Below are 72089 nucleotides of genomic sequence, written 5' to 3'. Positions count from 1 at the left end.
TTCACTAGCCTTTCCTTCTATTTTCCTCCTGTCCTTCTTGTTAACACCCATCTCTGCACACTTTGTGACTCCCTCCTTGAAACAATTCCCATTCCTACTCCACACCTAACTCTACTCTATCCTTCACTCCCTCCCACTCCCCCCTCAGCTTCCTCTTTGTACTCATTCTCCTTTTCATTTTCATTTAAGGAGTGTCACTCTAAGCACCATCCTACCATTTGGGACTTTTTCCTCTTTCTCCATCTATCCTCTCTCTCAACTTACCTTCCACCAGAAAATGATCTGATATTCCCCCACCCTCTCCCCTTAGCACATGTACATCATTAATTCTTCCTATCACTTGGCCTACTTTACCACTACATAGTCCAATTAAGCTCTATCTACCACCCCTTCCCTCCACCACCCTCTCCCATGTGTACTTATGCTCGAACTTTCTTCCGAAACACTGTATTTTGCTTATCATCAACTCTCTTTCTAGGACCAATTTCCACCATCAACTCTCCATTACGATTCTTTCCTGGAACTCCACATTTCCCAACCACTCATTCAATTGGATCCTTGCCGCTACCCTAGCATTAAGGTCTCCCAGTTACTATTACCATATTACACTTCTCCTAAAACCCTCTATGCCATCCATTTAAATCTATTCCAAAAGGCCTCCCTTTCTTTTACACTCTTTCTCACTGCCTGGCCCCTATGCACTTACAAAGACCCACATTCTCCTTTCCCAGTTTCCACCTTTCATCCACATTCTCCTTGAGGAAACCTCTTGCCACTCCACTACACGTTTACCTCATCTCTTTCACTTACTAGTATAGCCACCCCTTCCCTACCCTCTCCCTCTCTTCACTCCTGATAACCTCCCACTTACACTCCCAAACATTTACAATCAACCTTCCCTTTCAGCTTAGTGTCACTCAAAGCCAAAACACCTCCATCTTTCTTCTCACAAAAAATACTACCTATCTCTTACCTTTTAGCTCATCTGTACCACATCTCCGCACATTAAATGACCCCAAACCTTAGGGTTTGCTGGTCACGAGGGCTTCCAGCCCCTCTATTGGTGCTCTGCCTTTATTTTTAGGGGAAGTGCCCCGTGGGGCTTACAAGGAGAGAGGATGCCTGGTCCCAATCCACCGTCCCGGTTTTTTCTCGCCTTCTTACGATCCAAGTGGGAACACTCGGTGGCAGCATTCTTTTCCCCCACCACAGGGAATTCCCCTAACACGCGAAAAAGAATACACAGAGAAAAGGTACCAGGACCAGCAACAAGGGGTTGGAGAGGGACAGGATAACGGTATAGGGACAGTCATAGTATAAAAGTGTCATCATGTCTCTATGCAGCCGAGTTTTTCACGGTCATAGACAAAATGATGTTTTGGGTCTGGTCGTTAGGGGCGCAGCCCCATAAAGTATCGATTGCATGCTAATTTGCCGGCAATAAGCAAGCAGCAAATACCCCAGACGGGTGTAACTTGATTTAATGCTGTTGAAGATTAACTATTTGTGCAGTACAATGATTTCTGGTGATGATGTATTTTACTACACAGCAACGCAGAGCATTGACAGCTATTTGGAAGGCACCTATTCAGCAGGTGCTTCTTCAGGAGGTCTATCTTTGCTGAGTACCAGCTTATTTACATTAGTGTTTGTTTCCTAGACTGTCAAGCCAAAGCAGTCCCATCCCCCTGAGGAACATGACAGCTGGAACAGGGTTTTCCCACAAATCCTTCATAGAGCATAGTTTGTGTTGTTGGTGTTCATGATTGTGTAGCAGTGTAGTCTTCCATAATGTGTTGTTTGTTATGGGGGTGAAGTGTTACCTCCTGGACAATTATTTGCAACTACTGTCATCCAACCTCTTGTGGTAAACATAGAAGGGCAGGGATGATGTCGGTGCAGCAGTCCTGGTCTGGTGGACTATGTCCTATTGTGGGGAGAAAGATGGAGAATTTTGAGGGCTGGATATGGATATCAGAAGGGTTCTAGCAAACAAATTCATGGGTAACACCTTGCTGTCATACCAGATTTTGTTGTTGAAATTGTATCTGTATTGATTGTTCACTATCCTTAGTATGGGTTCTTGATTGGAAATCTATGTGAGCATGGATTTTGCACTATGGGCTTGTGTTTTGGGAGTCTGTGATGTTACTGAGGTATTTGCTAATGATGTAGAAGAGGGATTTTGGTTGAAGATGCAATGGAAAGCAGCTGCTAAAAGATGATGGTGGAGGGATTTGTTGTTGTTACAGTGTAACTTTACAAAAATAGAGACCTTGTTTTGGACTAAACAGCAGAAGCAGGAGGCTCATAGGGAGTGAAGGAACTGGGATGGAAATGGAAGGAGAAAGCTTTGTGTCCTTCCTACACCATCCATCTGTCTAAAAAGAAAAAGTACTTGCTTGGCACTACCAACGAACTTGCCAGTTGGAAATATGTCTTGTTCCAGACCGTACTCTTTGCAGTGATTGAGCATTTATTAAGTGAGGCTTCTCTGCTATAGGGGGGGATAAAAAAAAAAATAAAATGAAGTTCTGATTCACAGTTAAGAGGTAGGGTGTGACATCAAGCGACAGAGCAGTGTCCACATTGGGGACCTCCCAATGTAAAGTTTTTCTTTCCTATGGAGAAATTCATAACCCCTGATAACTCTGTAAAAGACAGATTGATAAAAACTTCTATTGGGAGAAAAAGCGGACCACTATTGGACTAACTCAGGTAGATATGAACCATAAAATATGAGCATGGTACAATTTTCTCATGTTTTGCAGTAATTGAATGTTCAGTGTGTGTTTGATGGATTCGAAAATTCCATTGGAAGGGAAAGGTAGATGGAGAAGTCTGAAGGCCGGGTTGTTTAAGAGTGCATACCTCAGATCAACTTTGACCATATTTTTTTCGGTTATTTGTAGGGAACACTAGTCTCTCTAGCTATTTTAGCAGCATGGATAAAGGTTACCCCTGTTTTCCTTATAGTATGTCTCACAAACCATTAAGATGTAGGGTAGTTGTCTATGGTAAGCATGTTTCTTCAGCATCATGGAAAAAGGTTGGGACAGTAATCATTCTCCCTCTCAAACTACATTGCTTGCTTCAATGATCTCAGCAATTCGGCTGTCATCTTCAAGGTGGGAACTGCTCCTAATGGTAACACTCATATGCTATCAAAAATTTCCCATTCCGAATAATGTTAATAGGCAGGGACACCTTCTAAACTGGGATAATCCTATCAAATAAAGGTTCCACAAAGGGCACACTTTAGGGCATAAGGGGGTCTGGGAGTTTTCCATCACTTCCCTAAAGGTTTGTGTCTTTTTAATGTGCATGGTTGTGATACAGATGAGGAGTAAAAGGGAAGAGATTAGTTAGCATGTTTGTGAGAAGAAAGCTGAATGGAGTTGGCATTGAATGAAAAACTAAGTTGAAAGGGAGGGGAGAGTTTGAGCTAGGGAGTGTAAGTTGGGAGAATCTCAGGAGGTGAAGAGAGTATGAGAAAGAGAAGGGATGGCTACACTAGTAAGCAAAGAGATAGTTAAGTGTGTTGGTGGTGTGAGTGAAATGGAATTTGATTTTTTTTGTTTTTTTTTTTTTTTTTTTTATTTTTTTTTTTTTTTTTTTTTTTTTGTTTTTTTTTTTTGTTTTTTAGCTTCAATGTGGGGATGAAGGTTGGAACTGGGATCTGAGAGATGTGGATTTTTGTAACGTACATATGGGCCTTTGCTGGTAGTGAGAAGAGTGTAGAGGAAAGGGAGGCTTTTTGGATGCATTTAAACTTGTGCTTACAGGGTTTAGGGAGAAATGTCACTTGTAGTGGTATTGTCAGACCTTATTGCTAGGGTAGGAAATTAACTAAAAGACGGAGGCACAGTTGGAAAGTGTGATGTTCCAGGAAAAAATTAGTAGTGGAGAAGAGTTGACTGGTGGAGATGTATCTAGAGAGTTGATGATAGCAAATACAATGTTTAGGAAGAAAGTGAAGCACAAGTACACATGGGAGAGGGTGGTGGGATGGGAAGGGGTGTTTACATGGAGCATTAATGGACCGTACTGTTTAGTGGTAACTACGGAAGAATAGTAGGAAGAGGTGAAGGATGTACATGTTCTAAGGGCGAGGAGAGTGGGGAATATCAGAAATTTTTTGTTGGAGGGTAAGTTGAGAAGTAAAGCTTTAAGGCCGGAAGAGGAGAGCAGCTGTGAAATGAGGTAAGTATATGACAGAGAAATGGTTTGTGTTAGTAATAAAAAGATGTTTTGGAAAGGAAATTGAAAATAACAACGAGAAGGCAAATCAAGTAGAGAAAGAAAATTTAAAAGGGTGCAGTGCAGATGGAGAGTGATAAGTGAAAGATATCGTAGTAAGTGGAAGATGAGGCTAAGTATTTTAGGGAGTTGCTAAAACTGTTGCAAGGAGGGGATAGGGAGGGAAAGGTAGTTGCAGTGGTAAGCACATAAGATATTGACAGTGATGAGTAAGAGGGAAAATAGTGGAGAAATAAGGCAACAGATGAAGTGAAGGCAGTTGCTAAGATAAAGAGAGCATGTAAGACATCCGGGTTGGAATGGGTGTCAAGAAGAATGTCTAAAAAAAAGATAGGTAGTGATGGTGAATTCGTTGGTGAGGTTATTTTAATGTTTGTTTTAAGAGGAGGGTTTAGTGCCAGCGGACTGGAGGAGTTTTTTTTGGCCTGTACAATTCCACTTTACAAGGGATAAATTGGGTTGTAGAGGTTGTAGTATTTTAGAGGGCTCAGTTTAGTGTAGTTAAGAAAGGCTTATGGGAGGATGTAAGAGGGCGGCTGGGTACATTGAGGTAGACAGACTTTAGTAAGGTAGATAGAGGGGTAGGCGGCGCGAGAATTTAGTTTTTATGGAACTTATTTTCAAAACATCAAGCTGCGAAGGAGCTGCATAAACTTGCTCCTTGTCTATAGCTTCTAAGCAACCACTAGGGACCAGATTTTAATGCTGCTGTGACAATATGTAAACTAAGCCATTCTTGCACTGATATCGAGATTGCTTGTGTAAGCACTATTGCTTAAGACTTTGCAACAGTCTGATTGGAGAAGGGTGGAGGAGAAAAATTGATTGGTACATGGGAGTAAAGTCATGCTCTCGGGGAAGGCAATTGTTTGTAACAGTAAAGATCATTGGATGAATAAAGTCGTGACGGCGGTTCAGAGATGGCTTAGTGAGTGGATTGAGAATCCCAGTAGGGAGTCCCTTGCTGTAAATTGACAAGCCAAGTATAACATTATTTGGAACATAAGAAGAAAATTTTACCTCAGTTTGATTCACCCTATCAAGAAAAATTACTTTATACAGAAAGATATTGTGAAAGACATTCTTACTTAAGAAAAGTGATAGAAAGAAATTTAAAAGTAATGAAGAAATGCAAAACCATAGCAGGGAACAGTAGTCAGAGTAGTAAACAGTAACAACAACAACAGAGGTAACAGGGGAAGCTGGGGGTGAAAGAGGGTCTTGATTGAGAGGATTAGGAGAGGAACAGAGGGAGAAATTGGTGATGAACAGTGTGGGTTTAGGGCAGGTAGGAGTTGTGTGGATCAGATTTTTGTGGTAAGACAGATATGTGAAAAGTTTTAAGACAAGGTAAGGATGGTTTTTGGGGCTTTATGGATTTAGAAAAGGTTTATTACAGGGTAGACAGGGAAGCACTGCAGGAGGTGTTGTAGATATATGGGATAGGAGGAAAGCTTTTAAGAGTAGTCAATAGTTTTTACAAGAGTAGTAGAGCTACCTTGCTGTGGATGTGCTGTGTCTTGCAACACTGCTTCTGACCCAGGGCAGTGGACAGGATGCAAGGATGACCCGTCATCCAGGAGATGCCAAGATGAGAGAGAGGGAGGAGGTTGGAGGGGAGTAGAATATGTAGGGGATGGAATAGGTGGGAGTGGTTCTATGCCTTTTTCTTTTTGGCTACCCCCCATGTAAAGGGGAAAAGCCTTTGGTATATGTATATAGAAGAGCTTGTGTTAAAATCAGAAATGGAGAGAGTGAGTAGTTTGAGGTAAAGGTGGGACTTCACTAGGGATATGTTATGTCGCCTTGGCTGTTCAATTTAAACATGAATGGGCTGGTATAAGAGGTAAATGCAAGTGTAATGGTTCAGGGATTGGAGATGGTTTAAAGAAAATGGAGAAAAGTGGGAGATAAGCCAGTTGTTGTTTGCTGACACCACTGCACTTGTGGCAGGATCAGAGGATGGATTGAGGAAGTTAGTGATGGAGTTTGGGAAGGATTGCAAAAGAAGTAAATTGAAGATATATGTGGGTAAAAGTAAGGTGATGAGATGTATAGGGGGAGAAAGTGGCAGCAGACTGGAAGTGAATACAAAGAGAGAGAAACTGGAGGAAGTGAGTAGTTTTAGATACTTGGGTGCGAATGTGGCAGGAAAGGGAGGAGTGGAGGTGGAGGTAGAATTTAAATTGAGAGAAGCAATTAAATGCCTTGGAGGATTAAAAAGTGTAATGAGAAAAAGACATTTGGGAATACATGCTTTGAGGAGATTGTATAGAGGAGTGATTGTGCCGACAGCACTGTATGGGGCAGAAAAATGGAGCATAAGAGAGAAGTAGTTTGAATGTGTTTGAGATGAGGTGCTTGAGAAGTATGATAGGATTAACAAGGCTAGAGTGAGAAACGAGGAGGTGAGTAGGAGAATGGGTGTGGAAAGGGAGTTGGGAGATAGGATTGATGAAAAAGTATTGGGATGGATTGGACACATGGAAAGAATGAGTGAAGAAAGATTAGTAAAAGAGGTGTGGAAGGCAGAAGTAAAAGGAGTGAACATGAAAGGGTGACCAAGAATGAGATGGATGGATGGGGTAAAAGGGGCATTGGGTTTCACCCGCGTCTGTCACCTCCACAATTACGGGTTTACTTCTGTTTACTGTTTCCTTGTATGATTTTGTATTTCCTCTTCCACTCTTAACTTTCTTTTCATGGCTGTCTTAAGTATGTCTTTCACCATATCTTTCTGTAGGAAGTCATATTTCTGTATGGGCTGAATTAGATGGAGGTAAAATTTTTCTCTTCTTCCCAAATAATATTACACTTGGCTTGTCAATTTACACCAAGGGACCCCCTACTGTGATTCTCAATATATTTCCTACACCACCTTTGCATTGACGTCACGACTTTCCTAGTCCAATGATCTTGACTGTTACAACTAATTGCCTCCCCCTAAGGGTGTGACTTTACTCCCATGAACCAATAAATTTTTCTCCTCCATCCTTTCTCCAATCAGAAAGACTGTTACAAATGTCTTAACCAATACTGCTTACTCAATCACAATATCGATGCATGAATGGCTTAGCTTACATGTTGTTACATCAGCATTTAATGAAGCAGCCTTGCTGTTGATGTGCTGTGTTTTGCAACACTGTTTCTGACTTGGGGCAGTGGGCAAGATACAGAGATGACCTGTCATCCAGGAGGAGCCAAGATAAGAGGGAAGGAGGTTGGTGGATGGGAGTGGAGTATGTGGGGATGGACTGGGTGGAAGTGGAATTTATGCCTTGTTTTTTGACTACCTTCCTTGTAAAGGGGAAAAAGCATGTGGTATATATATATGTATGTATTATCACACAAGTGTTACACCTGGTAAGGGAGTCACAGGCTTTCTGGAAGATGAATGAGTTTGTGTATATAATGCCTGTGTTCAATTGACCTCTAGGTTAAACATGTTAAAGCACTAATTTTTATATTATACATTATGTTCTTGCTATTTCCACATTTACTGGGATTGCACCTTTGATCGCAGTTCCTTCCTGATTACATCATGATTGTTGTGATTGTTTTAGTAGGTATATCCAATACTCTTTTTATTTGACAAATAGGTACTTTACTTAATGTGACAAGAAAAAATATGGAAATTTCCTCTACAATTTCATTTATTACGTTATTCAGAAATAATAACACAGGTACACCACTTACCAGTGTATCTGAAAGGATGTGACTTGCATCACTTATTTGGGTCAATTGAGATGAACTTCCTAGAGTTTGTCATTAGATTCTGGTCATATGTGCCCAAACATGGAATGTTGTGTAATTATGTTAAAATATAACTGCAGCGGCCATCTGGCATGTTCCCCACTTCCAAATCTCATGACATGATGAAAAAGCCAGAGCAGAATTTCAGTCACTCCGGTTGTGGTGAGGTGAGTATACATGTCTATTGGATGGTTTTCAGTGTATTTCTACTGTAAAAGTAGAATACAATATATAATAGCACCATAGCTGTTATTATTTCTCTTTTATGTTACATTATGGTGAGTACAAAGGGTCTGTTTAGGTTTAAAGGGACTTGAATATTAATGGTTTGTGTACATAATATTCACAATCCTATTAGTGTATTACACAGTATCAAAGGGATGTCAGTCTTATGATTACATATTTTCCAGGAAGAGGGTAACTATCACCATTCCTTTGGAAGAGCTATCCATAGAAGCCACATGTGTCACATGATGAAGAGGATCCAGTGTGACATCTATGGCACAGCTATGTCATGATTCATCTAAGACATCACATGATGACCCACAGAGGAGAGAAGCCTTTCCAGTGTGACCCGTGTGATTCTGCTTTTTCACTAAAGTATAATCTTAAAAAGAATATGAGAACCCACACAGGAGAGAAGCCTTTCCAGTGTGTACTGTGCAATTATGCTTTATCAGAAAAGGGTTCTCTCACAAAGCATATGAGAACCCACACAGGAGAGAAGCCTTTCCAATGTGACCTGTGTGATTCTGCTTTTTCACAAAAGGGTGGTCTCACAAAGCATATGAGGACCCACACAGGAGAGAAGCCCTTCCAGTGTGACCTGTGTGATTCTGCTTTTTCGCAAAAGAGTTCTCTCACAAGTCATATGAGGACCCACACAGGAGAGAAGCCTTTCCAATGTGACCTGTGTGATTCTGCTTTTTCACAAAAGGGTGGTCTCACAGAGCATATGAGGACCCACACAGGAGAGAAGCCTTTCCAGTGTGTTCTGTGTGATTCTGCTTTTTCGCAAAAGAGTTCTCTCACAAGTCATATGAGGACCCACACAGGAGAGAAGCCTTTCCGGTGTGACCTGTGTGATTCTGCTTTTTCACTAAAGGGTAATCTCACAAAGCATATGAGAACCCACACAGGAGAGAAGCCTTTCCAATGTGACCTGTGTGATTCTGCTTTTTCACAAAAGGGTGGTCTCACAAAGCATATGAGGACCCACACAGGAGAGAAGCCTTTCCATTGTGACCTGTGCAATTTTGCTTTCTTAGAAAAGGGTCATCTCAGAAACCATATGAGGACCCACACAGGAGAAAAGCCTTTCCATTGTGACCTGTGCATTGCAACTTTCTCAAGAAAGGATTCTCTCACAAAGCATATGGGGAGCCACACAGGAGAGGTTTTCTAGTGTGACCTGTACAACTCTGCTTTTTCATAAAAGGGATATCCCACACAGCATATGAAGACTCCCACAGGAGAGAAGCCTTTCCAGTGTGATCCCTTTGACTCTGTTTTTTCGCAAAAGACTTCTCTCACAAAGCATATGAGGATGGACATTGGATAGAAGCCATTCCTGTAGGACCTGTATGATGAAAAGGTCCTGTGTGGCATTGCTTTTGTTTTAGCTGTAAAGTCATTCAAGAGTGAGCAAAATTCATTCATATAGTTCAATATGTAAGGAATTTATCCTCTATGTACAAAAAAAATATTAATTGTTCTAGTAAAGACCCATGAAGTATGAGTATTTACCTGAATTAGTTTGCAGTCCATCCATATGAATGACTAGTCTTTGATGATGGTATTCACCTCATCTATTTAAAGGTCAATTGAGGTTTTGGATCTTTATTTTTTGTTATATCATGTTTGAAAATAACTTAGAAGTATATGAAAAAATTCAGTGTTGAAGATTAAACCTGGACCTTTTTTTCTGGATGATGTCAGACTTCTCTTGATTTTCATACTTGGAACAAACTGGTTCAGGAACTTTCATAGCAGACTGAAGTTTGGCATTTCTTGCAAGTTTGTATAATGGATAATCAGAACGCAACCTCCATAATTCACCAAGTAAAATTTGTACATATTCTGTAAATAAATAAAGGAGATTTATGTTTTGTACATTTTATTCAGTTTTGTCATATCAGAATAATACCAAATTTTTAGATGAGTATTTTGAATTTATCACATCGCTCCAGTAGGAAGTCCTATGCAGCTTCACAGTTTGGATGTGATATGTAGCACAATAATGCTTCATGCACTCACCATATGTTAGATCAACCTTCTTTGCCACTTCAACACCTGTTTTGACTTTGGGATGAGATGTACACTGACCCTTGTGGAACACCACTTATCATTTCTTCCCATTTCGAGTATTGGTCTCTAATTCCTACCCGCATTTTTCTCACAGTCAGGAAATCTTCCATGCACCTATTGATTCTAATATTCTTATTAATTTATTTTGTGGTATTTTGTCAAATGCCTTTTGTTGGTCTAGATAGGCATGGTCTGTCCATCCATCCCTCTCGTCTCTTATGTCTATTAGTCTCGAGTAGAAGCAGATTAGGTTTGTTGTACATGATCTTCCTTGTCTAAATCCAAATTGACTTTTCTTACATATACTAAGGCTTTTTTCCCCTTACAAGAGAGGCAGACAAAAAGAAAGAGGCATAAAATCATTCCCACCCATTCCATCCCTAAATACACTCCACTCCCCTCCACCCTCCCTCTTATCTTAGCACCTCCTGGATTACGGGTCATCCCTGCACCTTGTTCACTGCACTGGGGCAAAGGCAGTGTCGCAAGACACAGCACATCCACAGTAAGGCCGCTTCATTAAATCGACGACCCCCCTCTCCGTCCCCACATGCAGAAAAGGAGAAGATGGGAAGAAATATCTTCGGGCTGTGTCCAATTTTGCTCACACATACTACCTCACCACCCATCCCCCCACCCATTTCACTTCATGCATCACAACGTCACCCATATACAACCATTCTCCATTCACCCCTGTCTTCTTTCCTCTCCCTTCCTTCCTCAACAGACATTCCCCTCCTCCCCAAAGCCCCCTTCTCCCCATCCATCCATCTCATCCTAGGACGTCCCCTCATGTTCATTCCCTCCACATCTGCCTTCCATACCTCTTTTACTAGTCTTTCTTCACTCATTCTTTCCATGTGTCCAAACCATCCTAATACTCTTTAATCAACCCTATCTCCCAACTCCCTTACCACCCCTGTTCTCCTCCTCACCTCCTCATTTCTCACTCTATCTAGCCTAGTAACCCCCATCATACTTCTCAGACACTTCATCTCAAACACATTCAGGCTCCTTCTCTCTTCCTCTCTTATGTTCCATTTTTCTGCCCCATACAATATTGTTGACACAATCACTCCTTCATACAGTCTCCTCTTAGCATCCATTCTTAAATGTCTATTCCTCATTACACTTTTTAAACTACCAAGGTATTTACTCACTTCTCTCAATTTACATTCTACCTCCACCTCCACTCCACCTTTTCCTGCCACATTTGCACCCAAGTATCTAAAACTATCCACTTCCTTCAGCCGCTCTCCCTTAATGCTCACTTCCAGATTACTGCCACTTTCACCCCATGTACATCTCATCACCTCACTTTTACCCACATTTATCTTTAGCTTTCTTCTACCACACACTCTCTCAAACTCTGTCACCAACTTCCTCAATTCCTCCTCCGATCCTGCCACAAGCGCAGTGTCGTCCGCAAACAACAACTGGCTCACCTCCCACCTCTCTCCATTTTCTTTAACCATCTCCAATCCCTGACCCACTACCCTTGCATTTACCTCTCGCACTACCCTATCCATGTATAAGTTGAACAGCCAGGGTGACATAACGCATCCTTGACGAAGTCCCACCTTTACCTCAAACCACTCACTCTCTCCATTTCTAATCCTGACACAAGCTCTACCACTCTCATAAAAACTTTTGACAGCTCCCAAAAGCTTTCCTCCTATCCCGTATATCCGCATAACCTCCCACAGTGCCTTTCTGTCTACCCTGTCGTAAGCCTTTTCCAGATCCATAAAGACCCAAAAAACATCCTTCCCCTTTCCTATAGCTTTCTCACATATTTGTCTTACCACAAAAATCTGATCTACACAACCTCTACCTGTCCTAAATCCACACTGTTCCTCACCAATTACTCCCTCTGTTCCTCTCCTAATCCTCTCAATCAAGATCCTCCCATAAGCCTTCCCAACTACACTTAACTAGCCAATCCATCTGAAACTACTACATTCACACTTGTCTCCCTTTCCCTTGTAAAGTGGAACTATACAAGCACTCCTCCAGTCCTCCGGCACTCTACCCTCTCTCCAGCAAACATTAAATAACCTCACCGACCAGTCCACCATCACTGTACCTCCTTTTTTTAAGACATTCTGCATGGCATCCATCCAGACCAGGTGCCTTACCTGCTTTCATCATCTTAACAGCTGCCCTCACCTCATCCTTCCTTATTTCTCCTCCATTTTCCTCACTCATCACGGTCATTTTCTTAGCATTTCCCACTGCAGCTATCTTTCTCTCCCTATCTTCCTTCACATTTAGCAACTCCCTAAAATATTCTGCCCATCTTCCACTTACTGCCTTCTCCTCCATTATCATCTCTCCATCTGCACCTTTTACCTTTTCTTCTCTACTTGATTCGCCTCCTCTTCCTCTCTTAATTTCTTTCCAAAACATCTTTTTATTACTTTCAAAATTTTCTGTCATACTCTTACCCCATTTCACATCTGCTCTCCTCTTCTCTTTGCCTCCTTTACCTTTTTCTTTACTTCTCTCTTCTTTTCTTTGTACGTCTCATATGACTCCGTCCTATTTTGTAACCAATCTGCGTAAGCTCGCTTCTTCTCTTCTACAACCTTCTTCGTTTCCTCATCCCACCATTCACTACCCTTCCTTCTATTTCCTCCTGTCCTTCTTGTTCCGCACACCATCTTTAAACTCTTTGTGACTCCCTCCTTGAACCATCCCCATTCCTTCTCCGCACCTACATCTACCCTATCCTTCACTCCCTCCCACTCCTTCAGCTTCTTCTTGTACTCCTTCTCCTTTTCATTTTCATTTAAAGAGTTCACTCTAAGCACCTCCCTACCTTTTGTCCCTTTCCTCTTTCTCCATCTGTCCTCCACTCTCAACTTACCTTCCACCAGAAAATGATCTGATATTCCCCCACACTCTCTCCTTAGCACATGTGCATCCTTAACTATTCCTATCCTAATCCTATTTACCACTACATAGTCCATTAAAGCTCTATCTACCACCCTTCCCTCCACCACCCTCTCCCATGTGTACTTATGCTTGACTTTCTTCCGAAACACTGTATTTGCTATCATCAACTCTCTTTCTAGACACATTTCCACCATCAACTCTCCACTACGATTCTTTCCTGGAACTCCACATTTCCCAACCACTCCATCAATTGGATCCTTTCCTACCCTAGCATTAAGGTCTCCCAGTACTATTACATTTACACTTCTCCCTAAACCCTCTATGCACTCATTTAAATCTGTCCAAAAAGCCTCCCTTTCTTCTACACTCTTCTCACTGCCAGGCCCATATGCACTTACAAAAACCCACATCTCCTTTCCCAGTTTCACCTTTATCCACATTATCCTTGAGGAAACCTCCTTCCACTCCACTACACGTTTACCTATCTCTTCACTTACTAGTATAGCCACCCCTTCCCTCCCTCGCCCTCTCTTCACTCCTGATAACCTCCCACTTACACTCCCAAACCTACAATCGCCCTTCCCTTTCAGCTTAGTTTAACTCAAAGCCAACACATCCATCTTTTTTCTCACAAAAATACTACCTATCTCTTCCTTTTTACTCTCATCTGTACCACATGCATGCACATTAAAAGACCCAAACCTTAGGGTGCTGGTCCGAGAACTTCCAGACCCTCTTATGCCTTTGCTTTTACTTTTAGGAATGTGCCCCGTGGGGCTATAAGGAGAAGGATGCCTAGTCCCAATCCACTTCCCTTTCTTCTCGCCTCCTACGATCCAAGTGGGAATGCTTGGTGGCAGTATTCTTTTCCCCCCACCACAGGGAATTCCCCCACCACAGAAAAAGAATACTCAGAGAAATGGTACAGGACAGCAACAAGGGGTTGGGGGACAGCATAACGGAGGGACAGTCGTAGTATAAAAGTGTCATCATTTCTCTATGAACAGAGTTTTCCTCTATCATAGACAAAATGATGTGTGACTCTGGTCCGCAGGGGCGCCCCATATAGACCCTTAAGTATCGACTGCATGCTACTTTGCCACAATAACAAGCAGCCAATACCCCAGCATTGTTCATGGAATTTCACACGAACATCAACCTCCTGTTTTTTGGGGCAAATACATTGATTACACTGTCTATTTCAATGTTGATTTCATTGTGAACGCCGAGTAGCGCCAGGTCGTTGCGGCGATCTTGACCCATAGTGTTCCTTAGGTAGGTCTTCAGTCGCTTCAGGGTTGAAAATGAACGCTCGGCCTCTGCGTTCGAGACTGGGAGAGTGATCAAAATCGTAGGAGCTTGGCCAGGTTCGGATACATTCGGGTCTGGGCGTGGGCAAGGGCATCTCCAATGGATTCGAACTTCATTGTTGTTGAATAACAGCGCTCTGCTTCCGCCTTCACTAGGCTCAAGGTCTCGATGTCGGCCTCATAAACCTTTGCCGCTTCCAGTACAGCAACAACATCTCCGTCAGCGCTGCTGAGCAGATTCTTGATCTTGAAGCCAACAGGAATAGTATCATTCCCGAACCGGGTCTGCAGCTCAGTCAATACATGGTCGAGAAATGGGACATATACAGATCTTCGGTAATACTCCTCAGCTGTCTGGAAGGGTAGATTCGCTCGCTGCGTTTGGCGCTTGCAAACTCGAGGTACAGGAATGGTGTCGTGTGATGAACCGATCTCCTGGAGGAGCCCCTCCTCCTTCTTGAAGATGTCCTGGAAGCTGGTCAGTGCACCTTCCCGGGTCTTGTTTAGATGCGTCACCACATCACCAATCGTAGCGTACGCTGAGACTAGATCGACCATAAATTCAGCCCTGGCAACCCTGGGAACCCTACAACACGCGCAGCACAAAACAGATAAATGGAATTAAACAAATGCCAAACACGTAGAGCACAATTCCGCCCAAATCCCACACATATGCTGTCAGTTTATTTAACCCCCGGACCTGGCAAAACATCAGAAAGTACTAAAATCGATTAAATGACATCCTTACAATGATTCATGGAAGATCCGCGCCTGTCCCCCACGTGAGCTTTTTCAAGCGATAGAATGCGTTCTATGAGTGTTGAAGATGTCAATGCTTCTAGTTTCAGGTCTTCGGCAAGTAGATATTTGAAGTATGGTTCGCCATCAATGGCCATAAATAGTTGGTCTCACAGCCTGGCATCAAACGTGGTACCAAAGTTGCAATCCTTAGCCAGTCTCTTCAGGTCTGCATAGAGGTCTTTCACATTTTCTTTTTCAACTTTACGCCGTTGTTGAAAAGAACACAAGCTTCGGTGATATGATGGTTTTGTAATGAAGTGTTTTTTCATTAATTCAATTAGCTCATATGTCTTTGTAGTTGGCATGTCTGGTGCAGTCAAGTTTGCTAAAATCCCAAACATTTTTGTGCCTATGGACACAAATAAATTTTTTTTTTTTTTTTTTTTTTTTTTTTTTTTGCTGGCATCAGTTATATCCTGTGCGGCTACATGGGCTTCAGACCAAGCCAAGTAGACATCAAAAGGGAGTTCTTTAGGGTTAAACGGTCCAATCTTGACTGAAGATGCCATCGTCAACCGTAAATACGTATATTAAGTTGGCCAGGTACAACGCCCGCCAAAGCATGCCACATCTACATCATATCATTCCTGTCCCCATTCTCAATGTTTATATCAGTATGACGAAAAATCGTGTAAAATAAAAGTGATGTACCTTGCTATGCACCATAAAGTGTAAAACGCATGCCAAAGCAACTTGTGACACGTAGATAACAAATATTTGTGAGCATTTGTTGCCTTGGTGTGAGCAACTGTCGCGGCACGTCTATATTTGGTTAGGTCGGTCATTGAGCTGGTTTAGGTGAGGTCATCAGAAAGGTGCTGTGCAGGACAGGACGGTGTAGGTTCAAGTGAGGTCACCAGGCAGAGGGGTGCTTTGCAGAGTACGACGGTGTCCTGTTGGGCATGTTCAGAGTCCACATCTTCCACAGCACATACACTTGGAACGAAACGAAAGGAGAGAGCAGTAACAGGAGCAACTCGCAGCAATTTCCCATACACATTATACACAGTAGTAATGAAGTTGTAAGGAAGACCAAAATAGGTAAAAATCGCTAAGAATTGATCAAAATCTGAAATCTATGCATACACAATGCACCAAAACAGTTAAAAAGATAATGTATGAATCTATTTAGTCTTTGTGCCAAGAAATACCATATTTTAGTTGTGAATAATAGATATTTATTCCTATTATTGCAAAAATATTTGTTTGTTTTTGGGGACTGTTTAATTTATATTAGTATGAATTTTGTAAGTGAATTTTTGAGACGGAATTTGAAATTTGATGATTTTACTTTTTTTATTATCATTCTTTATCAAGTTTGTAACATGTCTTGACGCCTGCGATTGATAAACACTGTCCTTTTTTGTTTCTCTTGTTTTCCATATTTTGTGTAGTGTCTCCTTTTTAACATCTATTTTTGCTTTCCCGAATAAGAATTTCTCTGCCGTCAATTCATCATTGTCACCATCTACTGACGTCTCCATTATTCTTCAAGTTCCTGGCATTGTTTATTTACTTATGACGTCATAGACAGCGAAGCCTTGAGTTGCGCTCTTTCATCTATCAGAAAAGCTTATTTTGTGGTTGTTTTGTACAGGCTAAACAAGGCTAAACTTTATTGAATTCGTAAGTGAAATCATATAGTGGTATAGTAGGTTAGTGCATGCGCAGTGTGTTTACTTTTGGCATTTGCCACATTCAATTACCGTTTGGTAGTGTAATTGAAATTGGCATTCTGAACGGGTAAATGTTAATGTGTGGACATTTATCAAGATCTTTGCCACCTACAGTTACCTATATAGTCAGTTAGCTTATATCATTCTGGGTGCTTTTAACTCCAGATATAAGAACTGTTAACTAATAATAGTTTCAATAGCTATTTAAGAAAATTACAGTGGACATCTTTATATTTACCAAGGTCAAAGGGATAGGTTAGGTGAGGTCAGGTCTCACTGCTGCAGTTCTTAACTCTATCTCTTATCATTAAGTATTTCAAAACCCATATATAAATATTACAAAATAATAGTAATGTTGGTGGCGATTTTTAGAAAATTGAGACTGGCAAATATTATGGTATATTATAAAGATATTGGCTAGTCTCACAGTTGCAAACTTTAACTTTGTCGTTGGCTAGCTCTTGTCATTGTGAGTATTGTGAGCTCCATGTATAACTACCGCAAATTAGTATTAACATTGGTAGCAATTTAAAGAAAAGTTAAGACTGGCAAGCATCATTATGTTTATCAACATGTGTATCTTATTTGCTTACATTGTTCTTACATTCTTATTAGGGAATGGGCCTCCATTCAGTCTTCCTTGGTAGGAAAATGAAAAATTCATAAAGTTCACTCTGAATTCAGTGTGCACTGATTATGATATTCTTGTGAGTAGAAATTCTCTTGATATTCACTCCACACATCGACATCATATCAATTAGAAGTCATTGCATTATTATAATATGAGCAGTTATACCTTCCCTTATGCAATCTTACAGAGATACTGGATGTAGGTTATGTGACCTATATGTCCAGATGATTTTAAGCTTGGGTAGGTCAGGCCTCTGATTTGTGTCCTCTGTGTCCTCCCCCAGTTGACCTTGACTAGGTGTGTCCACTAGTATAAAACTTTTCTCAAAATTGAATTTAGTCTCCTGATTGGCCCAAAATTGATCAAGTCTCCTTTTGCATTGTATGAGAGTAGAAGCCCAATTTAAGGTCTTCTCTTTTTCCACATGAGGGGGATGGAGAGGGGATATCACCAATTAAGTGAAGCAGCTTTGACATGGATGTACTGTGTCTTGCTGCATTGCTTCTGACCCAGAACAGTGGGAGGGATACAAGGATGACCCATCATCCATAGTGAGCTAAGATGAGAGGGAGGAAAGGGTGGTAGATTGGAGTGAAATGGCTGGGAGTGGGTGTGAACCTTTTGACTTGGCTACCTCCTATATAAGGGGGGAAAAAGCCCTTGGTGTGTGTATATACATATATATATATATATATATATATATATATATATATATATATGTGTGTGTGTGTATTTACCTAGTTGTATTTTGCGGGAAGGGGAGCTATGCTCGTGTTGTCCCGCCATTGTATCTCTCAGTGTCTAGTTTGCTTTTAAACTTGTGAATGGTTTTTGCACTTATTATTTCATTATCCAGTTTGTTCCAAGTGTCTAAAACTCTATGTGGAAAACTGTTTTTCTTCAGTTCTCTTCTATAGCTATGTTTTCTTAATTTCTTTCCATGTCCTCTTGTATTTCTCTTGTCCCAGTTTAGTAATTCTTCTCTATCAAGTATCTCTGTGCCTTTCATGATTCTGTAGATGGTCAGTAGGTCTCCTCTCTCTCTTCTTTCCTCCAGTGTCGGTAGCTCCAGTTTAGCCAATCTCTCCTCGTATGATAGGTTTGCAAGTGCAGGTGCCATTTTTGTAGCTGCTCTTTGGATTCTTTCTGTTTTCTTTATGTTCTTTTTGGTACTAGGGGACCACAACGTCGCCGCATACTCTAGTCTAGGCCTTATCAATGTAACCAATATATTTTTTATCATGTCTTTGTCCAGGTAAGCAAAAGCCACTTTTATTGATCTTAGCAAGTTGTAAGTCTCCCCGACAATTTTGTTAATCTGTGTATCATAGGACAAGTCGTTTGTGATAATAACTCCCAAGTCTTTTTCGGATCCTACTTTCTTTACTTCCTTGGTTCCAATTGTATATTTTCTTGATATTCTGTTTTTGCTTTTTTCCAAACTCCATTATCCTACACTTCTTAGTATTAAAATCCACTTCCCATTTCTGACTCCAGTTCCATACCCTATTCAGATCTTCTTGCAGTGCTTCACAGTCCTTATCAGTTTCTACTTTCTTTAACCCTAGATTGGTGGAGAGGGGCCAATTGGATACACACTTTTCGCGCTTAAATTTTCGCGGGCTTTTTTGTCCACAATAATGCCTATGTGGTAACTTTTATTGTTTGAGTTATCAGTAATTATTATATTTTTTCTTTTAAGGGTGTTTTTACCCCATCTGGATACATAATATAGCCCCTATAAGGTAGTGTGTATCCGATTGGTCCAGTTCCTACCGGATATGCTACGCTTGTTGACGTCAGATGGGAAAAGTCAAATCATTATATATCTTCACATGGTAGCTTAGAAACAAAAATTTTGTATTGTATAGGTAGAAAAAAATACTATAATTGTATACACAACTCTATAATAGAGAAGGAATTGTCATTATATAGTTTTTTCAATTTCATTTTAGGTTGTCGAAACCAAAAATGAAACGTACTATATACTACACTGAAGATGAGTTAGCACAGCATGTAAACTCTCATGAGTTTCAACATGGTTGTGATAATACGTCGGTGATAATAAAAGAAAGTAATAATATAACCATCGTGAGGGCCAAGGTGGCACAGTGCTCGCAATATCACCTATTTATATTTTTTGCGTCGCCAGAGGCATTTATTGAATGCTTAGAAGGTCCTCATAGGGATTTGAGTGCTGTCATTACATCCTGTCTTCCCCTCCCCCTCTAAATTCCACATCCGGTTACCTCCTCTCCCTCAGTGCATAGGCCTACGCACCAATCTCCCCCCTCCCCCTCTCACACTCCACTTCCGTCTCTATGTAAGTGCAATTTCATACAAAGAATATATGTTTCACATAGAAACACAATTTCATAAAAGAAAAATAAGTACATGCATTATTTTTACACATTACACATAAAAATTCATTTCCAAAATCACCCATTTTCATTTAGTCAGGACGAAGTTTTTTTGTACAATTGAGGTTTTAAAGGTTTTGTATGAGATGAATTGACATATGTAGGTCATTGTTATAATGTTTTTTTTACCAAGTTCCTCTTATATTAGGCTCAGGAACACGTAATCTCAATCCTTTGATTTTCTGTCAAAGTTTTTTTCAATTGTTCATAGTTGTCATTTTTTATTTTGGAATTACGTTAATTTTGTATTAGCAGGACTCTACGAACCCTATATTTATATTATAGTAACTTTAAATGGACAAAAAACACACGCATATATTTTATTTTAATTTTTTATTCTGTGTATCTTTTTGGATACATGGTCACGGGAGTCGCCAGCGCGCGCCACCTCCACCAATCTAGGGTTAAAATTTGGCGTCATCAGCAAAGAAGCTCATGTAACAGTTCACGCCCTCGTCCATGTCATTCATATAGATAGCAAACATTATTGGAGCCAGTACAGATCCTTGCGGTACTCCACTGATCACCTCTTTCCAATCTGAATATTTTTCTCTGAGCACTACTCTCATCTTTCTTCCAGTCAGGAAGTCCTCCATCCATTTTAGTTGGTTCCCTCATATTCCTCCTATATGTTCCAGTTTTTTTAGTAGTTTTCTGTGTGGTACTTTGTCAAATGCTTTTTGCAAGTCTAGGAATGCACAATCAGCCCATCCATTTCTTTCTTGCACTATGTCTATTAGTCTTGAGTAGAAGCATATCAAGTTTGTGGTGCATGATCTACCTTGTCTGAACCCGAATTGTCTTGGGTTTAATATGTTGTTATCTTCCAGGTGTTTTACCCATCTATTCTTGATGATTTTCTCACAAATTTTGGCTATAGTGCTTGTTAGTGATACTGGTCTATAGTTGGTGGGTTCTTCCTTGTTTCCTCCTTTATATATTGGTACAATGTTAGCATTTTTCCAGTCATTAGGTATCTTTCCTTCCTTGAGTGAGCTATTTATTATGATGTGTATTTTGTCCGTTAGCTCTTCTTTGCATTCTTTTAGAATCCAATTTGCAATTCCATCCGGGCCATGTGATTTTCTGACGTCCAATTTTGATAGATGTTCTGATATTTCTTTTTGTGATGTTGTAAATTCACTCATGTGGGGAGAATGTTTGTTATTATCTACGTCCCAATTTTGTATTTTCTCTCTGGTGAAGACAGATTTAAAGTGGTTGTTCATGATTTCGGCCATGTATTTACCTAGTTGTATTTACCTAGTTGTATTTTGCGGGAAGGGGAGCTATGCTCGTGTTGTCCCGCCTTTGTATCTTGCAGTGTCTAGTTTGTTTTTAAACTCATGAATGGTTTTTGCGCATACTATTTCATTGTCCAGTTTGTTCCAAGTGTCCAAAACTCTATGAGGAAAACTGTTTTTCTTCAGTTCTCTTCTATAGCTATGTTTTTTTATTTTCTTTCCATGTCCTCTTGTGTTTCTTTTGTCCCAGTTAAGTAAGTTCTCACTATCGAGTACCTCTGTGCCTTTCATGATTCTGTAGATGGTCAATGTGTGTGTGTTTACCTAGTTGTATTTTGCGGGAAGGGGAGCTATGCTCGTGATGTCCCGCCATTGTATCACAGTGTCTAGTTTGTTTTTAAATTCATGAATGGTTTTTGCGCATACTATTTCATTATCCAGTTTGTTCCAAGTGTCCAAAACTCTATGTGGAAAACTGTTTTTCTTCAGTTCTCTTCTATAGCTATGTTTTTTGATTTTCTTTCCATGTCCTCTTGTGTTTCTTTTGTCCCAGTTAAGTAAGTTCTCTCTATCAAGTATCTCTGTGCCTTTCATGATTCTGTAGATGGTCAATAGGTCACCTCTCTCTCTTCTTTGCTCCAGTGTCGGTAACTCCAGTTTAGCCAATCTCTCCTGGTATGATAGGTTTGCAAGTGCAGGTGCCATTTTTGTAGCTGCTCTTTGGATTCTTTCTATTTTCTTTATATTCTTTTTGGTACTGGGGGACCACAATGTTGCCACATACTCTAATCTAGGCCTTATCAATGTAACCAATATTTTTTTTATCATGTCTTCGTCCAAGTATGTAAATGCCACTTTTATTAATCTTAGCAAGTTGTAAGTCTCCCCGACAATTTTGTTAATCTGTATATCATAGGACAAGTCGTTCGTGATAATTACACCCAAATCTTTTTCGGATCCTACTTTCTTTACTTTCTTGGTTCCAATTGTATATTTTTCTGATATTCTGTTTTTGCTTTTTCCAAACTCCATTATGCTACACTTCTTAGTATTAAAATCCACTTCCCATTTCTGACTCCAGTTCCATACCCTATTTAGGTCTTCTTGCAGTGCTTCACAGTCCTCATCAGATTCTACTTTCCTTAACAGTTTGTGTGTGTGTGTGTGTGTACTTACCTAGTTGTATCTTATGGGAAGAGAGCTATGCTCGTAGTGACCCACTTTTGTATCATTCAGCATCCAGTTTGATCTTAAATACTTGTATAGTTTTTGCATTCACTGTTTCCTCATTCATTTTGTTCCAGATATCTACCACTCTGTTTGGGAAGTTTTTTTTTTCAGATTTCTTCAGTAACTATCATTTTTAAGTTTCTTTTCGTGTACTCTTGTTTTTCTTTTATTCCACTTTAATAAATCATCTATATCAAGGACTTCTATTCCTTTCGTAATTCTGTAGATGGTTAGTAGATCTTCTCTTTCTCTTTGTTCTAGGGTTGGTAGTTTGAATTTGTCCAATCTTTGTTCATGTCAATTTGGAGAGCATTGGTGCCATCTTTGTTGTTGCTCTTTCAATTCTTTCTAAATTCTTTATGTTCTTTTTAGTACTGGGTGTCAATAGTGTTGCAGCATACTCCAGTCTTGGTCTTATCAATGTAACTAATATTTTCTTTACCATTTCTTCACCCAGGTAGTCAAAGACTAATTTGATTGATCTTAGTAGATTGAAAGATTCTATGACTATTTTGTTGATATGTTTGTCTGGTGCCATGTCATTGCTGATAGTTACTCCTAGGTCCCTTTCCGAGTTGACTTTTTTAACTTCTTTTGTACCAGTTTTATAATATCCCTATATTCTATTTTTGCTTTTTCCAAATTTTTCCCTAATTTTTCTCCCGTTCAAGAAATCTTTCATCCGTTCCAATAACTTTCCTTGTTATTAGAATGTGTGTGTGTGTATTTACCTAGTTGTATTTTACGGGAAGGGGAGCCATGCTCGTAGTGTCCCGTCTTCATATCTCGTTTTATCTAAACTATTTTTAAATTCATGTATTGTTTTTGCACACACCACTTTCTCATCTAATTTGTTCCAATTGTCTATTACTCTGTGAGGAAAGCTGTTCTTTTTCAGGTCTCTTCTATAGCTGTCGTTTTTTATTTTCTTTCCATGTCCTCTTTTATTTCTGTCATCCCATTTTATCAGATTCTCTCTATCAGTAATTTCTATGCCTTTCATGATTCTGTAAATAGCTATCAAATCTCCTCTCTCTCTTCTTTGCTCTAGTGTCTGTAGTTCAAGTTTTGCTAGTCTCTCTTCATATGATAGTTTTGAGAGTGTAGGTGCCAATTTTGTAATTGCTCTTTGTATTCTTTCAAGTTTTTTTATACATTTTTTTGTACTTGGTGACTATATCGTTGCTGCATATTCCAATCTTGGTCTTATCAGGGTGATTAGAATTTTCTTCACCATTTCTTCATCCAGGTATATAAATGCAACTTTGATTGTTCTTACTAAATTATAGGTTTCTCCAAAAATCTTATTTATATGTTTCTCAGGTGACATATTATTCATAACAATGACTCCCAGGTCCTTTTCATTTTCTACTTTTTTTTATTCCTTCTCCCAATTTATATGATCCTGTTATTCTGTTTTTACTTTTTCCAAATTCCATTATAATACACTTCTTTGTATTGAACTCCATCTCCCACTTCCTACTCCATTCCTGTACTTTATTTAGATCTCTCTGTAGTGATTCACAATCTTCTTTCGTTTTCACTCTTTTCAATAGTTTTGCATCATCTGCAAAGAAGCTCATATAGCTTTCAATTCCTTCCTCCATATCATTAATATATATAGCAAACATTATTGGGGCCAGAACTGTTCCTTGTGGAACACCGCTTATTACTTCATCCCATTTTGAGTGTTGGTCTCTTATCACTACTCTCATTTTTCTTTCTTGCCCTGTATTCCTCCTTCAGTTTCTAATTTCTGAAGCAACTTCTTATGTGGTACTTTGTCAAAAGCTTTTTTTCGGTCTAGAAATGCACAATCAGCCCATCCATCTCTTTCTTGTATTATATCTATTAGCCTTGAATAGAAACATATTAAATTGGTGACGCATGATCGTCCTTGTCTGAATCCAAATTGTCTTTGATTTAGCTCTTTGTTTTTTTTCTTCTAAATATTTTACCCATCTATTTTTGACAATTCTTTCACAAATTTTTGCTATTGTACTTGTTAGAGAGACTGGCCTATAGTTGTTAGGGTCTTCTTTATTTCCCCCTTTATATATAGGTACTATATTTGCTTTTTTCCAAGGAACTGTTTATTATGCTATGTATTATGTCTGCCAGTTCATTCCTGCATTCTTTTAAAATCCAGTTTGCTATTTCATCTGGTCCATGTGATTTTCTGACATCAAGATTACTCAAGTGTTTCAATATTTCATTCTTTGTTACTTCTATTTCTTTCATAGGGGGGACTTTCTCTTTCCATTCAATCCCTTCAGGTTGTATGTTCTCCCTTGTAAACACAGATTTAAAATGTTTGTTCATAATTTCCGCCATTTCAATTTCCTCTGTGTATTCTACTGTGTATTCTACTCCAAATCTTGTTTGTTTTTCAGTTTGTTGTTTACAAATCTGTAGAATAGTTTTGGTTGATCTTTACATTTTTCTATGACATCTTTTTCGTATTTTCTCTTTACCTCTCTGCACGCTTGTTTATATTCATTTCTATAACAGGTATATTTTCCATTTTTCTGGTCTTTTGTTTTTCTTCCATTTGGCCCATGTTTTGTCTCTTTTGTCTTTTATCTCCCTACAACTTTTATTGTACCACACTTTACATATTCTTTTTCTTGTTTTTGTCTTGGGACATACTTTTTTACTCCTTTTTTTTTTTTATAGATTTTGTCAAAATATTCCGTTTCTCTTCTACTGTTGTATCTTCTTTGTGTATTCTTTCCCAGTTTTCATTTTGGAAGAATTCTCTTATTCTATCGAAATTTGTTTTTTCATACATCAATCTTCCTTTTCTATATTGTTCATTTCTTTTCATTTATTTTTTCTCATATAGCTCTAGTTCTATCAATATTTGGTCACTTTTGCTTATTGGTGCCTAGTATTCTATCTTTTCCACTATTTCAGGTTCTGATGTGATTATTAGGTCTAGTCTCGATGGTTCTTCTTCATTTCTATACCTAGTGTTCCCTTGGATCCATTGTGTCATTGTGTGGTCAGTAATCATCTCAAGTAGAACACTTCCCCATGAGTCTTCTCCACCCTTTACGGTCATCTCTTCCCAGCAGATTTCTTTGCAATTATAGTCGCCCATCATAACTATTCTTCCTCCATCTTCCATTATCTTATTTAATGTTATCTTTGTGTCCTCTAACATACTTTTATGTTCACTCTCTTCCCACGAGGCTGTTTTTGGAGGCACATAATTTATCACAAACTTTCTGTTCTTCTTATCACTGTCTTCCACTTCGATCATAATCATCTCTACTGTACTCTTTCCATATGTGACACACCTCACGTTTATATCCTTCTTAGTCAGGAACATAACTCCACCCCCTTACTTTGTCTCTCTGTTTCTAATCCAATAATTATATGCATCATATCCTACACTGTTGGGTGGTAGTGGACCTTTTAATTTTGTTTCTACAATTCCCATTATGTCTGGTTCTTTTTCCTTCAAATAATTATTCAGCTCATTCAATCCTGTTATTAATCCATCTATATTTGTGTAAGACACTCTTAGTTTTCTGCCACTTCCATTGTGTTCTCTGTTTCCCTTTTGTTTTTCTCTTGTATGTCGAATTTCTTTAGTTTCATATTCACTACTCTCCAATAGAATCTCTCTTTTTCTGACTCCATTCTGTTCTCGTTTTTTCTTTAGCTTGAAGTCTTTTCTTTTTTTTTCTTCCTCTCTTTCCTCTTTATTCATATCCCTTTTTATCCATACCTTTTTATATTGTTCATTTGTTGCTAGTTTCCCTATTTTGGATAAGATATTCTCTGCCGTCGTTTGTGACCTGAATTTAATCTTAATTGGTCTGGTTTTATCTGTGCTATACTTTCCGAGCCTGAATTTTTCCTCGATTTGTTTCATAATTTCTGGTTCATCTTCCTGAACTAATTTTAGTAAACTGCTTACTTTTTCATTTTCCTCATTGGTTCTTGAGGCTCTATCTGGGCTATGTTTCTCTTCCATTCCTAATATAATTATACATTTCTTTTTATCTGCTAAGTCTCTTACTATATTCTCCTTCTGTCTCATCACTTTAATAACTGAGTCTTCAGTTTGTTCTTTCATTTGCTGTTTAATTATGTCAGTAAATGCAACTTTACTGTTTTCTTGAATTGCCTTCCAACCCTTAGTTTCTTTAGCTATGGCCTCTTTGTTTTCTTTATTATTCCTCTTTAATTCTTCATTCTCCTCTTTTACTTCTTTTAACTGTCTTTTTAGTTCTTCTATTTCCTTAGTTAAGTTTTTGTTTGCCTTCTCTAGTGCTTCCTATCTTTCAACTCTGTCAGCCATTTTTGAAAGTCTATCAAACCTACTTTCCCATTGCTCGGTCACTTTTTCAAGTCTTTCTTCCAGTCTTGTTAATCGGGGGAGGTTGGTATCCCCCCCCACCCTCTTTAAATCCATGGAAGTTATTATCATCATCTTCCACTGCTCTGCTCTTATCAATATTTCTAATTTTTACATTTTTGTTGATCCCGTCCTCACTGAAATCATTGTCACCATTGGTTCGCCGTTTGTTTACAAGCCGTCTGGCTTGGACCAAGTCCCCCTCCTCCTCATTTCCTTCCATTTCCCTCAATATCCCTTCCCTTCTCTTTCCCTATCACTTCCCCACTATTCCACGAGCACTCCCCCTCCCTATAAATACAAGAAGGTACTTCCTGGACTTTGAGATCCACGTAGATTTTCCTTTTTCTTCGGAACACCAATTCTCGCCGTCCATTCGGTGTTCGTGTGTGTGTGTGTGTGTGTGTGTGTGTGTGTGTGTGTGTGTGTGTATTTACCTAGTTGTAATATACGGGAAGGGAGCTATACTCGTGGTGACATGTCTTTGTATCTCTCCGCATCAAGATTTATCTTAAAATCTTGTGTAGTGTTTGCACATACTGTTTTGTTGTCTAATTTGTTCCATGTATTTATTGCTTTGTGTGGGAAACTGTTCCTTTTCAAGTTTTTTCTATAACTGTCCTTTTTCAGTTTTTTCCATTTCCTCTCTTTTTACCATTGTCCCACACTAACAAGTCGTTCCTGTCTAAAACTTCCATTCCGTTCATTATTTTGTAGATAGTCAGCAAATCTCCTCTTTCTCTCCTGTGTTCCAAAGTTGGTAGATTCTATTTGGACAGTCTTTGCTCATATGTTAGTTCAGCGAGAGTTGGTGCTAGTATGGTTGTCGCTCTTTGTAATCTTTCTAGTTTCTTAGTATTCTTTTTGGTACTGGGTGTCCAAAGTGATGCTGCGTACTCAAGTTTTGGTCTTATTAGTGTAGTTAATATTTTCTTTATCATTTCTTCATCCAAATAAGCAAATGCCGCTTTGATTGACCTCAGTAAGTTGTAGGTTTCTCCAAATATTTTATTTATATGCTTATCTGGTTTCATGTCTTTTCCAATCATCACTCCAAGATCTTTTTCTGAGTCTGCTTTTTTTACTTTTTCTTCCCCAATTCTGTAATCTTTTGATGTTCTGTTCTTACTCTTTCCAAATTCCAGTATACTGCATTTCTTTATATTAAATTTTACTTCCCACTTTTAAGTCCAATTCCAGATCATGTCCAGATCTTGTTGCAATGAGTTGCAGTCCTCTTCCGTTTTTACCCTCTTTAGTAATTTTGCATCATCTGCAAAGAAATTCATATAGCACTCCACACCTTCATTCATGTCATGTATACAGCGAACATGATCGGGGCCAGTACTAATCCTTATGGGACACCGCTTTTTACTTCTTCCCAGTTGGAGAATTTTTCTCTAATTACAACTCTCATTTTCCTCCCAATCAGGAAGTCTTTCATCCATTCCAATAATTTTCCTCTGATGCCACCTTTTGACTCTATCTTCTTTATAAATTTCCTATGTGGTACCTTATCATATGCCTTCAGCAGGTCCAGAAAAGCACAGTCTGCCCAACCATCTCTTTCTTGTATTATGTCTATTGATCTTGAGTAGAAACAGATCAAATTTGTTGTACATGATCTCCCTTGTCTGACTCCAAATTGATTTGGATTCAGTGTATTTACCTAGTGTGTGTGTGTGTGTGTGTGCAGTTGAATCATAAAACTGGCACATGAGCCAGTAATATGCTGGTTACTAGTAAGAAAAAGTAACCAAAATACCCAAATGCATTTGTGTAATTTGTATCTTCAGGGGAGATACAGAAGTGGCATAAAGTCATTTGTACTGCTTCTGTATCTCTCCAGAATGTGTGAATTACACAAAAACACTTTCGACTTTTGTATTTCCTTGTCCTTAGTGGTAACTAGCACATACATATATATATATATATATATATATATATATATATATATATATATATATATATGTATATGTATATATCATATGTATACATGTATATATATATATATATATATATATATATACATATGTATACATTATATATATATATATATATATATATATACATGTATATATATATATATATATATATTATATATATAAATATATATTATATATATATATATACAGTATGTATGTTGAGACATTCTGACAGGTTGACTAAGTGGAATAGGAAACACAGGAGTCTTAGTCTCAGTTTATTCCTGAATAGTTTCACAGGTATGCTTTTTCAAAGGAATGATGTACAAACAATCTGTGGGTATTTTATACATGTGGTGGACCTCACTATCTCTCCCTGTTACCAGAGTTGATGACAAGTGTGAACATTACATATTCATTATAACAAATAATAAGCAAATGTAATAATAATGATAATGCTAGTAATAATGATAAGAGTAGAAGTAAATACAATGAAAAAAATGATAACATTGATAATAGCAATGAAAATAGTAATAATGATAATGATAATAATGATAACAGTAATATTAATAACAATAAGAATAATAAAAATAGATAATTTTGAATTAAAATTAATAAAGATAATAATAGCAATGATAATAATAATGAAAAGAAGAGAATAACAATAATGGTAATATAATAATGAAAAATTATGTTAGTAATGATAATGATGAAAATATTAAGTGGTGAAGGAACAGAGGAGAAATAATGGAGGGTACGTGATTTGATAGTATGTGAAATAAAATATGGTAACATGGGGATGCTTAATTTATGAAGCGGCCTTGCTGTGGATGTGCTGTCTTGCAACACTGCTTCTGACCCTGGGCAGTGGACAGGATGCAGGGATGACCCATCATCCAGGAGGTGCCAAGATAAAAGGGAGGGAGGAGGGTGGAGGGGAGTGGAATATATAGAAAATGGAATGGGTGGGAGTGTTCCTATGCCTTTTTCTTTTTGGCTACCCCCTTGTAAGGGGGAAAAAGCCTTTGGTACATGTATGTATTATCATTGTTATTATCATCATTATTAATTTAATATTTTTTATTTTTATTAATATTGTTATTATCATTATTATTATTATCATTATTATTATTATTATCATTATCATTATTATCATTATTATTATTATTATTATTATTATTATTATTATTATTATTATCATTATCATCATTATTTTCATTGTTATTATTAATGTTATCATTTTCATTGTATTTACCACTACTCGTATCCTTATTGCTAGCATTATTTGTTACAATAAATATGTAATGTTCACACTTGTCACCAACTCTGGTAACATGGAGAGGTAGTGATGTTCACCACATGTATAAAATATCCACAGCTCGTTTGTACACCATTCCTTTGAAAAAGGATACTTGCAAAACTAATCAGAAATAAACTCAGACTAAGACTTCTGTGTTTCCACTCCACTTATTCAAATATATATAAGTACGTGTATTTACCTAGTTGTATTTTGCGGGAGGAGAGCTATGCTTGTAGTGACCCGTAGTTGTATCTTTCTGCATCCTGTTTTTTCTTGAAGTCATGAATAATTTTACTACTCACTGTTTCCTCTTTCAGTTTGTTCCATATATTTATTACTCTGTGTGGAAAGGTGTTCTTTTTCAGATCTCTTCTGTAACTGTCTGTATGTGTGTGCGTGTATACATCCTGTATGCAGATAATAGAATAGAGTTATAATGTAAAAAGTCTACTTACATAACACGGAATGGACTCAGAAAGATATGTAACTTGATTAATGCTGTTGAAGATTGATAATTTGTGCAGTACAATGAATCAGGTGATGTAATGTACTACACAGCAAAGCAGAGCATTTACAGCTCTTTGGAAGGCACCTATTCAGCAGGTGCTTCTTCAGGAGACCTATCTTTGCTGAGTACAGCTTATTTACATTAGTTGTTCCCTAGACTGTCAAGCCAAGCAGTCCCATCCCCCTGAGGAACACGACAGCTGGAACAGGGTTTTCCCACAAATCCTTCATAGAGCATAGTTTGTGTTGTTGGTGTTCATGATTGTGTACAGTGTTGTCTTCCATAATGTGTTGTCTAGTATGGGGTGAAGTGTTGCATCCTGGACAGTTATTTGTAATGCTGTCATCCAACCTCTTGTGGTAAATTAGAAGGGCTGGATGGTAGCAGTGCTGCAGTCTGGCTTGGTCGTCTCTGTCCTCTTCTGGGGAGAAAGGATTTGGAGGGATATCAGAGGGTCTAGCGACAAATTCTGGTAACACATTGCTGCATGCCTGATTTTGTTGTTGAAAATGTGTCTGTATTGATTTACTATCCTTAGTATGGGTTCTTGATTGGAAATCTGTGTGAGCATGGACTTCTGCAATATGGGCTTGTGTTTTGTGAGTCTGTGATGTTAATGAGGGTTTTGCTAATGATGTAGAGGAGGGTTTTGTTGAAGATGCAATGGAATGCATTGCTAAAGATGAGGTGGAGGGATTTTTTGATGATACAGTGTAACTTGATAAGATAGAGAACTTATTCTGGACTGAACAGCAGAAACAGGATTCTCATAGGAGTGGAGGATGGGGGTAGGTGGTGAGGCAATTGGTGGTTGAGAAGGGCGGGAAGGTGCCCTAAATGTATTTGATGGAGTGGAAGGAGAAGGCATATGTCTTTGCTCCATGATCCATCTGTTTAATATGAAGTACTTGCTTGGCACTACCAAGACTAGCCAGTTGAAGAATGTCTTGTTCAAGACAGAAGCCTACTATTTGCATTGTTGAGAATGTATTAAGTGAGCTCTGCTATGGAACCAATGAAGTTCTGATTCACAATCAAGAGTAGGGTGTGAATCAAGGACAGAGCAGTGACCACATTGGGGACCATTTGCACAGTTCTTTCTTCCATGGTGAAACTCATAACACTGGTAACACTGTAAAAGACAGTGGATGAGAGCTTCTATTGGGAGAGAAAGAGGACCAATATTTACTCACTCAGGGAGATATGGACCATAAAATGTGAGCATGAGCATGCTACTATTTTCTCTTGTTTCTGTCACTTTGTGAACATTGTCATGGCATAATTGATATTTCTGAGAATTTGTGTAGGTCTTGGTTGTAGATATGTGCTTTACAGTAATTGGATGTTCAATGTGGTTTGATGGATTCGAAAACTCCATTGGAAGGGCAAGGTAAATGGAGGAGTATGGTGGCTGGTATTAAGTTCTTACCTCAGATAATCATTACCATTTTTTTTTTAGGTTATTTGGAGGAAACACTCCAGTCTCTAGATAATTAGCAGCATGGATAAAGTTACCTCTGTTTTCCTTATAGTATGTCACAAACCAGTAAGATGTAGGGGTATGTTCTTTGGTAGCATGTTCTTCAGCATCATGGAAGAGGCTGGGACAGTAATCATTCTTGCTGTCAACTACATTACTTCATCAAATGGTCTCAGCAATTGTGCTGTCATTTTCAATGTGGGAAATGCTCAAATGGGACCAAAACTTGTATAATATCCAACTTTACATTGATTAATGTTAATAGGCAGGGACATCTTCTAGACAGAGATAATACTAATATGAAATAAAGGTTTCGCAATGGGGTTATTACTAAAAAAAATAGTCATAAGAAGGTCTTTTAATGTGCATGGATGTGCTATAGATGAGAGTAAAAGGGGAGAGATAGGCACTATGTTTGTGAGAAGAAAGATGGATGTGTTGGTATTGAGTGAAACTGGGAAGGGAGGTGTGGGTATTTGTAAGTGCATATGGGCCTGGTAGTGAGAAGACTGTAGAGGAAAGGGAGGCTTTTTGGATAGATTTACATGAGTCCATAGATTGTTTAGGGAGAAATGTCAATGTAGTGGTATTGGCAGACCTTAATGCTATGGTAGGAAATAAACCAACAGAGTGGTTGGAAAGTGTGGAGTTCCAGGAAAAAATGTACTGGAGAGTTGATGGTGGAGATGTGTCTAGAGAGAGATGATGGAGGAAGAAAGTCAAGCATAAGAACACATGGGAGAGGGTGCTGGATGGAAGGGTGGTAGATAGAGCATTAATGGACTAAACTGTATAGTGGTAACCAGGAAAATAATATGAATAGTTAATGATGTACATGTTCTAAGGGGAGAGAGTGGGGGAATATCAGATAATATTTTGGTGGAAGGTAAGTTGAGAGTGGAGGATAGATGGAGAAAGAGGAAAAGGACAGAAGGTAGGGAGGTGCTTAAAGTGAACTGCTTAAATGAGAAAGAAAAGGAAGAGTACAAGAAGCTGAGAGAGGAGTGGGAAGGAGTAAAGGATAGAGTAGTACTAGCACTGGAGGAGGAGTGGGGATGGTTCAAGGAGGGAGTCACAAAAAGTGCAAAGATGGTGTGTGGAACATGGAGGACAGGAGGAAATAGAAGGAAAAGTAGTAAGTGGTGGGATGAGGAAGCAAAGAATGTTGTAGAAGAGAAGAAGCGAGCATTCACAGATTGGTTACAAAATAGGATGAGACAATCATATGAGAGGTACAAAGAAAAGAGAAGGCAAAGCATAACAGAGGAAAGAGGAGAGCAGATATGAAATGAGGTAAGAGTATGACAAATCAAGTAGAAAAGAAAATGTAAGTGGTGTAGATGAAGAGATGATAATGAAAGAGACGGCAGTAAGAGGAAAATGGGCAGATTATTTTAAGGAGTTGCTAAATGTGAAGGAGGATAGGGAGGCAAAGATAATTGCAGTGGAAAGTGCTAAGAAAATGACAGTAGCTGAAGAAAATTGAAGAGAATTAAGGAAAAGATGAGGTGAAGGCAGTTGTTAAGATGATGAGAGCAGGTAAGGCATCTGGGTTGGATGGGTGTCATGCAGAATGTCTAAAAAAGGAGATACAGTCAGTGGCGGATTAACCATAAGGCAAACTAGGCACATGCCTTAGGGCCACAAAAAAATCCAGGCCATTTCTGGCAGTCGAAAAACATTTTGATTAGGACAAAGAGAAAAATGTTATGTGTCAGTTATCGGTAATTAGCCACGTTTTTGAAATGTCTGAAGTTGTTTACTATGTTTTAAGTGTTTTGGCTGTAAAACAATAAGATTCTTAAGTTTCGTAATCATCAGAACAACAGACATTTCTTTTGACATTGTTTACATATTCTACATGTATGTCCTTGTCCGTGTGTACTGTTGGTGGCAGAAACTCACAGAGAACAGTGAACGGTTATGGCCCATCATGAGTGACTCAGAGTGCTGACAGGTTTATTTTGGCTCAAATAGTTAATTTTTGCTTCGAGTTTTTGTTTGACACACATTTTTGCCAAACGATTCATCGGAATTTTTTTTCTAATATTTTTATTGTAGTAGTGTTCCTCATTGTTCTATTAATATTTTCTCATTTTTCTCACGTTATGTTCCATCATATGTAAATATTTACTAATGGATACTTGTTATTATTGCACAATGATATAAATCTTATCATTAGTTCAGGCCATATTTTAAAAAAATCTTGAAATTTGCCTTAGGGCCACAAGAGCCTTAATCTGCCACTAGATACAGTGATGGTGCAATCGCTGGTGAGGTTATTCAATGTTTGCTTAAATGAGGATAGAGTGCCACAAGACTGGAAGAGTGCCTATATTGTTCCACTCTATAAGGGAAAAGGGGACAGGTGTGAGTGTAGTAGTTTTAGAGGGATCAGTTTGTTAAGTGTAGTTGGGAAAGCTTATTGAGCAGATTAGGAGAGGAACAGAGGAAACAGTGTTGGTTTAGGACAGGTAGGAGTTGCGTGGATCAGATTTATTTGGTAAGACAGATATATGAGGAAGTTTTAGGAAAAATAAAGATACTTTTTGAGCCTTTATGGATTAGGAAAAGGCTTAAGACAGGGTAGACGGGAAAGCACTGTAGGAGGTATTGCAGATATATGGGATAAGAGCAGTCAAGAGTTTTTACGAGAGTAGTAGAGCTTGTGTTAGTATCAGAAATGGGGTGAGTAGTTTGAGGTAAATGTGGGACTTCACCAGAGATGTGTTATGTCACCTTGACTGTTCAATTTATACATGAATGGGGTGGTGTGAAAGATAAATGCCAGGGTAATGGGTTGGGGATTGGAGATGGTTAAAGAAAATGGAGAAAAGTGGGAGATAAGCCAATTGTTGTTCAAAGATGAATGTGGGGAAAAGTCAGGTGATGAGATATACAAGAGGAGAAAGTGGCAACAGACTGGAAGTGAGTATTAAGGGAGAGAGACTGGAGGAAGTGAATAGTTTTAGATACTTGGATGTGAATGTGGCAGAAAAGGGAGAAGTGGAGGTAGGATATAGATTGAGAGAATCAAGTAAATGGCTGGGAGGATTAAAAGGTGTAATGAAAAATAGGTACATGGGAATGGATGCTAAGAAGATATTGTATTTAGGAGTGATTGTGCCGACAGCACTGCATTGGGCAGAAACATGGAACATAAGAGAGGAGTTTGAATGTGTTTGAGATGAGGTGCCTGAGAAGTACTATAGGGGTTACAAGGCTGGATAGAGTGAGAGACAAGGAGGTGAGGAGGAGAATGGGGAAGGAAAGGGATTTGGGAGATAGGGTTGATGAAAAAGTATTGAGACGGTTTGGACACATGGAGAGAATGAGTAAGGAAAGATCATTAAAACAGCTGTGGAAGGCAGAGGTAGAAGGAGTAAACATGAAAGGGTGACCAAGGATGAAATAGATGGATGGGGTAAAAGGGGCATTGGGAAAAAAGGGAAGTCTGTTGAGGAAGGACAGGAGAAGAAAAACGATAGGGGTAAGTGGAAAATGGTTATGTATGGATGATGTTGTCATGCATGAAAGGGAGGGGGTGGGGGATGTGGGTTGAGGGAGTATATATGAAAAATAAATTGATACATCCTGAAAGGATTTCTAAGCCATCTTTTCCGTTTCTGAATAAGGGGACGAAGAGGGGGGTCACCGATTTAATGAGTTGGCCTTGCTGTGAATGTGCTGTGTCTGGCTACACTGCTTCTGATCCAGAGCAGTGGGCAAGATGCAGGGGTTACTGAGGAGCCAAGATAAGAGGGAAGGAGGGTGGTGGATTGAAGTGAAGTATGTGGGGATGGAATGGTTAGGAGATTATGCCTTTGTGTTTTGGCTACCTTCCTTGTAAAGGGGAAAAAGCCTTTGGTATATGCATGTGTGTATTATCACACAAGTATCACAACCAGTAAGGGAGTCACAGGCTTCCTGGAAGATGACTGAGTTTGTGTATATAATGCCTGTGTTTAAATGACCTGTAGGTTGAATATGTGAAAGCACTAATTCTCATGTTATACATTGTCTTCTTGCTATTTCCACATATACTGGGATTGCACCTTTGATCACAGTTCCTTCCTGATTACATCATGATTGTTGAGATTGTTTAAGTAGGTATGTCCAATATTCTTTTTTATTAGAGAAACAGGTATTTTACTTAATGTGACAAGAAAAAATATGGAAATTTCCTCTACAATTTCATTTATGTTATTCAGAAATAATAACACAGGTACACCACTTACCAGTGTATCTGAAAGGATGTGATGACTTGCATCACTTATTTGAGTCAGATGAGATGAATTCCCAGAGTTTGTCATATTCAGACTCTGGTCTTGTGAGCCCAAACATGGAATGTTGTGGAATTGTGTTAAAATATGACTGCCTTGACAATTTGGGCTGTTTCCCACTTCCAAATCTCAATTTCATGACATGATGAAAAAGCCAGAGCAAAATTTTAGTCATTCCAGTTGTGGTGGGTGAGAATGCATGTAGCTATTGGATGTTTTTTCTGCATATTTCTAATTATAAAGGTAGAATGCAATCTATAATAACACCATATCTGTTAGTATTTATATTCTATATTACATTATGGTAATTACAAAGGGTTTGCTTAAGTACAAAAGGACATGAATATTAAATGGTATGTGTACACAACACTCACAATCCTATTACAGTGTATTATACAATTTCAAACATGTTAATCTTATGATTACATATTTTCCAGGAGGAAAAGGGACTTGAATAATAAATGGTTTGTGTACACAACACTCACAATCCTATTACTGTGTATTACACAATTTAAAAGATATATTAATCTCATGATTACATATTTTCCAGGAGGAGGGTGACTATCACCATTCCTTTGGAAGAGGTATCCATAGAATCCATATGTGTCACTCAATGAAGAGGATCTGGTGTGACATCTATGGCACAGCTATATCATGAATCATTTTAGATATCACATGATGACCCACACAGAAGAGAAGTGTTTCCAGTGTGACCTGTGTGATTCTGCTTTCTCACAAAGGGGTGATCTTAAAAAGCATTTGAGGACCCACACAGGAGAGAAGCCTTTCCAATGTGACCAGTGTGATTCTGCTTTCTCAGTAAAGGGTAATCTCACACACCATATGAGGACCCACACAGGTGAGAAGCCTTTCCAGTGTGACCTGTGTGGTTCTGCTTTCTCACAAAAGGGTAATCTCACAAGTCATATGAGGACCCACACAGGAGAGAAACCTTTCCAATGCAACCTTTGCGATTCTGCTTTTTCACAAACGGCTTCTCTCACAAGTCATATAAGGACCCACACAGGAGAAAAGCCTTTCCAGTGTGACCTGTGCAATTTTGCTTTCTCAAGAAAGGGTCATCTCACAAAGCATATGAGGATCCACACTGGAGAGAAGCCTTTTCAATGTGATCTGTGTGATTCTGCATTCTCAGAAAAGGTTTATCTTACAAGTCATATGAGGACCCACACAGGAGAGAAGCCTTTTCAGTGTAACCTGTGTGATTCTGCTTTCTCACAAAAGGGTGATCTTACAAAGCATATGAGGACCCACACAGGAGAGAAGCCTTTCCAGTGTGACCTGTGTGATTCTGCTTTTTCACAGAAGGGTGTTCTGACAAGGCACATGAGGACCCACACAGGAGAGAAGCCTTTCCAGTGTGACCTGTGCAATTCTGCTTTCTCAGTAAAGAGTAGTCTCACAAGGCATATGAGGAACCACACAGGAGAGAAGTCTTTCCAATGTGACCTGTGCAATGCAGCTTACTCAAGTAAGGATTATCTCACAAAGCATGTGAGGAGCCACATAGGAGAAGTTTTCTAGTGTGACCTGTGTGACTCTGCTTTTTCACAAAAGAGTTATCCCACACAGCATATGAAGACTGCCACACGAGAGAAGCTTTTCCAGTGTGATCACTTTAACTCTGGTTTTCCACATAAGACTTCTCTCACAAGGTTTATGAGGATAGACATTGGATAGAAGCCATTCCTGTGTGATTTGTATGATGAAAAGATCACACTTCCGACGGCTTGGATTAAACCAGCAGAAAGGCAGTTACACAAGCGATGCCTACACACTTAGAGTCCAGCATGGCATTCCCTTTGTTTTACCTGTATAGAGGGATTAGGGAGAAATGTCAATGTAATAGTATTGGTAGATCTTAATGCTAGGGTAGGAAATGAACCAACAGACAGAGTGATCGGGAAGTATAGAGTTCCAGGAAAAAATTGTAGTGGAGAATTGATGGTGAAGATGTGTCTAGAGCGTTGATGATAGTAAATACAGTGTTTAGGAAGAAAGTCAAGCATAAGTACACATGGGAGAGGGTGGTGGATGGAAGGGTGGTAGATAGACCGTTAATGGACTAGACCAGAGGTGGGGAACCTGCGGCCTTCCGAGCCATCAAGTGCGGCCTTTGATATATATATATTTTTTTTAAAGGACCTTGAATATTTTTTAAGTCTGAAATCATTATACACCTGAAACTTATAATATACACCACAGACATAGATGAAAGCAAAGTTAACTGTGTTCAGTGATTTCACTCCCAGAAATTGGAACAATTTTTCTCTGAACCCAATGAATTTTAACTTATAGCATGCAACATGTAAAGGCAGTATTTCCTTGTCAGCTACACCAACATAGTGGGAGTGAGTGACTTGACGTAAAATTCACAAAGAGTTCCTGTCTCGTCCACCTTCTCACTGTGAAGTGATTGTTGCCATTTTCACATATTTTTGGACCAAGTAGTGTAGATATTAGATGTTTTTAGATAATTTATCGACAATTAATCATGTTTTGATGATTATTATATGGGAATAACATTATACTGCATTTTAAAATTTAATAAAAACCTAGGAAATTTACACTAATAAGAACGAAAATATTTGTAAATGACTAAATGGCAACTATGGTGGTTTGTGCCACTCTCAGTAACTGCGTGGTCGTGGCAAACTGAACACTGACAGTGACTTGTCCTGTGAGACTAAGTCTGAGTTAGATATAGCCTCATTTGAAAATGTACAGTTACACATCAGTGCCTGCGTTAATTTTGCAGATTTGCTTTTCATCATTGAGACTTAATAAGTGACACAGTGATCATATTTATTGCTACTCTGTAGGCCCGCTGCACACTGCCCAGACAAAACGGTCTTAGACAAGAAAAGATAAATCGGCATCCGAAACTATGTTCTTGGAATCTTGGTCATGACTTCAGCAGTCGTCATTGTTTTGCGAAGGTGAAAACCGTCGATATTTGACTATTTCTGCACTAATTTGGATTATTAGGTAATGATAAATAATAGTACTAATTACAGAAAAAAATATAACGAATCTAGATGTTATTGTTATTCAGTCTCAGATCGGCGTGACAATTGCCGAAGTCAAAACCAAGAACATGGTTTTGGTTGCAGTTTTATCGTGTCTTGTCTAAGAACGTTTTGTCTGGGTCAGTGTGCGGCCAGCCTTTATTATCCTTTTATTTCTTGTCGGTATTTCAGAATAAATACAATTCTATTTTAACCCAGAATTGTGTCAAAAACGTTGAAACGAACTTTGAAAAAAGAAAATAGGATCTTTAATGAAGAATGGGAACTGCAATATTTTTTAGTGAATTGTGGCGGCAAAATGTCTTGCTGTGTGATGATACCACAATTGTAACGGTTAAGAAATTCAATGCACAGCAACACTATGCTCTTCATAAAACCAATGAATATGCCAAATTAGAGGGTGAGTCTCGAAAGATAGCCCTGCAGAAACTGAAAGATGGAAAGGAAAAGCAAAGACAATTGTTCCATTCTGTTTTACATCAAGGGAATTCTACGACAGAAGCCAGCTATAAAGTTGCATATATGCTTGGAAAAAAGGGTAAACCATTTACCGATGCAGAACTCATATAGGAATGTATTTTAGAAGTAGTAAGATGTATAGATCCAGATAAAGTTAACAAATATAAAGAGGTGCCTCTTTCAAGAAGGACTAATACAGATCGACAACATGAATTGGCCTGTGATGTAACAGAGCAGCTCAAAAATGTAATAAAAGAAAAAAATGTATATTACTCAGTAGCTTTAGATGAATCGACAGATTCAGCACAAGTATTGTATTTTATTCATGCTATTACTGATAATTTTCAAATATTTGAAGAATTACTTGCTTTAGGCACCCTTGAAGGAAGGACGCGGGGCATAGATATTTTTAACAACTTCAAAGAGCAATGTCATAAAGTAGGACTAAATTTTACTGATTTGGTAAGTGTATGCACGGATGGTGCTCCAGCTATGTTGGCTAAGAATGAAGGATTTATTGTGCATCTTAAAAGAGAAACCAAAGATTTCTTTTCATTGTATTTTACATCAACAAAATCTCTGTGCAAAATCTGTCATTTTCAATGACACTTTGCAAAAAGTCATAAGTATTGTAAACTATATCCGAGCAAACGCCACGAAGCATCGTCAATTTCGAAACATGCTAATGATGGATGATGAAGCAATTAGTGTAGATGTGCCTTATCACTCAAAAGTACGCTGGTTGTCACAAGGGAAAGTATTGGTCAAAATTTTGTCTTTACGAAGGCAAATAATTGACTTTTTCGAAGAAAATGACAAGCATTGTGAATTATCAGATCCAAATTTTTACAGAGATGTTGCTTTTTTATGTGATGTGATGTCAAAACAAAATGAGTTAGATATTTTGTTGCAAAGCAGAAATAAATCTATTTTTGATGTGGCAAAAAATTCTGACATTTAGAAAAAAAACTGTTGTTTTTCAAGTCTCTTTTGGCTAAATCAAAACTTTAAGAAGAGCAATTTCCCCAGTTTACTAAGGTAATGAATGAAAATGAAGATATATATGAATCTTTTAAAGAATACGAGTCAGTTTTAGACTCATTAATCGAAGAATACAATAGAAGATTCAATGATTTTGAGAAGCATAACATCACTCTGAAACTTTTCAGCCTCACTTAGTTGATGTATCTGAGGCTCCCGAAGAGTTACAGATGGAGTTTATTGAAATGTCTGAAGATAATATCTTGAAATCTCTGTTGGACAACAGGGAAGATCCTATTGAAATTTGGAAAAAGGCGGTAGAATATTCTCGTCTTCGTGAACATGCACACCGACTGATTTCCTGCTTTACTACAACATACTGTTGTGAATCCACATTCTCGTACTTGATGCAAATCAAGAATTCGCTGAGAACACAGTTGACAGCTAGATGAGCATTTGGAGGTCCAATTAAAACTAAGAACAACTATGTTAGAGCCTGATATCAAAATGCTTTCTCGAAAGAAGCAAACTCAAAGAAGTCATTAATTAAAAGGACCTACGTATCCACTTTCATATTTTTATGTTCATTTGAGTGATTAACGATACTATGAATATTATTTTATTTTGAAATTGCACATGAATATAAAGGATGTGCGTCTTAACAATTATAGATTAACTGTGTATATATATTTTTTTTTACAAAATGCATAAATGTAGATGCTTTCCTATTTTTTCAAATTTGAATTTTTACGTTTCTTGTGCGTTCATCATATGCTCCAATAAGCCATATATATATATATATATATATATTTTTAGATTTATCATTGTGCACCGAAGGATAAGTAATTCTTATTTCATAAAACATGTTTCGTCAACTTGAACTTTGGAATTTTCGCTTCCAAGTTTTTCATCATCTTGTACATTAAAATTACAATTTTTTTCTCAACTTTTATTGTACATAATAATTGTTTTCTTTGAAAGAATTGTTTCCCTTTCAGTTTTTTCCACTGTATCGTTTAAAATAAAGCAATAAATTAATCTTAGTTGGATATTAATTGGAATTTTAAAACCCTTTATTAAAGTGTAAAATGGGGATGTTAGATAATTTTTGCAATTTTTATTTCTGCATCTTAAAACATGACCAGCTTTTGTTTTGTTTTTTAAGATTTTAAATCTTCATTTCATAATCACATTTTATGCATTTTTTTTGTTTAGCATTTTTTGTCTCATTAAATATCTATAAGCATTTTTTGCATTTCTAAATTACTTTGAATTTGAATTCATAAAAAGGGTATAATTAAAAAAAAAAAAGGGTCAAGTGGTCTGCACCCACTTCGAAATAAAAAAAATTGGTAAAAATCGTTTAAAATTTCTATACATACAGTATGTATATTTCTGAAATTAAAAAAATATTCTTAAACTGTATTTTTAGGGAGGGGGTGGAAAACTTAAATCGTCCCCTAAAAAGGGATAAAATAATTAAAAAGAAAAATCAGTGCGGCCTCTATGTGGGACGATGAATTGTAAGGTGGCCTTCATGCACAAAAAGGTTCCTGCCCCCTGGACTACATAGTGGTAACCAAGAGTGTAGTAGGATGAGTTAAGGATGTACATGTTCTAAGGGTAGAGAGTGGGGGGATATCAGATCACTTTTTGGTGGAAGGTAAGTTGAGAGTGGAGAATAGGTGGATAAAGAGGAAAAGGGCAGAAGGTAGGGAGGTATGTAGAGTGAAGTTCTTAAATGAGAAAGAAAATGAGAAGGAGTAGAAGAAGCTGAGAGAGGAGTGGGAGGGAGTGAAGGATAGAGTAGTACTAGTAGTGGAGGAGGAATGGGGATGGTTCAAGGAGGGAGTCATAAGGTGTGCAAAGGTGATGTGTGGAACAAGGAAGGGTAGTGAGTGGTGGGATGAGTAAGGAAAGAAAGGTGTAGAAGAGAAGCAGGTTTTCATAGATTGGGTATAGAGAAGAAAAGATAAAAGGTGCGGATGGAGAGATGATAATGGAAGAGAAGGCAGTGAGAGGAAGGTGGGCAGAGTATGGTAGGGAGTTGGTAAATGTGAAGGAGGATAGGGAAGGAAAGGTATGTGCGGTGGGAAGCACTGAGAAAATAACCATGATGAGTGAGGAAAATGGAGGAGAAATAAGGAAAGATGAAGTGAAGGAAGCTGTTAAGATGATGAGAACAGGTAAGACACCTGGGTTGGATGGATGCCATGCAGAATGTCTGAAAAAATGAGGTACAGTGATGGTGGACTGGCTGGTAATGCATCTGGGTTGGATGGGCGGCATGCAGAATGTCTTAAAAAATACAGTGATGATGCAATGGCCGGTGAGATTATTTAATGTTTATTTAAGAGAGGGTAGAGGACTGGAGGAGTGGCTGTATAGTTCCACTCTGCAAGGGAAAGGGGGATAAGTGTGAGTGTTGTAGTTTCAGAAGGATCAACTTAAGTGTAGTTGGGAAGGCCTATGGTTGATTGAAATGACTAGGAGAGGAACAGAAGGAGTAATTGGTGATGAACAGTGTGGGTTTAGAACAGGTATGGGTTGTATAGATCAGATTTTTGTGGTAAGACAGATATGTGAGAAAGCTATAGGAACAGATAAGGATGTATTTTGGGCTTTTATGGATCTGGAATAGGCTTATGGGAGGGTAGACAGGAAGGCACTGTGGGAGGTTTTGCAGATACTGTATATGGGATAGGAAGAAAACTGTTAAAAGCAGTCAGGAGTTTATGAGAGCTTGTGTTAGGATGAGAAATGGAGACAGTGGTTTGAGGTAAAGGTGGGACTTCATCAGGAATGTGTTATGTCACCCTGGCTGTTCAATTTATACATGGATTAGGTGGTGCAAGAGGTGAATGCAAGGGTAGTGGGTCAGGGATTGAAGATGGTTAAAGAAAATGGAGAAAAGTGGGAAATAAGCCAGTTGTTGTTTACTGACGACACTGTGCTTGTGGCAGGATCAGAGGAGGGATTGAGGAAATTAGTGACAGTTTGGGGAGATGTGCAAAAGACGAAAGATGAAGATCAATGTGGGTAAAAGTAAGGTTAAGTGATGTACAAGGGGAGAGAGTGGCAGCAGGCTGGAAGTGAGTATTAAGGGAGGGAGACTGGAGAAAGTGGATAGTTCTAGATACTTGGGTGTGAATGTGGTTGGAAAGGGAGTGGGGATGGAGGTAGAATGTAGGTGGAGAGAAGCAAATAAATGCCTAGGGGGGTTAAAAAGTGTGATGAGAAATCGACATTTGGGAATAGATGCTGAGAGGAGATTGTATGATGGAGTGATTGTGCCGACAGCACTGTACAGGGCAGAAACATGGAACATGAGAGAGGAAGAGAGAAGGAATTTGAATGCGTTTGAAATTAAATGCCTGAGAAGTATAAGGGTTACTAGGCTAGAGTGAGAAATGAGGAGAACAGTGGTGGAAAGGGAGTTTGGAGATAGGGTTGATGAAAGAGTATTGGGATGGATTGGACACATGGAGAGAATGAGTGAGGAAAGATTGATAAAAGAGGTGTGGAAGGCAGAGGTAGAAGGAGTGAACATGAGAGGGCAACCTAGGATGAGATGGATGGATGGGGTAAAAGGGGCATTGGGAAAGAGGGGAATGTCTGTTGAGGAAGGACAGAACTGGTTCAGAAACCTTCATAGCAGACTGAAGTTTGGCATATGTTCCAAGTTTGTATGATGGGTATTCAGAATGGAACATCAGTAATTCACAAAGTAAAATTTGTATGTATTCTGTAATTAAAAAATGGAGGTTTATGGTTTGCACATTTTATTTAGTTTGTCATATCAGAACAATACCAAAATTTTAGGTAAGTATTTTGAATTTATCACATTCCTCCAGTAGGAAGTCCTATGCAGTTTCACAGTTTGGATGCAATATGTAGCACAGTAATGCTTCATACACTCACTGTATGTTAGATCAACCTTCTCCTTCGCCACCCCAACACCTGTTTTGGCTTTGCGATAAGATAAGAGCCCATTGCACCTCTATTTTTCTTTCTTTTTTTCTGCTCTCTACATGAAATTTCGTTGAAATGAAGTGCAGCAAGTAGTAGTCTGAAAATGGAAAATTAATAATGATAATTTCCAATCACCATGCATACATTTTACCATTCTCGATATGAATTCAGCCCCCTTGTGCCTGAGTTATCATACTGAAATTACATCAAGAAATGTTTGAAGTTAAATATGTACTTGCCTTCGTTTCATTGCTTCTGTGGTAATTGTTACCTATTTGAGTAGGCGTCTTCCTTATTATTGGGAATCTTTATTAGTGCCTACCTTTTTGTTCGGGAAAGTTTGCCTCAAGTTGTTGTTGTTGTTTACATCTTTCGAATCTGGAGCATTTCCTGAAGCTTCGAACCGCGCCTATCTCTTTTTATATAATGAATATTGGTTTAATAAATCGGGGATTGAACTTTTGAGAATTTACTTAAAAAGTCAATATCAACCCGTGGCCTTTTTTAGCTTTACGAATTCGTAGGAGAAGCACCGAATACACCGTCCGCACTAACTGTCGTCACAGACAACCGAGAGCTCTCGTACCTCACGGACGTCAAGACTAGAAACGTCAAGGCAAGGGACCTACGTCTTCGAAAGTTCAACCACTCAAAGGTCTTAAGCTTCTTATTTCAAATACCACTGTTTGAGAACCCAACCACGTTGAAAACTGTGACCGGTAAGTTCTCGAACGTTAAAGAATTTGTTAAACCATTCAACTCCGATGACAAGATTCTTGTCATTTGGTCAAATAAAACAAAAAATCATAAAACACCAAAATGTTTGATCAAACACCAGAAAAATATGACGTCAGTGTTTTATGATTTTTTGTTTTATTTGACCAAATGACAAAAATCTTGTCATCGGAGTTGAATGGATTAAACCATAATTTTTATACTTCATTAACCCATCCAGTCCGACAGGCCTACCACTTCACTCCGGACTTAAATCTCGCGGGCAGCAGCCAATGCCAGCCGTACGACGTGTCGTAATAATACTCGCATCATAAAATATAGTCACCGCTTATATTGATCGTTCTCTCTTTCACCCGCGAATTTTGAAAACCACAGAGAATGGGATTCAGGGCACATTTGGAAGAATGTAAAAACACAGGGGCGACTACAATAAATATAATCAAGACGCCGATATGGCAGCGTCGCGAATCCACTTGCTCCTCATGACGCCTACGTGTGCGGCACCGTATGGAAGGGGTTAAACAGGACTGTGTCGCAAACGTCCGACAGTCCTTAAATGGGACAGCTACTTTGACCGCTAATAAAAACCGGGCCAGCATTGGTAGCGCTGCCATATTTGGTCGTGAGGCAAGGCCTATGGTAGTACTGTGAGCATGAACACAAGAAAACTGCAAACATAAATATAAGTGTAGAATAAGTATGATATTAGTAAATAATATAAGTGTAAGATAAGAATGTTCCTGGCTGTATAAATACTCGCATGTGGGTGCGTATTGAATAATGAATGATAAAACATGCGTAACTATAATTAGTCAGCCAATATGAGTGAAAATACGTAAAACGTGAAAGCACGTAAAAGCATGAATATAAGTGTTATGTAAGTGTAATATAAATGTAAAATAAGTATGATATTAGTAAATAATATAAGTGTAAGATATGAATGTTCATGGCTGTATAAATACTCGCATGTGGGTGCGTATTGAATGATGAGTGATAAAACATACGTAACTAATCAGCCAATATGAGTGAAAACACGTAAATCATGTGAAAACACGTAAAAAACAAAAATATAAGTGTTATGTAAGTGTAGAATAAGTATGATATTAGTAGACAATATAAGTGTAGGATAAGAATGTTCATAGCTGTATAAAACTCACATGTGGGTGCGTATTGAATAATGAGTGATAAAACATACGTAACTATAATCAGCCAATATGAGTGAAAACAAGTATAACATGTGACAGCACGTAAAAACATAAATATAAGTGTTATGTAAGTGTAACTTAAGTGTAAAGTAAGTATGATATTAGTAAATGATATAAGTGTAAGATAAAACACCACGCTGCACCCGTGCCAAAGAGGCGGAGAGTTGCCGCTACCACAATCCTCTCCAACTATCTGAGACAACCATGGTGAGTAGAGCAATAAAAACTTGTAGGATGATGCATTGTCATGTCTACTAACAGTAGACTCTTTTCCAGAGTAATTTGTAAGATTTTTTTTTTTTTATGATAAATGCGGTCCCAGGGGGGTTGCGAATTTTGAGGACATCGGCCCAGGGGGTTAAAAAAAAAAAAAAAAGTCCTGGGACTTGGGAGCAAAGAAGCACACAACCTTGTGATAAGATTTCAATTTTGATGTTTGTTTTGTTGAATCACTGTTGCAACTTGTGGTGACACAGTAAACGATTTTTGAACTAAATACTTGATAGAACCTTGCTAACACATGAAATATGACAGATCACTGATCAAATTGGCAGCATGACACGCATTTTTATAATGCAAGCATCAGGATGCAAACAACAAGCTTGACATCACAGCCTTACGAGAACAGCTGAAGGTTGGCAAAGGAAAAGTTCATATGCTACTGATATTTCGATAGGCATTTTTTTTATTACATTGCATAAAAACTTAGATTTATTTTTGCATTATTTGATCAAAAAAGTGACTAAGCCATACACCTAGCAAATATTCACCAATTCTATGAGAGCCTTCTCAGTAGACCTTTAAAGCCGTTTACTTGCCTGGTTGCTGTTTAGATTTAGTTGTAGCCAGTTGGGTTTGACTCGTAGGACAGTTTGGCCAGTTTACTTCTAGTTACGCCCCAGTTTGTAGTTGACCCATTATTTCTTCCTAACCCCCTCTTTCACTACAACCTGTGTGAAGCAGCTTTCTCACAAAAGCAGTCTCTCACAAAGCATATGACCCACACAGGTCTCTCAAGTGTGACATAGTGACTTGCACTGGTGAGAATCTATTCCAGTGCTTGTTCAGTCAAGTGAAGTAAAACAAAACAAGAAGCATGTTATCAATTTAGCCCTCTCAAATAGCCTTTGTTGGCCCGAAAAGTGTGCATACTTGATACAATTCCATTTTTTCCCTGATGTATAAAAATCTGTCTGAAAAAGAGAAAAAATCAATAATGTTTTCCACAAAGACCTACTGTGAAAGAATAACAACATGAGCAATGTAGATGCTGATCAAAGTAAAAGAGCCTTGGAATAGTAGAAATATTGACAAAAGAGGAACAGAGTCAAAATAAGAATTAGAAGTCAGAAATTATGTTTGATGGAAAGGGAATCACTAGAAAACCCATCCTATCTTTCTACTTGACTTTACTTATATATACACACACACATATATATATGTGTGCGTGTGTGCGTATTCACCTCGGATCTGCTGCAGTCTCTGTCGAGACAGCCAGACCCCACCCTACGGCAGTGAGCTCAGAGCTCCTTATTAGCCGATCTGTGGGTAGGTCTGAGACCACTCACACACCACACACCGTACCTACTCGCTGCTAGGTGAACAGGGGCTACACGTGAAAGGAGACAAACCCAACTTATCTCCGCCCGACCGGGGAATCGAACCTCGGTTCTCTGGCTTGTGAGGCCAGTGCTTTACCAATCCGCCACCGAGCCGTGTGTGTTTGTGTGTGTGTGTGTGTGTGTGTATGTGTGTGTGTGTGTGTGTGTGTGTGTGTGTGTGTGTGACAGAATGAGTGGAAGGGGTGGTGAGGTAAACGCAAAAAAAAAGAAAAAAAAAATAGGATTTTTATTACTAACGTTTCGTCCTTAAAGGACTTCCCCAGAGTATACACTAAGAAAATATTTACAGATTAAATACTTCATTTCTTACCCCGTTCCTCCCCTATTTCCGTCCTTCGTTCCGCTTCACATCGAACGAAGTCGTTGGTCAACTTAAACAATTTTATAAATCCCTCCCTATGGTCATTACATGGTTTTGAGGCGATGTACGCTGCTTCTATTATTTTTCTTTCTTGCTTTCTTAGCCCAAAGAAATACCTCTGTATTTTCTCAGTCAGGAAGGTGGCCAAATTTGTCTATATGAACCACAAGAGAATTAGATGTACGGTGGGCTTTTACGTCATTCTTTTGTTAATATTTTCTTTTTTTTTTTTTTTTTTTTTTTTTTTTCCTCTGCTTGTTTTCCCAAAATAACTGACGGGACAGCTTTTACAGGGAATTTTATATAGGCTGTCCTCAGCACCTATATGGTATTCTTTTTTGTTTTTGCTTTTAGTCATGTTATGTATTTTGGTCCCTGTGCCATATGCGGCTTTTAATCCTGCCTTGGTGAACAAATGTCCGATTTCATCTGCGTGTTTGGAATTGGGGACGGACAAAAAAGAAAGAAAAAAAAAACGGCTGTCCTCTTTTTTCTCACATGTTCGGCTTGCTCTGGTTCTTTTTGTTGTTTTTAAAGCTTTTTCTTTTAACCTATGTAAGAGGCCTTGTGGGTAACACAGTTTCCTAAATATGTTTGAAATGTATTCAATTTCTCCTTGGAGAAATTCCTCACTACACACCCGGTATGCTCTCAAAAAGAAATCTATTACTACTCCGCTTTTTATTCTTGGGTGGTGAGCAGAGTAATAGTAGATGATGTCGTTTTTATTTGTGTTCTTTCTGTGTACTGAGAAAGCAGTCTTATTCCCTTTTCTCCATATAACTGTGTCTAGGAAGGCTAATCTGTCTCTCTCCTCTTGTTCCATGGTGAATTGGATGTTACTTTTTATCCTATTAAGCATATTTAATTTATTGCTGAGATCCGTCTCCCTGGGGGTGATAGTAAATACACCATCCATGTACCGCAATTATGTTGTATCTTGGCCCATTATAGTGGTAAAATGGTCCCTTTCTAGAACCTCCATGTATAAAGAGTACACAACTGAGCGGACTCCCCATCGCTAGGCCACGGCACTGAAAATATTCTTCATTGTTAAATATGAAAGAACCAAATTTAACATATAATGATATTAACTTTAAATAATCACCCTTGCCAAGAGGAAAGTCCTCGTCATTCATGCCGTTGACCACCTCTTTTGCTGCTTCTAATGCCCCTTCAATCGCTACATTCGTAAATAAACTTGTCACATCATATGATACCAACCTCTTTTGTGAGAGATCTATGTCTTGAAATTCCCTGCTGTAATTCATAATTGTCACTATCTACTTATGTTTCACAATATTATTCTTCAAGTTTCTGGCATTGTTTTCGTAGCTGTGTTTTGTGCAGGCTTTACAAGTGTGTATTTGTTGAATTCGTAAGTGTAATCATATAATGGTAAAGTAGCTAAATGCATGCGTTGTGTGTTTACTTTTGGCATTTGCTACACTTCAACTCCCGTTTGGTAGTGTTACGGTGTAATTGGCATTCTGAACAGGGGTTAATGTGTTGGTATTTAATCAAGATGTTTGCCAGCTTGGCAACTGCAATTGCCTATATAGTCGGTTAGCTCATATCATTCTGCGTATTTTTAACCCCAGATATGATAAGTACAGCAAACTAAAAGTAGTGGCAATAGCTATTTAAGAAAATTAAGATGAGTGGACATCTTTATATTTAGTTAATTTACCAAGCCCATAGGGATAGGGTAGGTCCGGTCAGGTCAGGTCAGGTCTCACTGCTGCAATTTTTAACTCTATCTCTTATCATTAAGTATTTTAAACCCCATATATATATATCAACAAATGATAGCAATGTTGGTAGCAATTTTTGTAAGATCTTTAGTTGTGAACATCTACACAATATAGCAATAGAAAATAAAGTATTAATTTTGTAAATTTTAATTCATCAATGTATGTGATTTTCTTGAGGGAAATAAATGCGAAAAAAATTGCTGAAACCTATTTACTAATGAACGAAGTCTCAGCGGTTTAATGATACGCCATGTTTATTTTGATAGATGCCGAGGTCAAAGAAATGAAAGGATTCTAACATAATCTAACCTAACCTACCTAATCTACATAACCTAACCTATATTTAGTAATTTGGTACCTCAAATTCTAAAGATCATCTGGGTCGTCATTGTCATGGATACTGGCGGCCTGATTATATTATTGTACCTCAAGCATTTAACAGATGAAGGTACAACCCCATGTTCTCTCATAAAGTCCAAGGAAGCCCTGTTATCTCTGTAACAGCACTTATTAACATCACCTGGAGTTGGAGAACAACCAGTCCACAACATGAAAGCCATTGTCCAAATAACAGTGACTGGACTGGACAGAAAACGGCAAGGCGTCTGGACCATATCCTAGTACGGTAGCTTTGTTCGGTAGTAGATTTGCTTATAGCAAGGTATTTTGTCATATATTTCCGACAAGAAAATCGCATACTACGTTCATGTATTATAATTTACAAAATTGATATACAATTTTCTAATGCTATATTGTGTAGGTGTGCACAACTAAAATAATACTGCTATTTTTAGAAAACTGAGACTGGCAAATATTCTGGTATATTATAAAGATATTCACCAGTCTCACAGCTGCAAACTTGAACTCTGTCATTGGCTAGCTCTTATCATTGTGAGTATTTTGAGCTCCATATATAACTACTGTAAATTAATATTAACATTGGTAGTAATATAGAAAAATTTTAAAACTGGCTTACATTGTTCTTACAGTTTTATTAGGGAATGGGCCTTCATTCAGTCTTCCTTGGTAGAAAAAAAAAAATTCATAAAGTTCACTCAGAATTCATTGTGCACTGATTATGATGTTCTTGTGAGTAAAATCTTGATATTCACTCCACACATCCACATCATATCAATTAGAAGTTATTGCATTATAGTATGAGCAGTTACACCTTACCTTATGTCATCTTACATAGATACTGGATGCAGGTCCTATATGTCCAGATCACTTCCAGCTTGGGTAGGTCATGCCTCTGATTTGTGTCCTCCCCCAATTGACCTTGACCAGATGTGTCCAATAGTATGACTTTCCTCAAAATTAATTTTAGTCTCCTGCTTGACCTAAAATTGATGAAGTCTCTTTTTGCATTGTATAACAGTAGAAGCCTGATTTAAGGTCTTCTCTTTTTCTGCATGAGGGGTATGGAGACGGGATGTCACCAATTAAGTGAAGCGGCTTTGCCTTGGATGTGAGTCTTTTGACTTAGCTAACTCCCTTATAAGGGGGAAAAAACCCTTGGTGTGTGTATGTATGTATATATGTACACACACACACACACACATATATATATATATATATATATATATATATATATATATATATATATATATATATATATATATATATATATATATATATATATAAGAACATAAGAATAAAGGAGACTGCAAGAGACCATAAGGCCTACACTAAGAAGATCCGTATCCATCACCACATGTCATCCCCATCCATAAAGTTGTCTAATCGTTTCTGAAAACAACTAATAGTTTCAACGCTTACTACAGTACATGGTTACTAAGTTTATTCCATTCATCGACACCCTATTAGTAAACAAATTCTTGCCTGTTTCCTTCTTAAATCTAAATTTGTCCAGTTTATACCCATTACTGTGAGTCCTGCCCTGTTGTTTTATTATGATGACCTTGTTTGCTTCACCCTTGTTATAGCCTTTGATCCACTTGAACACTTCTATTAGATCACCCCACACTCTGCGTCTTTCCAGAGAGTGTAAGTTTAGGTGCCTAAGCCTCTCTTCGTAAGGCAAATTTCCGAGTCCATGTATCATTTTGGTCATTCTTCTCTGTACTGATTCTAGTGAATTAATGTCCATTTTGTAGGACAGAGACCAAAACTGTACCGCATAGTCAAGGATGGGTCTAACTATCGCTAGATAAAGTTTGATAATTACCTCTGCACTTCTATTTGTTACCATCCTAGCAATGAAGCCTAATGCACTGTTAGCTTTATTTCTGGTGCTAATGCACTGCTTCCTGGTTTTGAGGTCCGGACTCACCAGAACACCCAAGTCCCTCTTGCACTCAGATTTTTCTAAAAACGTGTTATCTAAGCTGTATCTATTTTCGGGGTTGTGTAGCCCTAGGTTTAACATGCTACACTTAGAGACATTGAGGTTCATTTGCCATTTCACCGACCATGTTAACAATTTATTAAGATCATCCTGCAGAATCTGGGCGTCGTCTCCTGACCTAATTAGGCGTTCTATTTTAGTGTCGTCCACAAACTTACTAACATCACTATTTATCCCATTGTCTAAATCATTTATGTACATAATGAACAATTTGGGACCCAAAACCGAGCCCTGGGGGACCCCGCTAGTAACATTGCCCCACCTAGATTTTATTCCATTTATGGTGACCCTCTGTTTTCTGTTACTAATCCAAGCTCTAATCCATTCTAACACTTTTCCTCCTATGCCATGGGCTTTGATTTTATTTAGTAGTCTCCGGTGTGGTACCTTGTCGAACGCTTTGCTAAAGTCAAGGTAAATAATATCGTAATTTTCATTGTTATCTGACGCCTTATATACTTTAGTGTAAAAGGATAGAAGATTAGTCACACATGACTTACCCTTGGAGAAACCATGCTGTGAATCACGAATTAAATTATGCCCTTCGATGTGTTCTCTGAGTCTATTTACTATTATTGATTCAAGCATTTTTCCTATAACCGATGTCAAACTGATTGGCCTGTAGTTGCATATAGATGATCTATCTCCCTTCTTAAAAACAGGAACAACGTTTGCCTGCCTCCAAGCAGTTGGAACAAAACCAGTGTCTACCGATTTATTGAATATTTCAGTTAACTGGTTGCAGATTTCAAATTTACACTCCTTAAGCATTCTTGGAAAAATTTCGTCTGAACCCGGAGATTTTGTAGCTTGTCTGTCAATCTGCTTGACTACTTCTTTACTAATGCTGATATTAGATAGACTACTTTCTTCATCCCCTTTGAAAATTGGATCGCAGTCAGGTACTTTATCTAACCTCTCATTAGTAAACACCGATAGAAAATAATTGTTAAACTCCTCACTCATTTTTTCTTCCGATTCTATCATGACATTTTCTTCGTTTTTAATTGGTCCTATATTTTCTTTATTTTTTGTTCTATAGAGGTGAAAGAAACCCTTTGGGTTGGATTTTTCTTGACTGGCAACCTTGATTTCATAAGTATGTTTCGCTGAATGTGTATTCCTTTTAACCAGCTTTGCCATTTCGTTATATCTTGATCTAAGGTGTGATTCCCCGTTTTTTTATTTTTATGTAAAGTCCTCTTTTCATTCCGATCTCATGTTTCAATCTGTCCGTCATCCATTTGGGAGTATTACTATTTTTCCGTATTGGCTTTAGGGGGGTAAATGTGTTTTGTGCATTAGTAATTAGATCAGTTAGATTGCTATACATTTCTTTTAAATCGCTGACCTGACTGTTGGGCCCTTGCCCCCAATTGACCTGACCTAAGGTATGCATATTACCCTCTGTGACGCAGACCTCACTCCCAGCCCTGCTCTGAGAACCAAGAATGTTCCAAACGTCCATATGGCATTTCATATTCAATTTCAAATAGGTTTTTATATTGTCAAAGTTTGCTTTCCTGAAGTCTGGTACTTAAAAGTTATTTGTACTTTTTAATTTTTCCCAATTAACATTAAATCTTATTTCTTGATGATTGCTAGAGCCTAGACTATCTCCCACTATTATGCTGCTAATTTGGTGCTCATTATTTGTTAAAATTAAGTCCAGGGTATTTTGTCCCCTCGTAGGATCGGTAATCACTTGCTTTAGGAAATTATCCTGCACCACATCTAGGAATTTCTTTGCTTCATGATCACCTATTAAAGTTTCCCAGTCAATGTTATTATGATTAAAATCTCCCATGATCACAACGTTTTTGTACTGGGATGCTCTGTGAATTTCATGAATCAGGGGATCATTTTGCTCAGTGCTGAGGTTAGGAGGTCTATACAAGATGCCAATAATAACTTTCTTATTCTTGCCTATAATCTCTACCCAAATAGATTCCGTACAGTCCTCTTCCTTAATCGAATTGTTGATAATACAGTTTAATGTATTTTCAACGAAAAGTGCTGCACCTCCCCCATTCCTGCCAACCCTATCCTTATGAAAAAACTTATATCCTTCTATTTCGATTTCGGGAAGGAAATGTTTATCAGCCATGTTGATCCAGAATTCAGTAATAGCTATAATATTGAAATTTTCTACGCATGCTTTACCTCACAGCAAATCAATTTTGTTAATTATGCTCCTGCTATTTGTATAGTAAACTTTAAGTTCATCTTCCCTCCACCTGCTTTGGTGATTCTTTACACAGTCCTTCTCAAAGTTGCTTCTATTGCCTAAACTATATTCCGATATTTCCCCCCCTACTCCCACGTAATCTACCCGAAAAAACCATGTAGGATGCCTACTTCTCGCTCAAGGGATTCAGCAAGGAGCCAAAATCCTCTGGGGGACAAGTGCACTCCGTCCCTTGTGTATAGGTGATTCTTACCATAAAAGCCCATCCATTGGCCTTACAATGTTTTGCCAGCCTGCAATTCATTGCAATAGCCCTGGAATGCCACATGCCTCCAACTCTACGCCTCGGAAGGATTCCACATACTACAGGAACACCTCCCCTATTTCTAATCTTGTCTAGCGCATCCCGGTACTGCACAAATAATTCCTCACTCCCTAACTTACCTATATCATTTCCTCCGGCACTCAAGCAAACTACTGGGTCCTTTCCTTCCCCTACTAGACACTCTTCAATCCTATCTCTAACATCTCCTATGCCCACGCCGGGGAAACACACCTGCGTCCTATGTTTCCTCTCTTTGTCGCAGAAAACGCTGTCTAGATACCTCACTTGACTGTCATCTACTACCAAAATCTTACCTGTGGGCAGGGATCTAGCGTCTGCCCTTTCCTTATTCTCTTGGATTTCATTTGTTTCTTCTTCCTGCAGATTTACCAGTACTTGAAATGAGTTCTTGCATTTCAGCGGGGCTGGTGAGGACTTTTTCCCGCTTTTCCCCATCTTATTTTTCACCGTATTCCATCCATGCTCATCGCTAATTTTGTCTTCCATATTATGGGCCTTCGAGTGGAGGACTCGATTCTCCTCTTTAAGGCACTTAACAGCATCCTCCAAGGCTTCAATTCTACTAAGTAGAGATTGTACCTCTTCGGCGCTGAACGCGGTAACACAATCACTCGCCATATCACTAACTGAAGCAGCTACCCCGGTTGACCTGACCTGAGTGACGACTACTGCTTGAAAAAATCCCACTGTCAGAGAAAGTAAATGGATGAAGAATAGAAATAATTGTATATTCTGACCACTCCCTGTGGTCCTCTTCAGCAGATATGGACTAGCCAGGACAGATCACCCACTTGCGTGACATCAGTTTGTGTGGGAGGGGAAGAAGATAGTAACATGGTGTACAAGTAAGAGTTATATAGTCAATACAAAGGGAATATGAAAATGTGGCTCAGGGAACTCTGCCTTGGTGACGATTGCTGTCTTCCAGGCCATCTACATTGGGTAAATTTTTTATTTTTGAGTGCTAATATTGGTAAACAATCTGATGACCATTGTCCTTTAGATGTACTATGATTTGGGTAATTTTTAATTAATGATTACTCGATGATCTTTCTCCGGAAACTGCACTTAGAGTTGTAGATGATTTCTGCTTTCTCCCAATTTATCCGTTTGCTTTCTCCGACAGTGGAATTTTTTCATCTTACCTATGTGTCACGACATAGTCCCTCTCTGATATATATACAGTGTATATATATATGTGTGTGTGTGTGTGTGTGTATTTACCTAGTTCTATTTTATGGGAAGGGGAGCAATGCCCATGGAGTCCCGTCTCCATATCTCGTTTTATCTAGACTATTTTTAAATTTGTGTATTGTTTTTGCACTCACCACATTCTCATCTAACCTGTTCCAAACGTCTATTATCCTGTGGGGAAAGCTGTTCTTTTTCAGGTCTCTTCTATAATTGTCTTTCTTGATTTTCTTTCCATGTCCTCTTGTATGTCTACTATCCCATTTTATTAGATCCTCTCTATCAATAATTTCCATGCCTTTCATGATTCTATAAATAGGTATTGTCTCCTCTCTCTCTTCTTTGCTCTAATGTCTGTAGTTCAAGTTTTGCTAAGCTCTCTTCATATGATAGTTCTGAGAGTGTTGGTGCCAATTTCATATATGCTCTTTGTATTCTTTCAAGTTTTGTTATACTTTTTTTTTTTTTTTTTTTTTTTTTTTTTGTACTTGGTGACCATGTCCTGACTGCATACTCCAATTTTGGTCTTATCAAAGTGACCAGTATTTTCTTCACCATTTCTTCATCTTGGTATGTAAATGCCACTTTGATTGTATTGAATTATAAGTTTCTCCAAAATTTTCTTTTATATGCTTCTCAGGGGACATGTTATTCATATTAATGACTCCTAGGTCCTTCTCTTTTTCCACTTTTTTAATTTCTTCCTCTCCCAGTGTATATGATCCCACCATTCTTTTTTTCTTCTTCCAAATTCCATTATACTATACTTCTTAATGTTGAATTCCATCTCCCACTTCCTACTCCATTCCCATATTTTATTGAGATCGCTTTGCAGTGATTCACATATTTTTGTTACTGTGCTTGTAAGGGATACCGGTCTGAAGTTTGCAGAATCTTCCCTATTTCCTCCTTTATATATTGGTACTATGTTTGCATCTTTCCAATCTTGCGGCACCTTTCCCTCTTTGAGTGAGAAGTCAATTATCTTGTATAGTTTATCTGGCAGTTCATCTATACACTCTTTCAGTATCCAATTTGTGATTCTATATGGTCCATGTGATTTCTTGACATCTAGGTTTTTTATCTGGCCTTTTATTTCTTTTTGTGTTATTTTTATTTCTTTCATTGTGGGTGATCTTTCTTGTTGTCCATCTTCCCAAGATTTTGAGCTCTCAATTGTAAAAATAGATCTAAAATGTCTGATCATAACTTCTGCCATCTATGTGTCATCTACATATTCTCTATCTCCACGCAATTTCACTATTTCATGATTATCCCTTAGTTATTCATTTATGTATCTGTAAAAGAGTTTAGGTTGATCCTTACATTTGTCTATAATATCTTTTTCATAATTTCTTTTTTCTTTCCTGCATATATTCACATATTCGTTCCTAAGTTTTATATATGTTTGCCATTTGGATGTTTTTTTTTTTTCCATTTTTTCCAGGCTTTGTCTCTCCTGTTTTTAGCCTCACTACACCTTTTGTTAAACCAACACCTTATGTGAATCTCTTTTTGTTTCTTTTTTGGTACATATTTGTTAATTCCTTCCTTGTACTTTTCTTTGAATTTGTTCCATTTGTCTTCCATCTTTGTTTCCTCTTTAGAGAATTTATCCCAGTTTGTGTTTTGGATTTTTTTTCTTAATTTTACAAAATCAGTTTTGTTGTACATTAATCTTCCTTCTCTATGTTTATCATTCCTGTCTACATTGTTCTGTTCTTTTAATTCAAACTCTATTAGTATATGGTCACTCCTTCCAATTGGTGTTTTATACTCCATTTTGTTCACAATATCTAGTTCAGAAGTTAATACTAAGTCTAGTTTCGATGGTTCCTCATTGTTTCTATATATTTTCCTTAACTCATTGTGTTAGGGTGTATTTGTGTCTTTCCATAATTTGGAATGTTCGCTGACCAACCACACATGTTTTTGGTGGTACATACACTGCTACAGATTTTCTGCTTTTCATCTTTTTGTTTGCAATTTTGATCATAATTAATTCTACATTGCCTTGGCCTTCAATAATCTTTGTCTCATTTAGACCCTTTTTGGTCGATATCATGACACCTCCTCCCTGCTTTTCTGTTCTATTTTTCACCCAGTGGTTGTATAGACCATGTCCCACTATGCTTATTGATAGAGGTCCTTTCAATTTTGTCTCTACTATTCTCATGATGTCAGGTTTTTCTGTTTCTAGATAGTCATGTGTGTGTGTGTGTGTGTATTTACCTAGTTGTATTTTACAGGAAGGGGAGCTATGCTCGTGGTGTCCCGTCTTCATATCTCATTTTATCTAAACTATGTGTATGTGTGTGTGTATGCAAATGAATTACAAAACTGGCATGTGAGCCAATAATATGCTGGTTACTAGTAAAGAAAAGTAAACAAAATACCCAAATGCATTTGTGTAATTCATATCTTCAGGGGAGATACAGAAGTAGCACAAAGTCATTTGTACCACTCCTGTATCTCTTCTGAAGCTGTGAATTACACAAAAACACTTGGGACTTTTGTATTTCTTTGTCCTCAGCGGTAACTAGCATATACATATATATTCATAGATAAAGATATATAACTCCAACAGTTTCCCCAGGAATTGAACCAAGCATAGCTGTTACTTGTGATTCACTGAATATATATATATATATATATATATATATATATATATATATATATATATATATATATATATATATATATATACTGTATACAGATAATAGAATGGAGGTATAGTGTAAAAAGTCTACTTACATAACATGTAATGGAATCAGAAAGATATGTAGCAAGATTAATGCTGATGAAGATTATCTGAGTAGTACAGTGAATCAGATGATGATGATGTAATTACTTCACAGCAAAGCAGAGCATTTACAGCTCTTTTGAAGGCACCTCTTCAGCAGGTGCTTCTTCAGGAGACCTGTCTTTGCTGAGTACAGCTTATGTACATCATGATAGCCAGTAGTTGTTCCCTAGACTGTCTAGCCAAGCAGTGCCATCTCCCTGAGGAACACGGCAGGTGGAACACCACAAATCCTTTATGTAGTGTATTTTGTGTTGTTGGTGTTCATGATTGTGTACAGTGTTGTCTTCCATAATGTTTTGTCAAGTATGGGGTGAAGTGTTACATCCTAGACAATTATTTGCAATGCTATTATCCAACATCTTGTGTTAAATTAGAAGCACTGGATGGTGTCAGTACTACAGTCTGGCCTGGATATCAGAGGGTCCAGCAAAAATTCTGGTAATGCATTGCTGCATACTAGATTTTGTTGTTGAAAATGTGTCTGTAGTGATTTACTATCCTTAGTATGGGTTCTTGATTGGGAATCTGTGTGAGCATGGACTTCTGCAATGTGGGCTTGTGTTTTGGGAGTCAGTGATGTTGCTAAGGGTTTTGCTGATGGTGTAGAAGAGGGTTTTGTTGAAGATGCAATGGAATGCAGTGCTAAAGATGAGGTGGAGGGATTTGTTGATGATACAATATAATTTTACAAAATAGAGAACTTGTTCTGGACTGTAAGAACAGAAGTAGGATTCTCATAGGAGTGAGGGAGGGAGGGGGGGCATTGGTGGTTAAGAAAGGTGGGAAGATGCCCTAAATGTATTTGATGGAGTGGAGGGAAAAGGAACATGTCTTTACCCCACCATCCATTTGTCTAAAATGAAGTACTTCCTTGGCACTACCAAGACTAGCCAGTTGAAAGATGTCTTGTTCAAGACAGTACTCTTTGTATTGTCAAGAATGTATTAAGTGAGCCTCTCTGCTATGGAAACAATAAAGTTCTGATTTACAGTTAAGAGTAGGGTGTGAATCAAGGACAGAGCAGTGACCACATAGGGGACCATTTGTACATTTTTTCCTTCCATGGAGAAACTCATAACACTGGTAACTCTGTAAAAGACAGTTGATGAGAGCTTCTATTGGGAAAGAAAGAGGACCAATATTGACTAACTCATGGAAATATGAACCATAAAATATGAGCATGCTACCATTTTCTCTTGTTTCTGTCACTTCGTGAACATTGTCAGGGCATAATTGATATTTCTGAGAATTTGTGTAGGTCTTGGTTGTAGATATGTGCTTTGCAGTAATTGAATGTTCAGTGTAGTTTGATGGATTCGAAAATTCCATTGGAAGGGCGAGGTAGATGGAGGAGTATGATGGCTGGTATTAAGTCCTTACCTCAGATCATCTTTACCATATTTTTTTAGGTTATTTGTAGGGAACACTCCAGTCTCTAGATAATTAGCAGCATGGGTAAAGTTACCTCTGTTTTCCTTATAGTATGTTATTATTTCACAAACCAGTACGATGTAGGGGTGTGGTCTTTGGTAACATGTTCTTGAGCATCATGGAAAAGGTTGGGACAGTAATCATTCTCGCTCTTAACTACATTGCATGATCAAATGATCTCAGCAATTAGGCTGTCATCTTCAAAGTGGGAAATGCTCCAATGGGACTCATATAATATCCAACTTTACATTGATTAATGTTAATAGGCAGGGACACCTTCTAAACTGAGATAATACTAATATCAAATAAAGGTTCCATAAAGGGTACACTCCTAAAAAATATAAAGGCATAAGAGGGTCTGGGAGTTTTCCATCCAGTACCCAAAGGTTTGGGTCTTTTAATGTGCATGGTTGTGGTACAGATGAGAGTAAAAGGGAAGAGATAGGTAGCATGTTTGTGAGAAGAAAGATGAATATGTTGGCATTGAGTGAAACTAAGTTGAAAGGGATGGGAGAGTTTGAGTTTGGGAGTGTAGTTGGGAGAATCTCAGAAGGGAAGAGTGTATAAGAGAGAGAAGGGGTGGCTATACTAGTAAGCAAAGAGATAGTTAAGTGTGTGGTGGAGTGAAAGTTTTTTTTTTTTTTTTTGTCAAGGTTAATGTGGATAAAGGTGAAACTGGGAAGGGAGATGTGGGTTTTTGTTAGTACATATGGGCTTGGTAGTGAGAAGAGTGTAGAGGAAAGGGAGGCTTTTTGGATCAATTTAAAGGAGTGCATAGAGGGTTTAGGGAGAAATGTCAATGTAGCGGTATTGGCAGACCTTAATGCTAGGGAAGGAAATGAACCAATAGACGGAGCGGATGGAAAGTGTGGAGTTCTAGGAAAAAATTGTAGTGGAGAGTTGATGGTGGAGATGTGTCTAGAGAGTTGATGATAGCAAATACTGTGTTTAGGAAGAAAGTCAAGCATAAGTACACATGGGAGAGGGTGGTGGATGGAAGGGTGGTAGATAGAGCATTAATGGACTATAGTGTTTAGTGGTAACCAGGAGCATAGTAGGAAGAGTGAAGGATGTACATGTTCTAAGGGGAGAGAGTGTGGGAATATCGGATTATTTTTTGGTGGAAGGTAAGTTGAGAGTAGAGGATAGATGGAGAAAGAGGAAAAGAAGGTAGAGAGATGCTTAAATTGAACTGCTTAAATGAGAAAAAAAAAGGAGAAGGGGTACAAGAAGAAGCTGAGAGAGGAGTGGGAAGGAATGAAGGATAAAGTAGAACTAGGAATGGAGGAGGAATGGGGATGGTTCAAGGAGGGAGTCACAAAGTGTGCAAAGTTGGTGTGTGGAACAAAGAAGACAGGAGGAAATAGAAGGAAAGGTAGTGAGTGGTGGGATAAGAAAGCAAAGAAGGTTGTAGAGGAAAAGAAGTGAGCATTCACAGATTGGTTACAAAATAGGACAAGAGAATCATATGAAAGGTACAATGAAAAGAGAAGTAAAGCATAAAGGATGGAAGAGGAGAGCAGATGTGAAATGGGGTAAGAGTATGAAAGAAAGTTTTGAAATTAACAAAAAGATGTTTGAGAAAGAAATTAAAAAAGAGAAGGCAAATCAAGTAGAGAAGGAAAGTTAAAAAGTGCGGATGGAGAGATGATAAGTGAAGAGATGGTAGTAAGAGGAAGGTGGGCAAAGTATTTTAGGGAGTTGCTATGTGTGAAGGAGGATAGGGAGGGAAAGGTAGTTGCAGTGGGAAGCACTAAGAAAATGACAGTGATGAGTGAGGAAAATAGAGGAGAAATAAGGAAAGATGAAGTGAAGGCAGCTGTTAAGATGATGAGAGCAGGTAAGGCACCTGGGTTGGATGGATGCCATGCAGAATGTCTGAAAAAAGGAGGTACAGTGATAGCGGACTGGCTGCTAATGCATCTGGGTTGGATGGGCGTCATGCAGAATGTCTAAAAAAAAAAAAAAAAAAAAAAAAAAAAGTGCAGTGATGATGGAATGGCTGGTGAGGTTATTTAATGTTTGTTTAAGAGAGGGTAGAGTGCCAGAGGACTAAAGGAGTGCCTGTATAGTTCCACTTTACAAGAGAAAAGGGGACAAGTGTGAATATAGTACTTTCAGAGTGATTAGCTTGTTAAGTGTAGTTTGGAAGGCTTATGGGAGGATCTTGATTGAGAGGATTAGGAGAGGAACAGAGGGAGTAATTGGTGAGGAATAGTGTGGATTTAGGACAGGTAGAGGTTGTGTAGATCAGATTTTTGTGGTAAGACAGATATGTGAGAAAGCTATAGGAAAGGGGAAGGATGTTTTTTGGGCTTTTATGGATCTGGAAAAGGCTTACAACAGGGTAGACAGAAAGGCACTATGGGAGGTTATGCGGATATACGGGATAGGAGGAAAGCTTTTAGGAGCTGTCATGAGTTTTTATGAGGGTAGTAGAGCTTGTGTCAGGGTTAGAAATGGAGATACTGAGTGGTTCGAGGTAAAGGTGGGACTTCGTCAAGGATGCGTTATGTTGCCCTGGCTGTTCAACTTATACATGGATGGGGTAGTGCGAGAGGTAAATGCAAGGGTAGTGGGTCAGGGATTGGAGATGGTTAAAGAAAATGGAGAAAAGTGGGAGGTGAGCCAGCTGTTGTTTGCGGACGACACTGCGCTTGTGGCAGGATCGGAGGAGGGATTGAGGAAGTTGGTGACAGAGTTTGGGAGAGTGTGTGATAGAGGAAAGCTGAAGTTATATGTATGTAAAAGTAAGGTGATGAGATGTGCAAAGGGTGAAAGTGGCAGTAGACTGGAAGTGAGCATTATGGGAGAGTAACTGGAGGAAGTGGATAGTTTTAGATAATTGGGTGCAAATATGGCAGGAAAAGGTGGAGTGAAGGTGGAGGTAGAATGTAAATTAAGAGAAGTGAATACAGTCACTATCCAAGTTACGACCTAGATCGGTTCCGACCAACCAGTCGTAAGTCAGATCCCATTCAAAATGGCCGACACAAGGATACATGATATCAATCTGTTGCGTTATTAAGTACCCTTTTATGGTGAATACTATTATATACAAGTTGTTTACTGTTTATTTATCAATTTTATGCTTTTTAGCTTCATTCATATATTTCTTTTCTTACTTTTTTAATGCTTTAATACTGTACTGTATTTCAGTATATGTATGTATATAGGTACTGTATGTATATACTATACCTGTATACACACACACACACACACACACATATCAAATATAACCTTGCTTACCATTTTTAAGGTTTTTAAATTGTAGTTTCCTTTTGATAATTTTTCTTAACTCTTCAATTGTTATATGTACTCTGAATATATGTATATTTTAAGATCTATCATTCTCATCCATTTTAATTCATTTTAAATGTGAGGTATAGGTACAGTACATTTATCTTTGTATACAGCATTGAGTAAAAGCAGCAACGACTGCAGCAGCACTGTAGGAGAGAAGCCAAACGCAGAGTATGGGATCTATTGTATTTAACGTTCTGCTTAGCAGGGCTTCTTCAGAAATAACATGGTGGACAAACATCTGACTCCTTATATAACCCAAGCTTGTGGTGAGAAACGAACATGAAACTGGTGTAAACACAATTTGCGATAATTGCTTGTTACTTTGTTATTAAAATTGCTAAAGGTTTATTTTTTGTAAAAGATCCATTGTTTTGATTTATATTATCAGTGAGAGATATAAAAGCAGATGCAAAACATCTACATTTCATAGTATGGTTTTCATATTTAATAATCTTAGAATTATTCCAGTCAGCATTGCGGCCTGTATCGTATCTATGTCTAACAATGGCATTATTCACATTGTAAATTTTCATATCATATTTATGTTCCGATATTCTTTTATCAATACCACAGAAACTTTCATCAATGTAGACCTTTTTACAACCTAAACATGGCACACAGTAAATACCTGTTTGACGAACATTTTTCCTACTTTTATTTCAACATTTTATAACACTGCTAACTGTTACCGAGCTTGTTTTCACAACATTAGCACCAGCTTGGTAACACCTGGTGAAACTGGTAACGCTCTCGAAAGTGACAAAACCACCCAGCACTCACTATGAATTCATATGAAACCTATTCTTCACCTGCACGTTCTTTCAACATGCGAAATTAACTTGAAGCCTTAATTTGCACTGCTTGCAACATCACTTTCACATATCTTTGCCTATTATCTTCCAACCACGTGTATAGCAACTTCTCCATCTTTGCCATAACTGTCGTACGCCCTGCCACAACTATCTTACGCGCTGTGCTGCCAGACATATACAGCAAACTCATAATAGGTATCTGCGAGATGTGGTCGTAAGTACGGGTGGTCGTAACTCGCATATGTCATAACTCGGATAGTGACTGTAAATGCCTTGGTGGATTAAAAAGTGTAATGAGGAATAGACATTTGGGAATGGATGCTAAGAGGAGACTGTATGAAGGAGTGATTGTGCCACCAGCACTGTATGAGGCAGAAACATGGAACATAAGAGAGGAAAAGAGAAGGAATTTGAATGTGTTTAAGATGAGGTGTCTGAGAAGTATGATTGGGGTTACTAGGCTAGATAGAGTGAGAAATGAGGAGGTGAGGAGGAGAGCAGGGGTGGAAAGGGAGTTGGGAGATAGGGTTGATGAAAGAGAATTAGGATGATTCGGACAGATGGAAAGAATGAGTGAAGAAAGACTAGTAAAATAGGTATGTAAGGCAGATGTGGAGGAGAGTGAACATGAGGGGATGTCCTAGGATGAGGTGGATGGATGGGGTGAAGAGGGCTTTGGGGAAGAGGGGAATGTCTGTTGAGGAAGGACGGGAGAGGACAGAAGACAGGGGTGAATGGAGAATGGTTGTATATAGATGATGTAGTGATGCATGAGGTGGAATGGGCGGGGGGATGGGGGGTGAGGTAGCATGTGGGAGCAAATTTTAACGCAGCCCGAAGGGATTTCTCCCCGTCTTCTCCTTTTATGCATGGTGGGATGGAGAGGGGGGTCACCAATTTAATGAAGCGGCCTTGCTGTGGATATGCTGTGTCGTGCAACACTGCTTCTGACCCAGGGCAGTGGACAAGGTGCAGGGATGACCCATCATCTAGGAGGTGCTAAGATAAGAGGGAGGGTGGAGGGGTGTGGAGTGAATTCAGGGATGGAATTGGTTGGAATGATTTTATGCCTTTTCCTTTTTGGCTACCTCCCTTGTAAGGGGGAAAAAGCCTTGGTATATGTATGTATGTATGTATGTATGTTATTCAGAAATGATAACACAGGTACACCACTTACCAGTTTATCTGAAAGGATGTGACTTGTATCACTTATTTGGATCAAATGAGATGAACTTTCTAGAGTTTGTCATATTTAGATTCTGGTCATATGTGCCCAAACATGGAATGTTGTGGAATTATGTTAAAATATGACTGCTACAGCCATCTGGCATGTTCCCCACTTGCAAATCTCATGACATGATAAAAAAAAAAAGCCAGAGCAGAATTTTAGTCATTTCGGTTGTGGTGAGGTGAGTATACATGTCTATTGGATGGTTTGCAGCATATTTCTACTGTAAAAGAAGAATACAATATATAATAGCACCATAGCTGTTATTATTTCTCTATTATGTTACATTATGGTAAGCACAAAGGGTCTGTTTAGGTATAAAGGGACTTGAACATTAATGGTTTGTGTACACAGTATTCACAGTTCTATTACAGTATATTACACAATTTCAAAGAGTTAGATGTCAATCTTATGATTACATATTTTTCAGGAAAAGGGTAACTATCACCATTCCTTTGGAAGAGCTATCCATACAAGCCACATGTGTCACATGATGAAGAGGATCCAGTGTGACATCTATGGCACAGCTATATTATGATTCATATAAGACATCACATGATGACCTACTGAGGAGAGAAGCCTTTCCAGTGTGACCTGTGTGACTCTGCTTTTTCATAAAAGGGTTCTCTTAAAAAGTATATGAGAACCTACGCAGGAGAGTAGCCTTTCCAGTGTGACCTGTGCGATTCTGCTTTCTCACACAAGTGTAATATTACAAAGCATATGAGGACCCACACAGGAGAGAAGCCTTTCCAATGTGACCTGTGCAATTCTGCTTTCTCGCGAAAGGTTTCTCTCACAGACCATATAAGGACTCACACAGGAGAAATGCCTTTCCAATGTGACCTGTGCAATTCATTTTTCTCACAAAAGGGTAATCTCACAAAGCATATGAGGACCCACACAGGAGAGAAGCCTTTCCAGTGTGAACTCTGCAATTCTGCTTTCTCAGGAAAGGGTTGTTTCACAAGACATATGAGAACCCACACAGGAGAGAAGCCTTTCCAATGTGACCTGTGTGATTCTGCTTTCTCAAAAAAGGTTCATCTCACAGACCATATGAGGACCCACACAGGAGAGAAACCTTTCCATTGTGACCTGTGCAATGCAGCTTTCTCAAAAAAGAGTTCTCTCACAAATCATATAAGGACCCACACAGGAGAGAAGCCTTTCCAATGTGATCTGTGCAATTCTGCATTCTCGGAAAAGGGTAATCTCACAAAACATATGAGGACCCACACAGGAGAGAAGCCTTTCCGGTGTGACCTGTGTGGTTCTGCTTTCTCAGAAAAGGGTCATCTCACAAATCACATGAGGACCCACACAGGAGAGAAGCCTTTCCAGTGTGTTCTGTGTGATTCTGTTTTTTCGCAAAAGAGTTCTTTCACAAGTCATATGAGGACCCACACAGGAGAGAAGCCTTTCCAGTGTGACCTGTGTGATTCTGCTTTCTCAAAAAAGGGTGACCTCACAAAGCATATGAGGACCCACACAGGAGAGAAGCCTTTCCAATGTGATCTGTGCAATTCTGCATTCTCGGTAAAGGGTAATCTCACAAATCATATGAGGACCCACACAGGAGAGAAGCCTTTCCGGTGTGACCTGTGTGATTCTGCTTTCTCAGGAAAGGGCTATATCACAAAGCACATGAGGACCCACACAGGAGAGAAGCCTTTCCAGTGTGTTCTGTGTGATTCTGTTTTTTCGCAAAAGAGTTCTCTCACAAGTCATATGAGGACCCACACAGGAGAGAAGCCTTTCCAATGTGACCTGTGTGATTCTGCTTTCTCACAAAAGGTTTCTCTCACAAAGCATATGAGGACCCACACATGAGAGAAGCCTTTCCATTGCGATCTGTGCAATTCTGCATTCTCGGTAAAGGGTAATCTTACAAGTCATATGAGGACCCACACAGGAGAGAAGTTCCGATGTGACCTATGTGATTCTGCTTTCTCAGAAAAGGGTCATCTCATAAGGCATATGAGGACCCACACAGGAGAGAAGCCTTTCCCGCGTTACCTATGCAATTCTGCTTTTTCGCAAAAGAGTTCTCTCACAAGACATATTAGGACCCACACAGGAGAGAAGCCTTTCCAATGTGACCTGTGTGATTCTGCTTTCTCACACAAGTGTGATATTACAAAGCATATGAGGACCCACACATGAGAGAAGCCTTTCCAGTGTGACCTGTGCAATGAAACTTTCTCAAGAAAGGATTCTCTCACAAAGCATATGAGGACCCACACAGGAAAGGTTGTCTAGTGTGACCTGTGCGACTCTGCTTTTTCATGAAAAGGATATCCCACACAGCAAATGAATACTCCCACAGGAGAGAAGCCTTTCCAGTGTGATCCCTATTACTCTGGTTTTTCGCATAAGACTTCTCTCACAAGGTATATGATTATTAGATAGAAACCATTCCTGTATGATCTGTATGATGAAAAGGTCACAATTTTTCGAGGCTTGGATTAAGCCAGCAGAAAGGCAGTTACGCAAGTGATGCCCACACACTTAGAATCCTGTGTAGCATTCCTTTTGTTTTACCTGTGAGGTCATTCAAGAATGAACAAAATTCATTCTTATAGTTCAATATATAAGGAATTTGTCCTCTATGTACAAAAAAATATTAATTGTTCTCCTGGTAAAGACCCATGAAGTATGAGCATTTACCTGAATTAGTTTGCAGTCCATGCATATGAACGACCAATCATTGATTATGGTATTCACCTCATCTAGTTAAAGGTCAACTGAGGTTTTGGATCTCTTTGTTTTTTGTTATATCATGTTTGAAAATAACTTAGAAGTTAGAACACTAAAAGGCACATATTTCATTTTATAGTCTTGATTTCATCCAAGAAGCATAATCTTAAAAGTGCCTGATAGCAGACGAACTTTTCAATGTCGTAGTTACATTTTCCACCGTTGGGGCAACTGATGACAATAGGGTTGTTGTGAGAATAAACACCGTGTGAGATCGAAACCTTTATTGGTACTACATTTTGCTTGTTACAGCTTTTTCAAGTGAAAAAGCTGTAACAAGCGAAACGTACCAATAAAGGTTTCAATCTCACACGGTGTTTATTCTCACAGACTTGTCGGCTTTTGCCATTGTGTTTCAATAGGGTTGTTGTTTACATTTTTGAACATGGCCAGTAAGCAACACAATGGAGATTTCACATTGAGTGAAGAAGATTTATTGGATTTGGATGCCCTCTCATGTTCCAGTGTGGGTACGGTACAAGGATACATGTATGAACCAATTCGGATATCCAAATTACTCAACTGATGAAAAACATGTTGAGAGCGAGGAAACTTCAGAGGATGAATGCCCAGAACAAGCAGGAAATAAGGACTGGTGAGTTTTTGTTGGAATGCATTACTGCATGCACACTTTACATACACAAATATACACCACCAACCACACACCACACCAGACCAGACACATGATTTCGTTGGTTTGTCTTGAGATGTACAGTTGAAGGTTTGAAGGCATGAAATGGTAGACCAGACATTGATGGGCCTGGCCCTATCTACCAGACCCCAATATGCCCAGCAGGGCTGGTGTTAATTTTCTTTTCTTGGAAAAACACCCACACAACCACCAAGATGACCACATCCACAGTGCATGGATAGTTCATCTGACCTATGAACAAGCAGAAGAAATTTTGATTAAATTTTCTGACAACTGCTGAGCTTGTTAGTTTATTTCAAGTAGCCTGTAGCTTGCAAAAATAGCTAACCCCCCCCCCTTGAACTCCCCATTTCCCATTGCATGGCCTTGCTAAAACTCATGAATCTTACTATTTCAGGTGCAGCTGTGGACATTGTGTCACAGTGAAAGGGCAGAGAGAGCTTGTGTTGCTCTGATTACAGTGTATCACCCAGCACTCAGGATTTTCATTGTCTACCTGAACCCATATGCTCTTGAATTGACATTGTATAGAATCAATGACAATGGGCTCATTGGGAATGACCAACCTCTGCACAAGTGAGTAGTCCTATACATGTGCATGTAGCATTACAGTATTTCAGTTACACACCGACCACGGGACCGCGAACACCTTCGTCGTCGCTGGGCCCCAAAGAAGAGGACAAATGACGAAAAAGGAAACCTGGTTTGTATTGTAGGGAAGGGGAGAATTCGTGGGTGTTCGTAATGATATCGCCGCAGTGTTAGTTAATTGTATTAAGGAATAATTCGCAAAAATTAAGGAAAATGCCGAAAAGTCCGACTCGAAAGGAAAGTGCGAAGCAGAGCCACCTGGTAACGAATTGACGAACCCCAATGTAAACAAACATTTCATCACGCCGACCACGACTAGGGAGCATCACAAAGATGCTTTCTCTGGATTTAATAAGTATGAAAGCAGGAGTCTAAGTCGTATCTTAGAGATAGAGAGGGAAATGAGCAAGAATAGGATACGGTGAGAGAATGAAATTATGGAATTGAGAAACGAAATTGTTGGATTACTGGACTGCCTAGCGCAAGCAAACGTTGATATCCGACCTGAGGAGAACTCACTTGGACCTGAGAAACGACATTAAGGGTTTGAAAAAGGAAATAAAAGAGCTGAAGAGTGATAATAAAAAGAAGAGAATTGATAATACTACCAATAGCGAAAACTTAAAAACAGAGGTAAATAACAAAAACAGGAAATAACTGAAAAAAATCGAACAAAACTTAGGTGAGAAAGGTATCCAAAAGACTAAGAAATGGAAAGAAAGCATTGAAAATTAAGAAATTGCTTTCAAAGAAATAATCCAACAACAAATGCAAGATAATGCAAAAGACACAGTTATCCAAGTAATTAATGAAAAAGCAAATTGGGTCAGAGACACAGTGGATAGGAAAAAATGTATTGTGGTATATGGGCTTAAAGAAAAACATGGTTTGACGAGATTAATGAGAGAGCGCAAGACGCAGGTAAAGACTTTGAAGAAACATATAGGATCGGTCGCTATTCTAAGGATAGAAATGGACCCCGAAAGATAAAACTAAGATCACAAATGACAGTAGAAGACATATTTGAAGAAGTAGGTAGCTTGGCAAGGAGTGAAAAATACAGTAAGATATGGATAAAAAGGGAAATGAGTACTGAGGAATTAGAAAAAGAAAAGACACTAAGAGATGAAGCAAAGGAAAAAACGCGAAAAGAACGGAGACAGAAAGCAAGGAATTCCATTGGAGAGTAATTGACATGAGACTGAGGAAATGGTACATCAGAATGGGCGACAAAAAAAAAAAAAAAAAAAAAAATGGAGAGAGAAGACAATTAAAAGCGGCCCATACCAAGATCGACGGATTAATTACAGGACTGAACGAACTTAATGATTACCTGCTAGAAGAAAACCAGACATAATGGGAATTGTGGAGACTAAACTAAGGGGCGAAATACCATCCATCGATGTTGGAAATGGACTATATAATTACTGGATTGAAAACAGAGACAAGAAACAGGGGGGAGGAGGAATCATGTTCTTAGTCAAGAAAAACTTGAATGTGACAAAAGTAGCAGAGGACAAAGGTAATGTAGAACTGATCATGATAAAAGTTAAAGACAAGGACATGAAAAGTAGAAAGTTTGTGGTGACTTATGTGCTCCCCAAAACGAACGCTTGGAAAGAGAACGAGCATACGAAAATGTTAGAGGATACAAGGCAATCATTAAACGAGATACTAATGGGCGGTGGTAATCTGGTAATTATGGGGGATTTCAATTGCAAAGAAATTTGTTGGGAAAACATGACAGTGCGAGGAGGAGACGACTTGTGGGGTAATGTACTACTAGATATGACCATGGAACACACAATGACTCAATGGGTCAGTGAAAACACCAAATACATAAAAAACGAAGAGCCGTCGAAACTAGATTTGATTT

At 38.5% G+C, this 72089-nt stretch overlaps 1 protein-coding gene across 2 annotated transcripts; it reads left to right on the top strand.

The window, feature by feature from the left end:
* The first annotated feature begins 16091 nt into the window (after window positions 1-16091).
* Window positions 16092-41532, top strand: LOC143030952 (uncharacterized). Of its 2 annotated transcripts, none has more exons than XM_076194249.1 (2): window positions 16092-16370; window positions 36946-41532. In XM_076194249.1, exon 2 carries the CDS (start codon window positions 37050-37052, stop codon window positions 37938-37940), a length of 891 nt encoding a protein of 296 aa, XP_076050364.1. In that variant the 5' UTR covers window positions 16092-16370; window positions 36946-37049; the 3' UTR covers window positions 37941-41532. The 2 variants fall into 2 exon arrangements, with proteins under 2 accessions (XP_076050364.1, XP_076050363.1); XM_076194248.1 differs by lacking the exon at window positions 16092-16370 and adding an exon at window positions 16853-16955.
* The last annotated feature ends 30557 nt before the right edge of the window (window positions 41533-72089 follow it).

Source organism: Oratosquilla oratoria, chromosome 12 (genome assembly GCF_046742065.1).
Source record: "Oratosquilla oratoria isolate Oo_2021 chromosome 12, ASM4674206v1, whole genome shotgun sequence".
NCBI classification, from domain to species: domain Eukaryota; kingdom Metazoa; phylum Arthropoda; class Malacostraca; order Stomatopoda; family Squillidae; genus Oratosquilla; species Oratosquilla oratoria.
This window is presented reverse-complemented; position numbering and strand designations above follow the sequence as displayed.

What these genes read in the sequence shown, in the direction of transcription:
- LOC143030952 (XM_076194249.1), top strand. Translation starts at nt 37,050, where the DNA reads ATGAATCATTTTAGATATCACATGATGACCCACACAGAAGAGAAGTGT.